Source organism: Homo sapiens, chromosome 22 (genome assembly GCF_000001405.40).
Source record: "Homo sapiens chromosome 22, GRCh38.p14 Primary Assembly".
Lineage (NCBI taxonomy): Eukaryota > Metazoa > Chordata > Mammalia > Primates > Hominidae > Homo > Homo sapiens.
This window is the reverse complement of record NC_000022.11, coordinates 12054801-12118085: the sequence shown is the minus strand read 5'-3', so window position 1 is coordinate 12118085 and position 63285 is coordinate 12054801. Positions and strand designations below refer to the sequence as shown.

The 63285-nt window shown below is 39.8% G+C and overlaps 1 long non-coding RNA gene across 3 annotated transcripts, besides 1 other annotated feature; it reads right to left on the bottom strand.

Annotated features, from left to right (window-relative positions):
- Positions 1–2728: 2728 nt before the first annotated feature.
- LOC107987323 (uncharacterized) lies at positions 2729–20149 on the bottom strand. Of its 3 annotated transcripts, XR_001755415.2 has the most exons (4): positions 19974–20149; positions 19374–19592; positions 17894–17952; positions 2729–2845 (listed from the first exon to the last, which is right to left on the bottom strand). It is a non-coding gene; the product is annotated as an uncharacterized LOC107987323 (long non-coding RNA). The 3 variants fall into 3 exon arrangements; XR_001755413.2 differs by lacking the exon at positions 19374–19592; XR_002958735.2 differs by lacking the exon at positions 2729–2845 and having other exon boundaries at positions 17840–17952.
- Positions 20014–20172: a silencer, noted in NCBI's record as "fragment chr1:142618781-142618939 (GRCh37/hg19 assembly coordinates)". NCBI's record gives its function as "represses an EF-1alpha promoter that drives an FKBP-Casp9 reporter gene in an ReSE screen in phorbol 12-myristate 13-acetate-treated (for megakaryocytic differentiation) K562 erythroleukemia cells {active_cell/tissue: K562(+PMA)}" and the evidence as "EXISTENCE:reporter gene assay evidence [ECO:0000049][PMID:32094911]".

The window sequence follows — 63285 nt, the reverse complement described above, 5'->3', positions numbered from 1 at the left end:
ACTGGAGAAAAGGCCTGAGAGTTACGTGTTGAGGGACTGTGGGAAAACTACGACCACAACATGGAAACTGAAAGGGCACTGCATCATCTCAGGGATCTGCCTAAGGAGACATCTGGGAAGAACATGGAAAGTGCTACCAGCCTCCCCTAACTGTCACTGAATAAATATGACAGGAGAGGGACATGATCTAAAGAAGGAGGTTCAGTTTTCAAACAGAATTTAGAGAAAATATAAAGAAATAATTTCTTGTCTCAAAAGGCCAAAGTAAAAAAAAAAAAAAAAAAGAAAAGAAAAGGAAAAAAAAATGAAAAAGAAGCCATTGAATACCCTATTGACCATAAGAAAAAGGCAGGGAAAGTTGGTCAACAGCAACCCAGGCACTGAAGGAAAAAGAACATGGAGAATGACAAAAGCCCAGAGGGAGGAGTAAAAGGACACAAACACCATTCTCAGGGACGGGGACTGGGCGCCGTTCTCAGGGACCAGGACTGGGCACTAATCACAGAACTGTAACAGGCGCCCCATGGGAATGACCAACTGTTAAACGGGGCCTTCAGGGCAGCACCTCCCTCCTGCCTCCCACCAACAGCTTCTAAAGGGAAATGTCGACTGTTTTCACAGCAGTCCCCTCACTGTGGCTGGGTGTGTCGGGCGCAGATGACAGGCCACCACAACCTGATTCAGTCCCCACTGTGGCTGTGTGTGGGGGGTCAGATGACAGGCTACCACAACCTGATTCAGTCCCCACTGTGGCTGTGTGTCGGGGGTCAAATGACAGGCCACCACAACCTGATTCAGTCCTCACTGTGTCTGTGTGTTGGGTGCAGATGACAGGCCACCACAACCTGATTCAGGATTCAGTTGGGCTACCAGCCAGTGCCATAAGGAAAACCATTCTGGGGCTCTTGAGAGGGGCAAAGCATAATTTCCATGTGGGAGAAACGTTAATAGTTTGTGGCCAGAGGACAAGCTGTGGTTTATGAAAGACTGCTGCAGGTTCCTACTATGCTTCTCATCAAGAGGTGGAATCTAATCACCTTCCCACCTTGAATCATGGCTGATCTCAGTGATGAGTACGACTGGACAGTGTGGCAGGAGAGATGCTCTGGGACTTCTGAGGGATGATCATGAGAGACCTTACAGCTTCTGCCTGGGCCTCTTGGACACACACCCTGGGAGAAGCCAGACAAACCTGACTACCTTACTGCCAGACTGGGAGGAAGTCCGTGCTGGCCACAAAGAGAGGGCTGGGTGCCTGCTCCATGTCCCCAGCCACTAGAGTCCTTCTGGGTGCCTGCTTCACGTCCCCAGCCACTAGAGTCCTTACAGATGAGACCAGGGAGATCATGAAGCAACAAACCCACACCACCCTGTCCAGTGTCTTGACCAAGAAAATTGTGACATGTAAAAAGAATAAATTCCTGGTTTAAGCCAGTAAGTTTACTGGTACATTGTTACATCTCAGATAATTAAAACCTTGAAAAACTCATGAGAGATCACAAGTAGAACCTTGATCTGAAACATGGCATGTGGCGATTTATATTGAGTATTAGGTTAAAAATGCAAGAAAGGAGCATAGTTAATATTTTACGTTAAAGCTAAAACTATAATTGCCTACTTAACATTTTCAGTAATTAGGTTGTCACTTTTTGTTCTTAACCAAGAAATCAATTAGTTTTAGTCCATAAACAGTTAGAACTGATATACACATCCGTTTTTCCTTACTCATTTTAAACAGCTATCTGAAATAGGAAGCGTAATATAATCTTTAAAGAATCTGAAAACATGACAGAAATGTTTAAACTATAAAAACATATTGTATATGTTAGCATATTGTATACATTGCATATTAACATAAGCTAGAATCATTGACATAAATTTATATAGACAAAAGGTAGAAAATATGACAATGTTCTTCTTGTTTTTTGTCTTTGCATATTTCTTTATTGGCGCTTGTCAAACGTGACCCACTAACTCCTGAATGCTTTCTCTCTCCCCATGGATTCCTAAGGATGTCACCACAGTTTTGGCCAGATGTACAGGTCACAGGGGACTGAATCTCATCACCCCACAAACATACCATTCAGGTTTTGCCAAGAATGACACTGTAAATATAACAAAGCTTTCGTGCTTGTTAGTGAACACCAACTCAGCTCCTCTCCTGTATTCAGAAATCAGGATGAGATGAAAACAACGAGCAGGCCAGGCACGGTGGCTCACGCCTGTAATCCCAGCACTTTGGGAGGCTGAGGCGGGTGGATCACCTGAGGTCAGGAGTTCGAGACCACCCTGATCAAAACATAGAAACCCCATCTCTACTAAAAATACAATATTAGCCGGGCGTGGTGGCAAATGCCTGTAATACCAGCTACTCAGGAGCTGAGGCAGGAGAATTGCTTGAACCCGGGAGGTGGAGGCTGCAGTGAGCCGAGATCACACCACTGTGCTCTAGCCTGGGCAACAAGAGCGAAACTCTGTCTCAAAAGAAAAAAGAATAAAAATAAAAGAACAAGGAAACAAAAGTAACAAAGCTTGACACCAGATGAGCCTGAATCTAACCAAGAAAAGCCCAGAAGAAATCCCATTTTGGGTCACTGGCTGCATGGTAGTAATACCATATACATAAGGGAAGAGAGGAGGATGTGGCTTTCACTTTGAAATTTTTGAGCTTAAGGTAACTTTTGTGTAGCTACAAAGAAGCATTCAACAGAGAGTTAAACTTATGATGGAAAGACTGAAGGGGTCCAAGCTGTAGAGAAACAGGACTGCAAACCACAAAGGGCTGAATCAGTCAAGGAGAACTGCAGGGCGGGATGAACAGGGACCAACGGAACATTTGGATAAGCTGTTGAGAAGAAAGGAGAATTCAGAGAAAAAGAACTGTCAGTGAGGTCATAATAGGAACTGTTACAGTGAACTAAATATGGCCTGGGAAGGACTCTGTACTTCTAGATTTGAGTCCCTGTGGACAAACTGCAACCTCACTTAATAGGTAGAAAGACTGAAAACCTAACTTAGGAGTATGCGCCTGTAACTATAGCTGAGTCCTGACCAATCCCAACAGCCAAACTTCTGCCACTCACACACTGCTGAGTGTTCAGCTGTGTTCAAATAAGGCAAATGCTGAGCACTGTAACCAGTCCAGTTGTTTCTGGACCTCACTGCTGAGAACTGTAACAGGCTCAGGTGCTTCTGGACCTCACTCCTCACTTCAGACTTCTGTACATCACGTTCCCTTTATTGTCTATAAATCTTCCACCATGTAGCTGTGCTGGAGTCTCACCGAATCTGCTGTGATTCTGGGGGCTGCCTGATTCGTGAATCATTCATTGCTCAATTAAGTTCCTTTAAATTTAATTCAGCTGAAGATTTTCTTTTAATAGATGGTATCAGAAGTGGGATCTGTGGTAGCAGGACTGCTAGGGCCTCCGGAGTTATAGTGTGGTGAGCAGTGTTGCTAGGGCTTCTAATGACCCCCAGGAGTGCTGAGGTACAAGAAAGGCACCTGCAAGGACTGCTCTGTGATGGCAGCAGTGGCCCACGTGGAGAAGTTGCTACGGAGACACTGGCTGCTGTGGGGAGGAGTGGCTGGGGCTGTGCGCTCCTCGAAGCTGGTGGGAGCCAGGAACGGGGGGGAGCCCCACCCCTTCTAAATTGGTAGGCAGGAGCCCCGCCCTCCCAGGCACAGCTGCAGCCATCCAGCCATGACTGCAAACCCGGGCATCTTTGCACTCTCAGAGGCCCAGCAAGCCCCCCTGCCCCCGCAGGCTCAGTTGTACCTGGTCCCACCACCTGGCGTCTCCACTCCCAGAGCCCACTCCAACTTCAGATCCAAGTTGAGGCTGAACCCGGGTACAGTCGCAACCCAGCCCAGTTTGTGCAAGCTCAGGGCAGTGCTGACATGCCAGCCCCCTGCCACCTCAGCCCCCTCCAGACTTTGGGCACTGACGAGCACAGGAGGGAGGTTGAGGTGGGGCTAAGAGTGGCTCAGCACTGGCCTGAAGGCACTCCTCAGCTCGAACAGCCTGGGCATCGTGTGCACAGCTAACCACCGTGCGTCTCTCTCAGCTGCTGAGAGCTGAACAGATGTTGGGATGACCTGCCTGCAGAAAGGAGCTACCCACTGCAGGTCTCCTCTGAGCTGTACTGTTGCTCAATAAAGCACCTCTTCACCTTGCTCACCTTCTACTTGCCCACATACCTCATTCTTCCTGGACTCAGGACAAGAACTCGGGACCTGCCAACTAGCAGGGCTGAAAGAGTTGCAACATAAACAGGGCTGAAACGCACCCCTTGCTTGCCAAATTGCAGGCAAGAAGAAGAGAAGAGAGAAGGAGAGAAGAGCTGTGGCCCTTCAGGGAGCCCAGACCTAGGAGCTCCCCAAGCCAGGGCTGTGACACCTTCTTTGGGGCTCTGCAGTTCCTACATCTCTAAGCTTCTGGGCACCACTGCATTCCCTGATACCCACAGTGGAAGCTGTTTGCAGTCGGCCTGGTCCAGCTGCAGCCTCACAGGGAGCTGGCACCTGTGCCGGTGCCTGGAGCTGCCCACACCACTGCAGCTGGCATGCTTGGCTGTGTGCAGTGGCCAGATCCCATGCTCGCTTGCTCACACACCCTTCACTGCTCTGTACCCAGCTCACCCTTGGCAGGTGTGGGATCCAGACCACTAGCATGAGCCGAGTGGACAGAACGAACCCAGTGGGCTCGAGCAAAACACAGGTAAATGTGCCACCAGACAGAGGTTTCAGGCAGAAAATTGATGCCTCAGGATTCTGTAACACTTGTGCCCTTTGACCTCTCAGAGCAGCTGGGGATCGTGGTAAATTCTCTCTCGGATTTCAGAGCTCCATGGATTTGTGTTTTGAGCTCTGAGTTTCTTTGAGCAAATTTCTGTTCCAAACTGCTATCCAGCCATGACTGGCTGGATGTTTTAGAAGTTATGACAGAAACGGGACCGGGTCCAGGATCAGATTTGATCCAGTAGTTAACTGGCTTGAATCCAGTTCCAGTTAGAGGCCTCCTACATCTGAATGGGTCAGAAGGAAAGTGGTAGCAAATGATAACATTGGAGGGTTGTAAAATTTGGCTTTTCAAAATTCACAGGGATTTTTGTGTTCTACCCCTTTGTTTCATTTTCCTCGCATACTTAGGTAGGAAAAAAAAATCATTGGCTAAGTCAATCAAGGGAACCTGGGAGTAAAGCCAATATATTAGGTAAAAATAGGATCCTTAATTTCTGGAAAACTAAGTTCCTTCTGGCTAATTCATTAGGCCTGGGAAGCAGCAAAGTCTTACAGAAATGGCAAAATCTTACTAAAGATAACTTACAGTGGAACATTCCAAATGAATAATGCCCTGAAGTGCATTTAAAAATGAGGGCTCCCCAATTAGTCTCACTTAGGGATGCCTATTAATATGCAGAAGCTTCTAAAAAGATTTAGAGATGGCACGGCCTATCTGGGAGCAAGTTTGAGTCTTACCAGTTTGACACTGTGTGCTATGCAAAGTGGCTCGTGTCTATGTTTTGTCACATGTATTTTGCTCTGAGCAGAATGAAAAATATTAATTTGGTTACTCCAAGCAACCCCTTGGGCAGCATCTTGCAAAGCTGAGTGGATTCTTCCTGTGGCACCATGATTTCCATTGTGATGCAGCTTGGCCCCCAGAGCTATAATGTGGTGAGGAGGGTGACAGAGCAAGACGCTATCTTTAAAAAAAACATGGCCAGGGGCAGTGGCTCACGCCTGTAATCCCAACACTTGGGGAGGCTGAGACAGGTGGATCACCTGAGGTCAGGAGTTCAGGGCCAGCCAGACCAACAAGGAAAAACCCTGTCTCTACTAAAAACACAAAATTAGCTGGGCATGGTGGGGCATGCCTCTAATCCCAGCTACTCAGGAGGCTGGGGCGGGAGAATCGCTTGAACCTGGGAGGCAGCGGATTGCAGTAAACCGAGATCGCACCATTGCACTCCAGCCTGGGCAACGAGAGGGAAAATCCATCTCAAAAAAAAAAAGAATAATAGATTTGCCTATAAGGTTTTATGAAAAAGTGGGTGACATTTGGCTTTCTCTCTTTAAAGAAGATTTTCAGAAAATATTAAAAAATAATGGGAGGAGGAGCCAAGATGGCCGAATAGGAACAGCTCTACTCTACAGCTCCCAGCATGAACGACGCAGAAGATGGGTGATTTCTGCATTCCAATTTGAGGTACTGGGTTCATCTCACTAGGGAGTGCCAGACAGTGGGTGCAGGACAGTGGGTGAAGTGCACTGTGCACTAGCCGAAGCAGGGCAAGGCATTGCCTCACTCGGGAAGCACAAGAGGTCAGGGAGTTAGTTCCCTTTCCTGGTCAAGGAAAGGGGTGAGAGATGGCACCTGGAAAATTGGGCCACTCCCACCCTAATACTGTGCTTTTCTGATGGGCTTAGGAAACGGCGCACCAGGAGATTACATCCTGCACCTGGCTCGGAGGGTCCTACGCCCATGGGATCTTGCTAATTGCTAACACAGCAGTCTGAGATCAAACTGCAAGGCAGCAGCGAGGCTGGGGGAAGGGCACCGGCCATTGCCCAGGCTCTCTTAGGTAAACAAAGCAGCCAGGAAGCTCAAACTGGGTGGAGCCCACCACAGCTCAAGGAGGCCTGCCTGCCTCTGCAGGCTTCACCTCTGGGGGCAGGGCACAGACAAACAAAAAGACAGCAGTAACCTCTGCAGACTTAAATGTCCCTGTCTGACAGCTTTGAGGAGAGCAGTGGATCTCTCAGCACGCAGCTGGAGATCTGAGAATGGGCAGACTGCCTCCTCAAGTGGGTCCCAGACCCCTGACCCCTGAGCAGCCTAACTGGGAGGAACCCCCCAGTAGGGGCAGACTGACACCTCACACGACCGGGTACTCCTCTGAGACAAAACTTCCAGAGGAACGATCAGACAGCAGCATTCGCAGATCACGAAAATCCATGGTTTTGCAGACACCACTGCTGATCCCCAGGCAAACAGAGTCTGGAATGGGTCTCTAGCAAACTCCAACAGACCTTAAGCTGAGGGTACTGTCTGTTAGAAGGAAAACTAACAAACAGAAAGGACATCCACACCAAAAACCCATCTGTACATCACCATCATCAAAGGCCAAAAGTAGATAAAACCACAAAGATGGGGCGAAAACAGAGCAGAAAAACTGGAAACTCTAAAAAGCAGAAAACCTCTCCTCCTCCAAAGGAATGCAGTTCCTCACCAGCAATGGAACAAAGCTGGACAGAGAATGACTTTAATGAGCTGAGAGAAGAAGGCTTCCGACGATCAAACTACTCCGAGCTACAGGGAAAAATTCAAACCAAAGGCAAAGAAGTTGAAAACTTTGAAAAAACTTTAGACGAATGTATAACTAGAATAACCAATATAGAGAAGTGCTTAAAGGAGCTGATGGAGCTGAAAGCCAAGGCTCGAGAACTACATGAAGAATGCAGAAGCCTCAGGAGCTGATGCGATCAACTGGAAGAAAGGGTATCAGTGATGGAAGATGAAATGAATGAAATGAAGTGAGAAGGGAAGTTTAGAGAAAAAAGAATAAAAAGAAATGAACAAAGCCTCCAAGAAATATGTGACTATGTGAAAAGACCAAATCTATGTCACATTCATGTACCTGAAAGTGACAGGGAGAATGGAACCAAGTTGGAAAACACTCTGCAGGATATTATCCAAGAGAACTTTCCCAATCTAGCAAAGCAGGGCAACATTCAGATTCAGGAAATACAGAGAATGCCACAAAGATACTCCTCGAGAACAGCAACTCCAAGACACATCATTGTCAGATTCACCAAAGTTGAAATGAAGGAAAAAATGTTAAGGGCAGCCAGAGAGAAAGTTCGGGTTACCCACAAAGGGAAGCCCATCAGACTAACTGCTGATCTCTCGGCAGAAACTCTACAAGCCAGAAGAGAGTGGGGGCCAATATTCAACATTTTTAAAGAAAAGAATTTTCAACCCAGAATTTCATATCCAGCCAAACTAAGCTTCATAAGTGAAGGAGAAATAAAATCCTTTACAGACAAGCAAATGCTGAGAGATTTTGTCATCACCAGGCCTGCCCTAAAAGAGCTCCTGAAGGAAGGACTAAACATGCAAAGGCACAATCGGTACAAACCACTGCAAAAACATGACAAATTGTAAAGACCATCAAGACTAGGAAGAAATTGCATCAACTAACGAGCAAAATAACCAGCTAACATCATAATGACAGGATCAAATTCACACATAACAATATTAACTTTAAATGTAAATGGACTAAATGCTCCAATTAAAAGACACACACTGGCTAATTGGATAAAGAGTCAAGACCCATCAGTGTGCTGTATTCAGGAAACCCATGTCACGTGCAGAGACACACATAGGCTCAAAATAAAAGGATGGAGAAAGACCTACCAAGCAAATGGAAAACAAAAAAAAGGCAGGGGTTGCAATCCTAGACTCTGATGAAACAGACTTTAAACCAACAAACATCAAAAGAGACAAAGAAGACCATTACATAATGGTAAAGGGATCAATTCAACAAGAAGAGCTAACTATCCTAAATATATATGCACCCAATACAGGAGCACCCAGATTCATAAAGCCAGTCCTGAGTGACCTACAAAGAGACTTAGACTCCCACACAATAATAATGGGAGACTTTAACACCCCACTGCCAACATTAGACAGATCAATGAGACAGAAAGTTCACAAGGATACCAAGGAATTGAACTCAGCTCTGCACCAAGCGGACCTAATAGACATCTACAGAACTCTCCACCCCAAATCAACAGAATATACCTTTTTTTCAGCACAACACCACACCTATTCCAAAATTGACCACATACTTGGAAGTAAAGGCCTCTTCAGCAAAAGTAAAAGAACAGAAATTATAACAAACTGTCTCTCAGACCACAGTGAAATCAAACTAGAACTCGGGATTAAGAAACTCACTCAAAACTGCTCAACTACATGGAAACTGAACAACCTGCTCCTGAATGACTACTGGGTACATAACGAAATGAAGGCAGAAATAAAGATGTTATTTGAAACCAACGAGAACAAAGACACAACATACCAGAATCTCTGGGACACATTCAAAGCAGTGTGTAGAGGGAAATTTATAGCACTAAATGCCCACAAGGGAAAGCAGGAAAGATCCAAAATTGACACCCTAACATCACAATTAAAACAACTAGAAAAGCAAGAGCAAACACGTTCAAAAGCTAACAGAGGCAAGAAATAACTAAAATCAGAGAAGAACTGAAGGAAATAGCAACAAAAAAACCCTTCAAAAAATTAATGAATCCAGGAGGTGGTTTTTTGAAATGATCAACAAAATTGATAGACTGCTAACAGGACTAATAAAGAAAAAAAGAGAGAAGAATCAAATAGACACAATAAAAAATGATAAAGGGGATATCACCACTGATCCCTCAGAAATACAAACTACCATCAGAGAATACTACAAACACCTCTACGCAAATAAACTAGAAAATCTAGAATAAATGGATAAATTCCTTGACACATACACTCTCCCAAGACTAAACCAGGAAGAAGTTGAATCTCTGAATAGACCAATAACAGGAGCTGAAATGGTGGCAATAATCAATAGCCTACCAACCAAAAAAACTCCTGGACCAGATGGATTCACAACCAAATTCTACCAGAGGTACAAGGAGGAACTGGTACTATTCCTTCTGAAACTATTCCAATCAATAGAAGAAGAAGGAATCCTCCCTAACTCATTTTATGAGGCCAGCATCATCCTGATACCAAAGCCGGGAAGAGACACAACCAAAAAAGAGAATTTTAGATGAATATCCTTCATGAACATTGATGCAAAAATCCTCAATAAAATACTGGCAAACCGAATCCAGCAGCACATCAAAAAGCTTATCCACCATGATCAAGTGGGTTTCATCCCTGGGATGCAAGGCTGGTTCAATATACACAAATCAATAAATGTAATCCAGCATATAAACAGAACCAAAGACAAAAACCATATGATTATCTCAATAGATGCAGAAAAGGCCTTTGACAAAATTCAACAACGCTTCATGCTAAAAACTCTCAATAAATTAAGTATTGATGGGACGTATCTCAAAATAATAAGAGCTATCTTTGACAAACCCACAGCCAATATCATACTGAATGGGCAGAAACTGGAAACATTCCCTTTGAAAACGGGCACAAGATAGGGATGCCATCTCTCACCACTCCTATTCAACATAGTGTTGGAAGTTCTGGCCAGGGCAATCAGGCAGGAGAAGGAAATAAAGGGTATTCAATTAGGAAAAGAGGAAGTCAGATTGTCCCTGTTTGCAGACGACATGATTGTATATCTAGAAAACCCCATTGTCTCAGCCCAAAATCTCCTTAAGCTAAGTAACCTCAGCAAAGTCTCAGGATGCAAAATCAATGTACAAAAATCACAAGCATTCTTATACACCAATAACAGACAAACAGAGAACCAAATCATGAGTGAACTCACATTCGCAATAGCTTCAAAGAGAATAAAATACTTAGGAATCCAATTTACAAGGGACGTGAAGGACCTCTTCAAGGAGAACTACAAACCACTGCTCAATGAAATAAAAGAGGATACAAACAAATGGAAGAACATTCCATGCTCATGGATAGGAAGAATCAATATCATGAAAATGGCCATACTGCCCAAGGTAATTTATAGATTCAATGCCATCCCCATCAAACTACCAATGACTTTCTTCACAGAATTGGAAAAAACTACTTTAAAGTTCATATGGAACCAAAAAAGAGCCTGCATCACCAAGTCAATCCTAAGCCAAAAGAACAAAGCTGGAGGCATCACGCTACCTGACTTCCAACTATATTACAAGGCTACAGTAACCAAAACAGCATGGTACTTGTACCAAAACAGAGATATAGACCAATGGAACAGAACAGAGCCCTCCGAAATAATGCCACATATCTACAACTATCTGATCTTTGACAAACCTGACAAAAAGAAGCAGTGGATTCCCTATTTAATAAATGGTGCTGGGAAAACTGGCTAGCCATATGTAGAAAGCTGAAACTGGATCCCTTCCTTACACCTTATACAAAAATTAATTCAAGATGGATTAAAGACTTAAATGTTAGACTTAAAACCATAAAAACCCTAGAAGAAAACCTAGGCATTACCATTCAGGACATAGGCATGGGCAAGGACTTCATGTCTAAAACACCAGAAGCAATGGCAACAAAAGCCAAAATTGACAAATGGGATCTAATTAAACTAAAGAGCTTCTGCATAGCAAAAGAAACTGTCATCAGAGTGAACAGGCAACCTACAAAATGGGAAAAAATTTTCGCAACCTACTCATCTGACAACGGGATAATATCCAGAATCTACAACGAACTTAAACAAATTTACAAGAAAAAAACAAACAACCCCATCAAAAAGTGGGCAATGGATATGAACAGACACTTCTCAAAAGAAGACATTTATGCAGCCAAAGGACACATGAAAAAATGCTCATCATCACTGGCCATCAGAGAAATGTACATCAAAACCACAATGAGATACCGTCTCACACCAGTTAGAATGGCAATCATTAAAAAGTCAGGAAACAACAGGTGCTGGAGAGGATGTGGAGAAATAGGAACACTGTTGGTGGGACTGTAAACTAGTTCAACGATAGTGGAAGTCAGTGTGGCGATTCCTCAAGTATCTGGAACTACAAATACCATTTGACCCAGCCATCCCATTAGTGGGTATATAACCAAAGGACTATAAATCATGCTGCTATAAACACACATGCACACGTATGTTTATTGTGGCACTATTCACAATAGCAAAGACTTGGAACCAACCCAAATGTCCAACAACGTTAGACTGGATTGAGAAATTGTGGCACATATACACCATGGAATACTATGCAGCCATAAAAAATGATGAGTTCATGTCCTTTGTAGGGACATGGATGAAATTGGAAATCATCATTCTCAGTAAACTATCACAAGGACAAAAAACCAAACACTGCATGTTCTCACTCATAGATGGGAATTGAACAATGAGAACACATGGACACAGGAAGGGTGACATCACACTCTGGGGACTGTTGTGAGGTGGGGGAAGGGGGGAGGGATACCATTAGAAGATGTAACTAATGCTAAATGACAAGTTAATGGGTGCAGCACACCAGACTGGCACATGTATACATATGTAACTAACCGGCACATTGTGCACATAAACCCTAAAGCTTAAAGTATAATAATAATAATAATAATAATAATAATAATAATAATAAAATAAAATAAAAAAATGAAAAATTTGTTTGCCTTGTAAATAAACTACCAAAAAAAAAAAAAAGGAAAAACAAGAGGCAGATCGTTTGTGAAGATAAGTCTTCCCCCTATCAATGAGTAAAGATTTTTGCCCTTTAAAAATTTTTTAAGTCATGATTTTAGGTAAATGAATGACTTATGGTGACGTGGAATTCTATTTCATAACATCAAGTGTTTAAACCTTTAATATATTTAATAGGCTTCCCAAAATCAAATTTCAACTTCAAAATTGTCTTTTCTGACCTCTAACTTTGGGACACTACAGAGGCCCCTGAAGCACCCAAAAGAGAGGTAAACAGGACTATTTAACATGTTAAGTCACATGGGTAGCACTGTCAAAATAAAAAATAATGTTGAACCTTCTTCAGGTTATATTTAGTGTATGTCATCAATCCATTCTAAAATTGTATAGGATTTCTAAAATTCTTGATTTTTTTTTTTTTTTTTTTTTTCTGAGATGGAGTCTTGCTCTGTCACCCAGGCTGGAGTACAGTGGTGCAATCTTGGCTCACTGCAACCTCCACCTCCCAGGTTCATGCCATTCTCCTGCCTCAGCCTCCCAAGTAGCTGGGACTACAGGCACCTACCACCATGCCAGGCTAATTTTTGTATTTTTAGTAAAGACGGATTTCACTGTGTTAGCCAGGATGATCTCCATCTCCTGACCTCGTGATCCTTCCACCTCGGCCTCCCATAGTGCTGGGATTACAGGCATGAGCCACCACATCCACCCTAATTATGGTTATTAAGTTATTGTAGACCACAAAAATAACCAAATTTCCTTGTCAATTTTCTTTAACTATAACTGTTTAAAGTCATTTCCACAGTTAATTGCTTAATGGTGATGCAGTTTCTAAAAACTTCACAAGCATGCAAAATTCTAGAATATGGTGTCTCTTAGAAGATTCATGAAAGAATGAAAAGGACCCTAAAAAACACTTGTGAACACAGATTTCTAATAACTTTAATATCATGGGTAAAAATTCCCCATAAGTTCCAAGATACCCCAAGAATTGGACTGGTTAAGAATTCTCAAATGTTAGGCTGGGTGCAGCAGCTCACGTCGGCAATCCCAGCACTTTGGGAGGCCAAGGCCAGTGGATCACTTGAGGTCAGGAGTTTGAGACCAGCCTGGCCAACGGTGAAAGCCCACCTCTACTAAAAATACAAAAATTAGCCAGGTGTGGTGGTATGTGCCTGTAATCCCAGCTACTCTGGAGGCTGAGGCAAGAGAATTGCTTGAACCCAGGAGGTGGAGGTTGCAGTGAGCCAAGATTGTGCCACTGCACTCCAACCTAGGTAACACAGTGAGACTCTGTCTCAAAAAAAAAAAAAAAAATCCCAAAAGTTTAATAAAAAGACCAACTGGTTTATAAAACTTCTAACCCAAGTAAAACAAAAATTGTATACCAAGGAAATATTTTGCCACATTTGCATGCTAAATCACCAATATTGAAATTGTTTAGATATATAATTTAAATAAACTCCATGGTCTAAGTCAAATTACCTATAACTACTCATCAGTTACCAGTGCCATGCACCTAATTTGGAGAAACAGCTGGTATTCAAGAGGATGTAAGTCTAATGTTAATTAAGCACAGACTTATGAAGAACCAGGATGGCCACCTTATCCTTCTTAAGTCCTTAAAACTTTTGTTATTAAAAGTTCTGCATTCCATAACTCATCATGGAAAGAGAAAATGATCCAAATTAAATATATTGGTGTGGTGATTTCTAAACTGCTAAAATAGTTTATAACCAATGTTTGGTTTGTCAAACCTATATTCCTAGGAAAACAATCAAAACTTCAGGTACATTTGGTTACCTGATGGGCCATTTAAACATTTTATAAAGGGATTTCATTCAGTTGTCATTTTCAGTGCATGCTTTCTGATTGTATAAAAGCTCTTCCATGCGAGAGAGTTGATGTTAAAACAGTACATTATTACCCTGAAGTGTATTTTCACCAGGTAAAGAAAGCCTTTTATGGTTCACTGGGGACAGTCAACCCCTTCACAATCTAGAATCTGATGACTGGATCTTCTGAGAACATCAGAGAAGGACTGCCCTTGCCATCCACATGACAGCAAAACTTTAAAAACTTAAACTTTGGGTTCATAGTTTCACAACTCAGAAGGGTCCCTCCACACTTGGAACCATATACCTATTGGAACCCTTAAGGTAAAGCTAACAAGGACAGTTCCCCCCAGAAGAAGATGGCATCCTTAATGTGAACAGCTTCTCCCAAGATCACAGATCAAGACTTCTCTACTATCATGAGACTCTTATCTTAAGTATCTGTGCAGCTGCTAACACTTACAGCATGTGGAGAAAACATGGGGTATTATAAAGATTTGGTTGTAGGGAATTAACAAAAAACCCACTTAGTTAAGCAAGTAAACTCTTTATCTAATTCATTCTTTAATCTATTTTATTTTAGGTGGTTTGATTTATGGGGACCCTGAGTAAGGAGCATATACCAAATTCTTGGTATTATCCCAGTAGTCATAAGAGTCTCCCTGGTGCACTGTACTTACTCAGATGTTTTAAGAGTTTGCATGCAGGCATCTCTAAAATGTCAAATGTTATCTCTTCAACTGGAATGACAAGAGATTTAAAAAAAATGTGCAACCATAAGGACACTGTAACCTATGAGTGACCTGCGAAACCAGAGACCCAAAACAATGGGAGTGATGTGCTTAAACTGGAACCCAAAACAATGGGAGTGACATGCTAAACCAGAAACCCAAAACAATGAGAGTGACTCGCTAAAACTGGAACCCAAAACAATGGGAGTGACGTGCTAAACCAAAAACCCCAAACAATGGGAGTGACGTGCTAAAACCAGAACCCAAAACATGGGAGTGATGTGCTAAAACCGGAACCCAAAACAATGGGAGTGACGTGCTAAACCAGAAACACAAAACAGTGGGAATGATGTGCTAAAACCGGAACCCAAAACAATGGTAACTAAGAGTGATGCTAAGGCCCTATATTTTGGTCACACTCTCAACTAAGTGAGAACTTGACTGAAAAGGAGGATTTTTTTTTTCTAAGACAGAGTCTTGGTGTGTCCCACAGAGTGGAGTGCAGTGTCACGATCTCAGCTCACTGTAAGCTCCGCCTCCCGGGTTCAGGCCATTCTCCTGCCTCAGCCTCCTGAGTAGCTGGGAATACAGGCACCCGCCACCACGCTTGGCTATTTTTTTGTATTTTTAGTAGAGACAGGGTTTCACCATATTAGCAAGGATGGTCTCAATCTCCTGACCTCGTGATCTGCCCACCTCAGCCTCCCAAAGTGCTAGGATTACAAGTGTGAGCCACCGCGCCCAGCCAAAAGGAGGAATTTTTTAAGCAAAACTATGGGAGGCCATTGTTTTGAACTAAGCTCATGCAATAGGTCCCAACAGACCAAACCAAACCAAAATGGAGTCACTCATGCTAAATGTAACATAATCAAACTAAGACTTTAAGGAAACATATAAATCCTAGAACAAACCAGGTTTTGTTTTTCTCCTATAAACAGGATGTTCCAGCATAAGAAGATACCTTCTACTCAAGTCCTTGTTCCACCTTTTCAAATCTCACTGGTCTATTTCCCAGTGGGTTTCTAAACCAAGTAAGTACATTTGCAATGGTAATAGTGACACCAGTGACTGAAGTTTTGGCCAATCTCTCAAAATTGAGAAAATAACCAAAGGGAAGGCATTGTTAAAGTGAACTAAGTATGGCCTGAGAAGGACTCCATAATTCTATATATGAGTCCTTGTGGATGAACTGCAACCTACCTTAATAGGTATACAAGAATGAAAAAATAACTTGAGAGTATGCACCTGGAACAACAGCTACATCTTGGCCAATCCCAATGGCCAAACTTCAACAACTCAGGCACTGCCAAATGTTCAAACTGTGTTCAAACAAGGCAAACGCTGAGTTGTTTCTGTACCTCACTTCCGATTTCGGTATGCCATTTCCCTTTTGTCTATAAATCTTCTTCCACCACATGACTGCGCTGGAGTCTCTGTGAATCTGCTGTGATTCTGGGGACTGTCCGATTTGTGAATCATTTATTGCTCAATTAAACTCCTTTAAAGTTTTTCTTTTAACAGAACTAACACAGAAGAATTTCCAGATCATGAACAGATGTTTTGTAATACCCAACGTTGTATTAACATGAATAGATTGTTCCTTAGATAGCTAACCTTGTTTTTAATATGAATAGACTCTCCCTTAGCTGAGAAAACCAGACAAATTCCATTTGGCTCCTTCATTTACAAAACATCAAGGGCTTCTTACCCACCCCCTTTCCTCAAGGACTTTAACTTGTGCAAGCTGATTTTCAACATATCAAAGAGTGCAATTAACTGATAAAGTGCTGAGACAAGAGATGTCCGCAGTTCCCAGCAAATTACTCAGAGATAGTATCATAAAGCCCCCACATTTGTCCGGCAGATAATGCCCAGAGCCCCCTCACCTATCACTTTTTGGTGAATTTAAAGCCCCTGCACCTGGAACAGTTTGTTTTCCTGTAACCATCTGTCTTTTTAACTTTTTTGTCTGTTTATTTCTTCTGTAAAGTTGCTGCAGCTAGAATCCCCCCTCCCCTCTCTAAACCAAAGTATAAAAGAAAATCTAGTCCCTTCTTTGGGGCCGAGAGAATTTCGTGCGTTAGCCGTCTCTCAGTCACCGGCTAATAAAGGACTCCTGAATTCGTCTCAAAGTGTGGCGTTTCTCTCTCACTCAGGTACGACAGTTTCAACTATGCTAGAAGACTCGAGTAAGGCAAATACAGTCCCCCTAAATTTGACTATTATTTAGGTTAATGGTGAGTTTAGAAGAAATAAGTTAAGACTACACAGAGTGGGCTAAAGTGCAAATAAACACTGGAAATATTTCCCGGAAAATATGACTTTGAACAGGCTGCTGCACACCCTGCATGTAGAGACAAACTAAGAAAAAGTGTGGAGAGTTATTTAAGGACCTATGGTTAACTCAGTCCTCAAGATGTTCCGGGTTTCATCCATGAATCAAGGAGGACCTCCCAAAAGCTGTTTGGGACCACACTCTTTGAGCAAGGAGCATATCTTACGATGGAAGCTGTGCTTTAGCGGCAGATGACCATTTCCGCTGCACAACACACTGTGCTTTAGCGGAAGATGACCGTTTCCACTGTACAACACTACAAGTGGTTACTGCCAGGCCGGTGTGAAATATGTTCCAGCACATAATATATGTCACCAATGAAGGTGGTGGTTCAGACTTGGTGCACGCAAGCTTTCCTGTCCCACAAGAACACAGCATGTTCTCTTCTCGGGTTCCACTCCAATCACGTAACAAATATGACTGCCTTTTTTGTCTCGGCATCAGAAAGATCAGAGGAAAATTTGCACCCAACTTAGACAACTCTAAGCTCTTATAACCTGCCTATATCTACAGGTCAGCTTTATCTTATTTATGTATATTTCCTTCAACCTGAGTTTTACTTATTTCTACTTTTCCTTTTTAATTCACAGACACCCAAAAACTCAGAAAATACAGTGTAAAACAAAGTGAAGAACAAATAAACAACTCACCAGAGATTTATTCGTTTCCTGTTGCTCTTGGAAACACCCAGAGGACACTGGAAACATAGCTGGGATAGAAGGCAAATGACGTGGATTAAGGAGAGAACTGGTGTGGTGTAGTCCCAGATTCTTCTGCCCAACACTCTAGACACATTACCTGGGAAAGCCCTCCTCCCTCCTGAAAAAGAAAAACTTCCCCATGGGAGAAGAGTCCTTCACGCCTCATTAGGGGCATCAAAGACTCAAGTTAAGATAAGATACATCTACAAGTACATTAATTGGTAGACATTAGATGCACAATTTATTTTTGAATAAAAATATGTATTACCTATTAATTTAGTAACAATATGATCTAAAGATATAATCTAATAATTTAATGCAAAGAAACATTATAAGTTCACTAAAATAAATGTTATAGAAATATACTAGGCTGTATTAACTATTTTCCTATTTATATGTAGATTCCACAAATAACTTCATATGAGTGTTCCCATGACAGTACATCTTGCTTTTCTCTACCTGAACATCATGGAAAGTGCATCTTGCAAACCAGCAATTTTGGCCTACAATTACATTTTTTAAAATGTACATAATATGTATTTCCTACAGTACACCATTGTACTCATGTTTCCCAATAACAGCTTTCCTTCTATGCAAGCCCTCATATTATGCTCTGATAATAAATTGGGCTTTTCCATCTGACTTGTCCAGTGAATGGACAATGGAAAATGTGATGCAAATATCCATTGGTTCTTGCCATTTTGGACACAGTCAAATTGTGAAGAGGTCTGGAGCAACCCTGTTGGAGACACAGGGCCTAGCCAAGAGTCACCACAAACCACCAGATTGTGAAGGAAACTATCTTAAACCAACCAGGCTCAGTCAAGGCACCAGGTGACTAAGGACTTTTTGTGATCCAGGCAACACAAATATATCAACTACCCAGCTGAACCCACCACACCAAAATGCAGATCCACAGAACTTCAAACAAATAAAATGGTGTTTGTTTTTTATAAGCCAGTAAGGTTTAATTAATTCCTTAAACAGCAAGTATTAACTGTTACACCTAAGTGAACAGAATTCACTTCTGTGTTTTTAACAAAATTACGTAGGGGGAGAAAATCTTAAATTACAAATCAAATACAATCAATAGAACTTCGCAATCTAATGCTAAATTTGGGGATGGACTAGGTTTAATATATCTCAGACGCTGGGAAAAACGAGCTAAGGTTGAAGGAATGGGACTGTGTTTGGAGAGTATTTTAATCTTCTCAAGTATGACAGGTCACTCCTGTACCCCAGACCACACTTTCAGGCCCCTTCAAATAAGGAATATTTCCTAGGTCCTTGCCTGTTCTTCTCAGCTGAATTCACCTCAACCTTCTGAAAGTTCGTCCAAACCTTCTACTATCACCTAGTCTTTGCAAATCTTGTGCATTCTAGGGAGTAGAATTAATATTTCCTGAGCGAGGAAAACTGGGATCCTCACCTGTGACCTGTTTTCCTCCTCTGAAGCACCAGTGAGAGGTTAGACCAGACAGCTGTTCTTTCAAGTGCGCTTCTTATTCATAGGGAACCCTCTCTTTCAAACTTTGTAACACACAGTTAAGACTGAAGTACCCTTAAGGCTGAAGACCATCATCCATTATGCCTTCTCCCTCGCGGAATCAGTGAGTTCTTCCTTGGAAACTAGGTCTCGTATAAACTTCTGTAAATGCAACCCAGGAGGACTAGGCAGATCACACAGTGAAGGAGGGAACCAGAAACTTCACTTGCTAAAGAGACACCAGGAAACCCAACTAATACAAACGCCAAGTTTAAGACTAGAGGCGCACGCATTTCGCACTACTCCTCTGGGAATGGGGAACGTCTCCCGAAAACTGTGTGTTAGCACTGGGACAGATGGGCAAACTGAGCGTCATGCAGGTTGGTAACCGGGTCCCTCAGCGGCAGGACAGGAGCGCGGCCTGCAGACTCCGGGCCCAGGGCCACCGGCCTCGCCTACCCGCTCCTGCGCCTCTAGAACCCGCTTCACTGCCGGGACCCCACGCCTGTCCTCCCAGCCCCCGCCAGGGTCCGCTGCCCGCACCTGCACTTCAGGCCCTGCCCGCCCGCGATGCGCCCACGCGTCTGCTCCCACAACTAGGGGACACTGGTCCGGCCCCCCGGGATCCCCCGAGGCCCACGGGTTCCTCTTCGCCCTCGCACCGACCCGCAGGGACATAGAACCAAGCCCCAAGCCGGCCCCGCTACAAGACCGCCTCTGGGTGACGCACTTCCGGATGAAAATGGCGGAGTGGGCCGGGCGGCGCATGCGCAGAGAGAAAAGCTGGTTCCCAAAGTCCTTGATGGTAACATCATTGGAAAGTGACACTACATTTCCCATGAGGCTCTGTGGTGCCCGGTTAGGAACCCACGCCGGACATTCTGTTTAGTCCAGCAGTTGAGTCCAGTTACCCAGAGACACGGACTTAATGAATCAGGACTGGTCCCTACCCAGGTGATACAGATATGGCATTCTGGTTCTTTATTAAATCCTGATTTCACAGCCTGGGACATTGTGAAAATAATGGAGAAATTTCAATAGAGGCCAATTGGTCTATGCTGTTAATGAGTAACTTTTTTTTTTTTTTTTTTTTTGAGACGGAGTCTCACTCTGTCGCCCAGGCTGGAGTGCAATGGTGCGATCTCGGCTCACTGCAACCTCCGCTTCCCGGGTTCAAGCGATTCTCCTGCCTCAGCCTCCTGAGTAGCTGGGATTACAGGCGCGCCACCACGCTTGACTAATTTTTGTATTTTTAGTAGAGACGGGTTTTCGCTATGTTGGTCAGGCTGGTCTCCAACTCCTGACCTCGTGATCCGCCCTCCTCGGCCTCCCAAAGTGCTGGAATTACAGGCGTGAGCCACTGCGCCCAGCCCTCAAGTCTATTTTTTATAGATGCATTCGAAAGTGTGAAAAAAATCATGTCTGTATTTTACTTTAAAATTTTAAAAACACAACTAATGAATATGGTAATTCTCTTCCAATCCGTTATCTTTTCTCTCACTTAACTAATTTGTGAGCCTTCAATTTACACATTTAGAAAATATTTTCTAGTGTTAACAGCGTCATAAGACAGGTGCACTCCATAATCTTTGTGACAACTTACACTTCCAGTGTCTGATAAATATTTGCCCGTAAACTCCCACGTTTCATCCATCCATCAATCAATCAAATCTCCCTATCTTTATTTATTTATTGTGAGAAAGACCTGAAATTTGTCTTTCCTTCCCTGATTTCTGCCACAAACTAGGCAAGGCATTCTGCCTAGGGTTTTCTCAGAACCCCGGCTACCACCGAGGTTCCTAACAGGGAAACGCAGGCTTGAATGCTCAGGGTTGATGTGAGAGTGAGTGTGAAACGGGGGTGGGGTGAAAGGGCAGTGAACTTTGTAGGTGGGTAGATGGGGGTGTGAAGGGCTTTCAGGTAAGAGGCACGCATGAAACTGGGAGAGACAGCGAAAGCACCTCAGGCCTCAGATCACCAGAAGATGCTCCCACCAGTGCCATGACAGTTTGCCAATGCCATGGCAGCACGGGAAGTCCCCAACCCTTGCCATGGAAACAGCTGGAAGTTACTGCCCATTTCTAGCTATTTCTGAATAACCCTCCCCTTAATTAGCATGCCATTAAAAGTGAAATATAAAAATGACTGCAAGCCACCCCTAGGCTGCTACTCTGGGAGCACAACCCACGGAGGGCTCCCTGTCCTGCAGGAGCAGAAGCAGGGCTGTAACACCGCCAGTGCCCCTGTAGAGCTGCTTTCTTCCACCACAGGCTTGCTTTTGGATTCCTTCCTGAGCGATGCCAAGAACCTGCCCTTCCTCAGTGTGACTCTTGCCTAAAACCTATCCCTGGTATTCTCTTTTCCTAAGCATGACCTGACTTGTTCTTTCCTCTCCTCTGATCTTGCAATTGGTCCTCAGTGACTCTATTCCGCAGATCCAGAAAACTCAACCTTAATCTTCCCAGAGCCCTGTTTTCTCCAATATTGGAAACTCTAGCCTTGTTTTCTCAGAAGCCTAGATTACAGGCCTCTCTCTTGAACACCTATTGGTAAGGTATCTGGGGATCCTTTGAATACACGATGACTGGCAGGGGTTACATAGGGGAAATCAGTGCCTGACAATTCGCCTTCCAGGATATGGATTGTCATTCTCTCTCTTTGTGGTCCTCAGTCTCTTATACATAAAAGTAGAGATTGTAATACTCATTTGACTTGCAGATACCTCACCCTGAACCCACCTAATATTATGTAAAAGCCAAGAATGCAACCCCTTTCTTCACCCCATGAAGGTAAAGTCCTCAGAGCCAAGGAGAGAAGGCTCAGGGATGGTACCTGGGTGTTTCCAACACTAACCATGTTTTTAGTGTTCAAGTTTAAGCTTCTTATGTTAAAGTTACCCCAGCTTTAATTCTATTGTAACAAGATTTATTTTTGTAATTCCATTTTTGGATTCTTGATTTCTTGGTAAAGAAATACAGTTATTTTTGTATACCAATCTTACATAGTGTTACATTCCTAAATTTGTTAATGAGTCCTACCACTTTTTAGTAAATTTCTTATGATTTTCTAAATGCAAGATCATGTCATCTGTACATAAAGATAACTGTACTTCTTCCTTTTTAATCTAGATGCCGTTTATTTATTTACATTGCCAAGTTGTCCCAGCTACCAGTTATCAAGTAAAAGGGTCTCACTGCCCAGAGCACTAGAAGCCGGTACCACGACACTGAGTTTTTGAGAAAAGAAAAACTTTAAAGTCAAACCAAACCCTATGGGATACAGGCCGGGCGAAGTGGCTCATACCTGTAATCCCAGCACTTTGGGAGGCCGAGTCGGGCGGATCACGAGGTCAGGAAATCGAGACCATCCTGGCTAACACGGTGAAACCCTGTCTCTACTAAAAATACAAAAAACAAAAATTAGCCTGGCATGGTGGTGGGCACCTGTAGTCCCAGCTACTCGGGAGGCTCAGGTGGGAGAATGACATGAACCCAGAAGGCAGAGCTTGTAGTAAGCCAAGATTGAGCCACTGCACTCCAGCCTGGGCAACAGAGAGAGATTCTGTCTCAAAAAAAAAAAAAAGACAAAAACAAAAAAACAAAATCAAACCATGGGATACAGCAAAAACAGTACTAATGAGTAAGTTTATAGCAAAAAGCATCTACATCAAAAAAAGTAGAAAAACTTCAAATAAACAACCTAATAATGCATCTTAAATAATTAGAAAAGCAAGAGCAAACCAAAACCAAAATTAGTAGAAGGAAACATAGCAAAGATCAGAGCAGAAATAAATGAAATTGAAATTGAAAAATATAAAATATCAATGAAATGAAAAGTTAATATTTTTTAAAAGATCAACAAAATCAACAAACATTTAGCCAGACTAAGAGAAAAGAGAGAAGACTCAAATACATAAAACCAGAGATTAAAAAGGAGACACTACAACTGATACTGCAGAAATTCAAAGAATCATTAGAAACTACTATGACCAACTATATTCCAGTAAATTGAAAAACCTGCAAGTAATGGCCAGGCACCGTGGCCCATGCCTGTAATCCCAACACTTTGAGAGGACAAGGCAGGTGATCATCTGAGGTCAGGAGTTCAAGACCAGCCTGGCCAACATGGTGAAACCCCATCTCTACTAAAAATACAAAAATTAGCCAGGCATGGTGGTGTGCACCTCTACTCCCAGCTACTCCTGAGGCTGAGGCAGGAGAATCACTTGAACATGGGAGGCAGAAGTTGCAGTGAGCTGAGATTGTATCAAGCTCCATCCTGGGTGACAGAGAAAGACTCCATCTCAAAAAAAAAAAACAAAACAAAACAAAAACAAAAACAAAAAAACCCACAAAAAACCAAAAACAACCAAAAAACAAACCTAGAAGAAATGGATAAATGAGATTGAACCCATAATAAAACAACTCCTAGCAAAGAAAAGCCTGGATCCAATGGCTTCACTGATTAATTTTACCAAACATCGAAGGAAGAATTACTATCAATCCTACCCAAACTATTCCAAAAAACAAAGAAGGCTGTAGTATTTCCATACTCTTTCTATGAAAAAGACCATTCATCATGTCTAAGTGGGATTTACCTCAAGAATGCCAACATGGTTCAACATATGCAAATCAATCAATGTGACACATCATATCAACAGAATGAAGGACAAAAACCATATGGTAATTTCAATTGATGCTGAAAAGCATTTAATAAAATCCAACATCCCTGTGATACAAATAAACCCTAAAAAAAGCTAGATTTAGAAGGAACATACCACAACACAATAAAAACCATATGCAACAGACCAACAGCCAGTATCATCCTGAACAGAGATAACCTGAAAGCCTTTCTTCTAAGATCTGGAACAAGGCAAGAATGTCCACTTCCAACACTGTTACTCAACATAGTACTGGAAGTCCTAGCTAAAGCAATACAGAAAAGTGAAAAACAATAAAGGGCATCCAAATTGAAAGAAGTAAAATTATTATTGTTTTCTTGTTTGCAGGTGATTTGATCTTATATTTGGAAGAACCTAAGGACTCCACCAAAAAGCTATTAGAACTGATTAACAAATTCAGAGTCACACGATACAAAATCAAAATACAAAACTCAGTAGCATTTCTAAATGCCAAAAATGAACAATCTAAAGCAGAAAATAAAGTACATACTCCCATTTACAATACCTACAAATAAAATAAAATATCTAGGAATAAATGTAACAAAAGAAGTGAAAGATCTCTACGATGAAAACTATAGAACACCAATGCAAAAAAATTAAAGAAGACACCAAAAAAATGGAAAGATAGTCCATGTTCATTGAATGGAAGAGTAAATATTGTTAAAATACACATACTTCACAAAGCAATCTACAGATTCAATGCAATCCCTATTGAAATACTAATAACATTCTTCACAGAAACAGAAAAAAAATCCTAAAATTTATATGAAATCATAAAAGACCCAGAATACCCAAAGCCATCCTTAGCAAAAAGAACAAAACTGGAAGAATCACATCACCTGACGTTAAATTATACTACAGGGCAATTGTAAACAAAGCAGCATGATACTGGCATAAAACAGACACATAGACCAATGGAACAGAATAGAGAAACCAGAAATAAATCCTTACATTTACAAATAACTCATTTTCAATGAAGATTCCAAGAATATACATGGGGGAGAGGACAGTCTCTTCAACAAATTGTGCTGGGAAAACTAGATATTCATTGGCAGAATAATTTTTTTTTTTGAGATGGAGTCTAGCTCTGTTGCTCAGGCTGCAGTGCAGTGGCACGATCTGGGCTCACTGCAAGCTCCACCTCCCTGGTTCACACCATTCTCCTCCTCAGCCTCCCAAGTAGCTGGGAGTACAGGTGCCCCCACCACACCCAGCTAATTTTTTTTTTGTATTTTTAGTAGAGACGGAGTTTCACTGTGTTAGCCAGGATGGTCTCGATATCCTGCCCTCATGATCTGCCCACCTCAGCCTCCCAAAGTCATTGGCAGAATAATTAAACTAGAACCCTCTCTTGCGCTATATACAAAAATCAAATCCAAATGGGTTAAAGACTTAAATCAAGGACAAGAAACTAGTGAAAGAAAACATTAGGGAAACTCTCCAGAAAATTGGTCTGGGCAAAGATTTCTTGAGTAATACCCCAAAAGCCCAGTCAACCAAAGCAGAAATGAACAAATGGTATCACATGAAGTTCAAAAGTTTCTGCATAGTAAAGAAAACAATGGACAAAGTGAAAAGACAATCCACAGAATGGAAGAAAATATTTGCAAACTATATATCTGACAAGGGATTAATAACCAGAATATATAAGGAGTTCAAACAACTCTATAAGAAAAAAAAACTAATAATCCAATTATTTAAATGGGCAAAAAATCTGAACAGACATTTCTCAAAAGAAGGCACACAGGTCAGGCGCGGTGGCTCTCACCTGTAATTCCAGCATTTTGGGGAGCCAAGACAGGTGGACCACTTGAGCCCAGGAGTTCAAGACCAACCTGAAAAACATAGCAAATAATTTTAAAAACTATCTGGGCATGGTGATGCATGCCTGTGGTCCCAGCTACTCAGGAGGCTGAGGTGGGAGGATTGCTTGAACCCTGGTAGTCAAAACTACAGTAAGCCATCATCATACCACTGCACTCCAGCCTGGGTGACAGAGTGAGACCCTGTCTCAAAAAATGAGCAAAAACAAAAAAGAAGATATATAAATGTCAAATAGGTATATGAAACGGTGCTCAATATAATTGATCATCAGAGCATTTCAAATCAAAACTACAATAAGATATCATCTTACCCCCATTAAAATGGCTTTTATGCAAAAGAGAGGCAATAACAAATGCTTGCAAGAATGTGGGGAAAAGTGAACCCTCTTACTCTGTTGGTGGGAATGTAAATTAGTACATTCACTATGGAGAACAATATGGAGGTCCCTCAAAAAATTAAAAATAGAACTATCATATGATACAGCAATCCTGCAATGCAGCAACCCAGCAATGCTGGGTATATACCCAAGGGAGGGAAAATTAGTATATCAAAGAGTTATCTGCATTCCCATATTTATTTCAGCACTATTCATAATAGCCAAGATTTGGAAGCAACCTAAGTGTGCATCAACAGATGAAGGGATAAAGAAAATGTAGTACATGTACACAATGGAGTACTCTTCGGCCATGAAAAAGAATAAGATTCTGTCATCTGCAACAACGTGGATGGAACTAGGGGACATTATGTTAAGTACAATGAGCCAGGCACAGAAAGACTTTGCATGTTCTCACACATTTGTGGGAGCTAAAAATTAAAACAATTGAACTCATCAAGATAGAGAGTAGACTGAGAGTTTCCAGAGGTTGGGAAGAGTAGCGGTGTTACGGGATCTTTGGAGTGTCACTTTTCTGGACAGAAAACTCTATGGCTGGTGGCACCTTTACCTGAGTTTTGCTTGGGCCCCGCCCACTCAGCCTGGCAGGCTGTGCTCAGCTCATGCTACCAGGTTGGATCCCATGTTTGCCAAGGGAGACTGCGCGGAGTGGCAAGGGGTGTGTGAGCAAGCATGGGGTCTGGCCACTGTGCAGTCAGACTTCCTGGCTGCTGCAGTGGAGCAGGTAACTCCAGGTGCCAACATGGGTACCAGCTCTCCACAAGTCTGTGGCTGGACCACGGGCACCGCAAGCAGCTTCCACAGCTGGCACACTGGGAACACAGTGGCACCCAGAAGCTTGGAGATACCAGGAACCACAGGGCCCCAAAGAGGGAATCACAGCCCTGGCTCGGGGAGCTCCCAGGTCTGGGCTTCCCAAAGGGTCACAGCTCTTCTTTCCTTCTCTTTGCCCACAATGTGGCTAGCAAGGGGCATGTCTCAGCCCTGTTTGTGTTACAGCTCTTTCAGCCTCTTCCCTAGGATTTGTCATAATTAATTCTCATATTGTCTTATTTTTTTACATGTGTTTCAACTTCAGAAGATGCATGGATCTAAACACAACATGATGTGTTAGCTAGCTGCCATATGAATTTCTCCCTGTTTCACCACTATGTAGCCTAAAGTTATTCCATCATCCATGACTATCCTGGCTAAAGAGTCTAAAGATCTTTGTTTGGTAGCTATGGCTTCAGCTGGTTCATTTGCTAAGTTACCTAGAGTGGTTGGTTGACAGATTTCTAATTATACGTTCATGAGAGGTTACTCCCCACCATTGCAAGTGACTTCTGCCAAACATAGGCCAAAATTCATCTCCTTGGTGTGCAGGTAAGGTTTGTCTAATCCTGGAAAGTAATTTCGATGAATTACTTCAGTGTTCAGAAACATTGGAGTTATAAATAGAAAGAGGAAGAGTCACATAACCTAATAGACAATTACTTCTCATATGCCAGCAGTCAACACATTCATAAGCCCATGGGTGGTTGATCCAGGGACCACACAGTGTCCCTGACAGATTCTGAAAGTTAAGGCTTTGGTTTACTGGTAACAGAGACAGGTTAAAGTACATGTCTTCAGTCTTGAGTAGAGTGTAATCAGTCTCATTTTTTTTTTAATGAGACAAACATCAAGTAAAGACCTTGACAAGAAGGAAGAGAAATCCCGAGATTCTATAATCATAATAATCGAATTGTAATTGCTAGTTTAAGTAGTCCTTCAAAAAATACATCTCATTCCTGACAGGATAAAAGAAGTTTTTAAAAATATATTATATTCAGATTCACTAGGGAACACTTGGATCCAGGAAATAATTCAGGATTCAGCCCAAATTATAGGCAAATAATAAAAACTCTAAAACAATGATCAGGGTTGGAATCTAATAGCATATGTCATAGTTTTCTTTTGGAACAAAAATTTTCTCTAGTCCATCATTTTATCAAAGACAAATCATAGTAGGACCAATTTTGTATGCAAAATAAGTTTTAGTCTTATCATACCTGGCCTGATTATTTCCATAAAGTGCAGCAAGAATATTTATTGGCCATACAGGCTTCTTAAAATTGGCTTTGTTGGAAATTTGAAATAAGGAATCTTAGACTTTTAAGAGCCTTGACGCTAGCCAAGTCAAAGATTTGCATCAGACTGTGTCTGTAATACTTTTTTAACCTACTTTTTAAAATTATACTTTAAGTTCTGGGGTACATGTGCCGAAAGTGCAGGTTTGTTACATAGGTATATATATTCTGTGGTGGTTTGCTGCACTCATCAACCCATTACCTATATTAGACATTTCTCCTAATGCTATTCCTCCCCCTTCCCCCACCCCCCAACAGGCCCCAGTGTGTGATGTTCCCCTCCCTGTGACCATGTGTTCTCATTGTTCAACTCCCACTTATGAGTGAGAACATGTGGTGTTTGGTTTTCTGTTCTTGTGTTAGTTTGCCGAGAATGATGGTTTCCAGCTTCTTCCATGTCCCTGCAAAGGACATGAACTCATCCTTTTTTATGGCTGCATAGTATTCCATGGTGTATATGTGCCACATTTTCTTTATTCAGTCTATCATTGATGGGCATTTGGGTTGGTTCCAAGTCTTTGTTATTGTGAACAGTCCTGCAATAAACATACATGTGCATGTGTCTTTATAGTAGAATGATTTATAATCCTTTGGGTATATATCCAGTAATGGGATTGCTGGGCCAAATGGTATTTCTAGTTCTAGATCCTTGAGGAATAGCCACACTGTCTTCCACAATGGTTGAACTAATTTACACTCCCACCAACAGTGTAAAAGCCTTCCTATTTCTCCACACCCTCTTCAGTACCTGTTGTTTCCTGACTCTTTAATGATCGCCACTCTAACTGGCATGAGATGGTATCTCATTGTGGTTTTGATTTGCATTTCTCTAATGACTAGTGATGTTGAGCTTTTTTTTTCATAAGTTTGTTGGTTGCATAATTGTCCTCTTTTGAGAAGTGTCTGTTCACATCCTTCGCCCACTTTTCAATGGGGTTGTTTTATCTTGTAAATTTGTTTAAGTTCTTTGTAGATTCTGGATATTAGCCCTTTGTCAGATGGATAGATTGCAAAAATTTTCTCCCATTTTGTAGGTTGCCCATTCATTCTGATAGTTTCTTTTTCTGTCCAGAAGCTCTTTAGTTTAATTAGGTCCCATTTGTCAATTTTGGCTTTTGTTGCCTTTGTTTTTGGTGTTTTAGTCAGGAAGTCTTTGCCCATGCTTATGTCCTGAATGGTATTGCCTAGGTTTTCCTCTACGGTTTTTATGGCTTTAGGTCTTATGTTTAAGTCTTTAACCCATCTTGAGTTAATTTTTGTATAAGGTGTAAGGAAAGGATCCAGTTTCAGCTTTCTGCCTATGGCTAGCCAGTTTTCCCAACACCATTTATTAAATAGGGAATCCTTTCCCCAGTGATTGTTTTTCTGAGGTTTGTCAAAGATCAGATGGCTGTAGATGTGTGGTGTTAATTCTGAGGCCTCTGTTCTGTTCCTTTGATCTATATATTTGTTTTGGTAACAGCACCATGCTGTTTTGGTTACTGTAGCTTGTAGTATATTTTGAAGTCAGGTACCATGATGCTTCCAGCTTTGTTCTTTTTGGTTAGGATTATCTTGGCTATTCGGGCTCTTTTTTGATTCCATATGAAATTTAAAGTATATTTTTCCAATTCCGTGGAGAAAGTCAATGGTAGTTTAATGGGGATAGCAGTGAATCTATAAATTACTTTGGGCAGTATGGCCACTTTCATGATACTGATTCTTCCTATCTATGAACATGGAATGATTTTCCATTTGTTTGTGTCCTCTCTTATTTCCTTGAGGAGTGGTTTGTAGTTCTCCTTGAAGAGGTCCTTCACATCCTTGTCAGTTGCATTCCTAGGTATTTCATTCTTTTTATAGCAATGGTGAATGGGAGTTCACTCACAGTTTGGCTCTCTGTTTGTCTGTTATTGCTGTATAGGAATGCTTGTGATTTTTGCACATTGATTTTGTATCCTGAAACTTTGCTGAAGTTGCTTATCAGCTTAAGGAGATTTTGGGTGGAGATGATGGGGTTTTCTAAATATACAATCATGTCATCTGCAAACAGAGACCATTTGACTTCCTCTTTTCCTAATTGAATACCCTTTATTTCTTTCTCTTGCCTGATTGCCCTGGCCAGAACTTCCAATACTATGTTGAATAGGAGTAGTGAGAGAGGGCATCCTTGTCTTGTGCTGATTTTCAAAGGGAATGCTTCCAGTTTTTGCACATTCAGTATGTTATTGGCTGTGGGCTTGTCATAAATAGCACTTACTATTTTGAGATATGTTCCATCAATACCAGTTTATTGAGAGTTTTTAGCATGAAGGGCTGTTGAAATTTGTCAAAGGCCCTTTCTGCATCTATTGAGATAATCATGCAGTTTTTGTCATTTGTTCCCTTTATGTGATGGATTACATTTATTGATTTGCATATGTTGAACCATCCTTGCATCCCAGGGGTGAAGCTGACTTGATCATGGTGGACAAGCTTTTTGATGTGCTGCTGGATTCAGTTTTCCAGTATTTTATCCAGGATTTCTGCATCGATGCTCATCAGGGATATTGGCCTAAAATTTTCTTTTTTTTGTTGTGTCCCTGTGAGGTTTTGGTATCAAGGTGATGCTGACCTCATAAAGTGAGTTAGGGAGGATTCTCTCTTTTTCTATTGTTTGGAATAGTTTCAGAAGGAATGGTACCAGCTCCTCTTTGTACCTCTCATAGAATTCGGCTGTGAATCCGTCTGGTCCTGGAATTTTTTTGGTTGGTAGGCTATAATTAATGCCTCATTTTCAGAACTTGTTATCGGTCTATTCAGGAATTTCACTTCTTCCTTGTTTAGTCTTTGTAGTATTCTCTGATGATAATTTGTATTTCTGTGGGATCAGTGGTGATATCCCCTTAATCATGTTTTATTGCATCTATTTGATTCTTCTCTCTTTTCTTCTTTATTAGTCTGGCTAGTGGTCTGTTTTGTTGATGTTTTCAAAAAACCAGCTCCTGGATTCATTGATTTTTTGAAGGGTTTTTCATGTCTCTATCTCCTTCAATTCTGCTCTGATCTTATTTGTGTCTTGTCTCCTGTTAGCTTTTGAATTTGTTTGTTCTTGCTTCTCTAGTTCTTTTAATTTTGATGTTAAGGTGTCAATTTTAGATCTTTCCTGCTTTCTCTTGTGGACATTTAGTGCTATAAATTTTCCCTCTACACACTGCTTTAAATGTGTCCCAGAGATTCTGGGACGTTGTGTCTTTGTTTTCATTGGTTTTGAAGAACATCTTTATTTCTGCCTTCATTTAGTTATTTACCCAGTAGTCATTCAGGAGCAGGTCACCCAGTTTCCATGTAGTTGTGAGGTTTTGAGTGAGTTTCTAAATCCTGCATACTAATTTGAATGCATTGTGGTCTGAGAGACTGTTTGTTATGATTTCAATTCTTTTGCATTTCCTGAGGAGAGTTTTACTTCCAATTATGTGGTCAATTTTAGAATAAGTGCAATGTGGTGCTGAGAAGAAGGTATATTCTGTTGATTTGCGGTGGAGAGTTCTGTAGAGATCTTTTAGGTCCACTTGGTCCAGAACTGAGTTCAAGTCCTGGATATTATTGTTAATTTTCTGTCTCATTGATCTAATATTGAGAGTGGAGTGTTAAAGTCTCCCACTATTATTGTGTGGGAGTCTAAGTCTCTTTGTAGGTCTTTAAGAACTTGCTTTATGAATGTGAGTGCTCCTGTATTGGGTGCATATATGTCTAGGATAGTTAGCTCTTCTTGTTGCATTGATCCCTTTACCATTATGTAACGCCTTCTTTGTCTCTTTTGATCTTTGTTGGCTTAAGATCTGTTTTATCAGAAGCTAGGATTGCAACCCCTGCCTTTTGTTGCTTTCCACTTGCTTGGTAAATGTTCCTCCATCCCTTTATTTTGAGCCTATGTGTATGAGATGGGTCTCCTGAGTACAGCACATTGATGGGTCTTGACTCTTTATCCAATTTGCCAGTCTGTGTCTTTCAATTGGGGGCATTTAGCTCATTTACATTTAAGGTTAATATTGTTATGTATGAATTTGATCCTGTCATTATGATACTAGCTGGTTATTTTGCTCATTAGTTGATGCAATTTTTTCATAGTGTCAATGGTCTTTATAATTTGGTATGTTTTTGCAGTGGCTGTTACCAGTTGTTCCTTTCCGTGTTTAGTGCTTCCTTCAGAAGCTCTTGTAAGGCAGGCCTGGTGGTGACAATATCTCTCAGCATTTGCTTGTAAAAGATTTTATTTCTCCTTCAATTATGAAGCTTAGTTTGGCTCGATATGAAATTCTGGCTTGAAAATTCTTTTCTTTAGGAATGTTGTATATTGGCCCCCACTGTCTTCTGGCTTGTAGGCTTTCTGCCAAGAGATCCACTGTTAGTCTGATAGGCTTCCCTTTGTGGGTAACTCAACCTTTCTCTCTGGCTGCCCTTAATATTTTTTCCTTCATTTCAACCTTGGTGAATCTGATGATTTTGTGTCTTGGGGTTGCTCTTCTTCAGGAGTATCTTAGTGGTGTTCTCTGTATTTCCTGAATTTGAATGTTGGCCTGTCTTGCTAGGTTGGGGAAGTTCTCCTGGATAATATAGTTGAGAGTGTTTTCCAACTTGGTTCCATTCTCTCTGTCACTTTCAAGTACACGAATCAAACATAGATTCAGTCTTTTAACATAGTCCTCTATTTCTTGGAGGCTTTGTTCATTTCTTTCACTCTTTTTTCTCTAATCTTGTCTTCTTGCTTTATTTCATTGAGTTGATCTTCAATCTCTGATATCCTTTCTCCTGCTTGATTGATTCAGCTATTGATACTTGTGTATGCTTCATTAAGTTCCTTTGCTCGGTTTTTCAGCTCCATCAGGTCATTTATATTCTTCTCTAAACCGGTTATTCTAGTTTACAATTCGTTCTACCTTTTTTTTTCAGGCTCTTAGCTTCCTTGCATTGGGTTAGAACATGCTCCTTTAGCTCGGAGGAGTTTGTTATTACCCGCCTTCTGAAGCCTACTTCTGTCAATTCATCAAACTCATTGTCTGTCCAGTTTTGTTCTCTTGCTGGTGGGGAGTTGTGATCTTCTGGAGGAGAAGAGGCATTCTGGCTTTTGGAGTTTTCAGCCTTTTTGCACTGGTTTCTCCCCATCTTTGTGGATTTATTTATCTTTGTTCTTTGATGTTGGTGATGTTGAGACTATTCCTTTCTGTTTGTTAGTTTTCCTTCTAACAGTCAGGTCCCTCTGCTGCAGGTTTGCTTGAGATGCTGGAGGTCCACTCCAGACCCTGTTTGCATGGGTATCACCAGTGGAGGCTGTTGGAAATGCATGAACCACCTGCCTTCTGTGTTGATCTCATTGGGTGCTGCAGGCCGGAACTGTTCCTTTTCAGACATCTTGCCAGCCCTCCTGTAATACTTTTATGAATTGGTGTAGTCCTCTCTTCTCAAGCTCCCCAAATAACTTAAGGTTCCTGGGCCCGTCAGAAATTGACATTCTTTACTTCTTTCCACAAGGACAGCAACTTTCTAAATGACCCTTGTAGACAGGACACCAAGCCAGTCATTCTAAGGGGCTTTGTATTGGTGCTATAGAGTCAACCTCAATTCCTTAAAGTGGTCTGGTTGTATCTGCCGTTCGAGTTAAAGCCTTGATAAAACAAACAGTGTCTCCAATTGAATCCTGTTACCAAAAACAGATTCTTATTGAAATTATGCAAATAATTATATTGCCATAATTTAGGAATGCTCACGAATGGCTTCTGAATTCTGGAGAAATCAGTTAGAGAGACAGATAAATGGCTCAAATTTTTGTTCACAATGTAGTTTATCTAATGTATGGTAAGTTAAAAATAGCTGAAAAGAAAAAAATTCTTGACTTTGGAAAACAAAACGTAAAGAGAATCAACAATGTTTCCTATGGAAGAGCCATGAATAAAATCTTTTCCTTCTTTTATAAGTTCAGTCCCATGTAACTAAATCTTGTTCTGCTTGATTTCAAATAGCAATTCTCATTCAGTTTTTTGTGTTTTGCTTGATTTCAATTGGAAATTCTCATTCAGCTTTTTAGAGTCCTGGAAGATTTTCCTAGTCCAACAGAATGATCCCCAAAGTTATCTGAGACCATATTTAAGAGAACTTGTCAGAGTCCTTTCCATTAAAAGTAATTTAGATGATAGCTGATTGTAAAGGCTTTTTTTTTTTTTTGAGACATTGTCTGGCTCTGTCACTCAGGATAGAGTGCAGTGGCATGATCTTGGCTCACCGCAATCTCTCCCTGGTAAACTCAAGCCATCCTCCTACCTCAGCCTCCAAAGTAGCTGGGACCATAGGCATGCATCATCATGCTGGCTAATTTTTGTATTTTTGTAGAGACAGGGTTTTACCATGTTGCCCAGGATGCTTTCAACTTCTGAGTTCAAGCAATTCACCCACCTCGGCCTTGCAAAGTGCTGGGATTTTTACACGCATGAGCCACCATGCCCTGCACCATGCCCAGCACCGTGCCCTGCACAGCCTCCAGCAGCATGCCTGGCCTGTAAAGGGTTTTAGAGAAGAACTTTAAACAATCACCGTGGATGAAAAAAACTTAGAATATCCTTTGGTTAAAATCCAATGGAAGTTCTCAACTGGAGAGAAAATTTAGTTATTTCTATTATATGTAGCATTTTAAGATAAAAGCCAGAATCATGACTGACGGCAACACATCAGATCCATCAGACTTCCACAAATTTTATATAATCTTTAGAATATTTATATTAATAATATATCTATACATATACAACTTTAGAGAATATTTAACATCATCAAAATTATGACTGATACCATATTAGATTTTTATAATTTATATAACATTTAAAATATTTATATTAATAATATACCTGTAAATGTAACCAAAAGAAGATTTAGACCAGGCACAGTGGCTCATGCCTGTAATTCCAACACTTTGGGAGGCCAAGTTGGACAGATCATCAGAGGTCAGGACTTCGACACCAGCCTCGCCAACATGGAGAAATCTTGTCTCTACTAAAAATACAAAATTAGCCGGGCATGGTGGCATGTGTCTGTAGTCCCAGCTACTTGGGAGGTTGAGGCAGGAGAATCGCTTGAACCTTGGGGCAGAGGTTGCAGTGAACCTAGATCACGCCACTGCACTCCAGCCTGGGTGACAAAGCAAGATTCTGTCTTAGAGAAAAAAAAAAGAAGATTTAGACTTATCTTTTGGCAATGCTTCCCATACAAAGTTATCAACTAAATTTTAGCAAAGATGTAAAAAAATTGAAAACATTTGACCAAAACAGAATGACAGTTTATTGTTTTTTATTTTATTATATATTTGAGACAGGGTCTCACCCTATTGCCCAGGCTGGAGTGCAGTGGTGAAATCATGGCTCAATGCAGCCTCAACCTCCCAGGCTCAGGTGATCCTCCACCTTAGTCTCCCAAGTAGCCAGGACTATGAGCACTTGCTACCACACCTAGCTAGCTTTTGTATTTTTAGTAGAGATGGGGTTTTGCCATTTTGCCCAGGCTGGACTTGAACTCCTGGGCTCAAGTGATCCACCCACCTTGGCCTCCCAAAGGGCTGGAATTACAGACAAGAGCCGCTGCACACAGCCACATGTCATTTTTAAATAACAGTCATTCATTTAATTAGCATGACAACCAAAAGACATCAAAAGCAACATAGAAGGTTACATGGATGTGAAAACTGAAAACCCTCAGTTTTCCCAAGTAATTAAAAAAAAATAAAGGCAACACATGGATTATCTTGATAAAACCTAAAATCTTTATTACAGGCCAGTCATTTAAAGGGTAAAACTCCTGTGGCATAACTGTGTCTTCTTACGGGAAGCTAATTTAAATCACTTGGAAGTCAATTCCGATGATAAGGAGACTTGAATTTAGACATAGAAAGAGTGTGTCCAGGGTCATGAGTGAGCATAATATTACAAAGGAATGTAAACAGGAAAACCAGAGCATAGAGCAGTGGGGATCCATAGCTCACAATGATAGCATGGAAGTTTCCTGGTTACATGAAGTAATTAAGACATATTTAAAAGCCAAGAGTACAAAATTAGACCTGATGAAAAATCTGAAGGAGTTATCATCGCAGCCAAGCAGGAAACCCAAACCTTTTATTCCTTCTCAAGAAGGAACAGGAGACAATGATGTGATCTGTGAGTCATGTGTAACATGAAAGTACAGGAAAAGTTGAACTTCTGATATACAAATCTGAAAAGTTTTTATAGTAACAGATTTCAGGATTAAAAGTCAATATTTATTACCTCTTATTATGAGCAAATAAATACCTTAAGAAAACCTTGTTGTTTTAACCAAAATTTTTAGTTTTTTATCACTATGTTTTTAATATTACAGCTAATTTAAATAAACTTTATAAACTATCTGATCTCAATCAGTTTTGACCTCGATGTAAGATTTACATAAACTTTTAATAACCTTGTATAATTTTTTCATCTTTCCCAACTTTTTATACACATTTAGTTTTATCTATCTTTTTTATTCCTTCAATTTAAAAAAATCCTTAAAAATCTCTAAGCGAATTTACTTTTTCTGAAACAAAAACCGGTATACATTTTGCATATAGAATTGTTTCTCTTGTATCTAGTAGTCTTAATCACATATATCTAGCAAGATATTAACACTTAGTAACCCTTATTTTAAGAAAAAACCTAGGAAGCAAGAAATCTTGAATTGTCATATAGCAGTATCTTACATATGAGAATAATTTCATAATTTAGAATTATGTGTTCCTAAAACATATTTTTTAAGATGGATTTTCGCTCTTGTTGCCCAGGCTGGAGTGCAATGGTGTTATCTCAGCTCACTGCAACCTCCGTCCCCCAGGTTCAAGCAATTCTCCTGCCTCAGCCTCCCAAGTAGCTGGGATTACAGGAACCCACCACCACACCTGGCTAATTTTTTGTATTTTTTAGTAGAGATGGGGTTTCACTATGTTGATCAGGCTGGTCTTGAGCTCCTGACCTCGGGTGAGCCACCAACCTTGGCCTCCCAAAGTGCAGGGATTACAGGCGTGAGCCACAGTGCCTGGGCTAAAACATAAGTTTTAAATTGGAAATAACCCAGATATTTAATGAGTATCTATTATTTAATTTAACATAACTAAAATTTCAAAAATAGGCTGGGCATGGTGGCTCACACCTGTAATCCCAACACTTTAGGAGGCCAAGGCAGGAGTATCATGAGACCAGCCTGAGCAAAATAGTGAGATGCTGACTCTACAAAAAAAATAAAAGTTAGCTGACCATGGTGGTGCATGCCTGTAATTAACAGCTACTTGGGAGGCTGAGGTGGGAGGATCCCTTGAGCACAGGAGGTCAAGGTTGCAGTGAGCTGTGATCATGCCACTGCACTTCAGCCTGGGTGACAGACAGAGACACTGTCTCAAAAAAATTTCAAAAATACATTAAGATGTCTTGTATAGACATTTATCCATTTACATTTACTTATTTTTGACAGTTTATCTAGAGTATTTGTGAGAACTGAGGTATTAGACAAAGCTAGTCATCATTTCTAGGTTTTTTTCTTGTTAACCATGTTATAGCCTGTGAATATCAGGTGTTCACGTAAGTGAGGACTTCAAAGTTAAATACATGTGTATTTTACCAATAACTCAGAAAATTCCATTATTTTTGTTCAACAAACCGTATTAAATTGGTCTTATGTATTTAAAAAATCACATAAACAAATATTCTTTTTTTCTGTGTTTATAGTTTTATAACCTTCATGCCAAACCCTAGCACCTTAAAATATCTAGCAAATGTAAATATAAAACACAGTCAAAAATGTATGCCGACAATTCTGAAGACATTTCTATTTTTATTTTATCAATACTTTTTAAATTATTTGTATTTATAAAAGAACTCTCTTTTATCTGGGCACAATGGTTCATACCTGTATCCCAGCACTTTGAGAGGCTGAGGCAAGAGGATCACTTGAGCTCAGGAGTTTGAGACCAGCCTGGGCAACATAGTGAGACCTAATCTCTACTAAGAATCAGATAAAAAATTGCCAGGCATGGTAGTGCATGCCTATTGTACCAACTACTAGAGAGGATGAGGCAGGAGGATTGCTTGAGCCTGGGAGGTTGAGATAACAGTGAGCTATGATCCCACTACTGCACTCCAGTCTGGGGAACAGAGTGAGACCTTAGAGTGAGACCTTATCTCAAAAAGAGAAAAAAAAATAAAGAATTGTTTCATTCTTTTGTTTTTCTTCAGCCAAATAACCTTGAATTGGTAACACCACAGACAGTAAGTCTTATCTCAACACCAGTAGACAAATCAGCAGATTCAAAGTAGGCAGGGAAAAAAAATAGATAGGCAAAAGAACTGAGAATTTTTCATTTTAGGGTTTTTAAAAATAGTAACTATTTGAGTTCTGAATTTTCTTTCATGTAATTTGGCCATCAGGTTTAAAGTGTGCGTGTAATCCCAACACTATGGGAGGCTGAGGCAGGTGGGTCACTTGAGGCCAGGAGTTTGAGACCAGCCTGGTCAACGTGACAAAACCCTATCTCTACTGAAAATACAAAAATTAACTGGGTGTGGTGGTGTGCACCTGTAGTCCCAACTATTCAGGAGGCTGAGGCAGGATAATCACTCAAACCTGGGAGGCAGAGGTTGCAGTGAGCCGCGATTGTACCACCATACTCCATCCTGGGCAACAGAGCAAGACACTACGTCAAAAAGAAAAAGAAAAAAAAGTATATATATGTATGTATAGGCTGGGCACAGTGGCTCATACCTGTAATCCCAGCAGTTTGGGAGGCCAAGGCAGGTGGATCACTTGAGATCAGGAGTTTGAGACCAGCCTGGCCAACATGGTGAAACCTCATCTCTACTAAAACCACAAAAATTAGCCGGGTATGGTGGCGCACACCTGTAATCGCAGCTACTCAGGAGGCTGAGACAGGAGAATTGCTCGAACCTGGGAAGTGGAGGTTGCAGTGAGCCAAGATCACACCACTGCACTCCAGCGTGGGCAACAGAGCAAGACTCTGTCTCAAAAAAGTGTGTCTGTTTGTGTGTGTGTGTGTGTGTGTATGTGTGTGGCTAGAATGGTCCATAATATATAGCCAGCTCGAGTCCCAGAAAACCTAGCAAGCTTAAGGTTAGAGCTTCTCATTTTGGCCTTTTCAAGATTAAATCTCCTTTAGTAAGCCCTTCCCCTCTAGGGAGGTACTTGCCGGAGCTCTGCCTGAAGTTGGTTTTCTGATGCCCTGTTTTTTCTGTTCTGAATGGTTTATTTCTCATTATAAGAGCTTAGCAAAGCAGGCAGAGTTAAAAAGCAGAGACATGAAGGCTTTAAAATCATGGACTTCACTCCTACACTGAATCTCAGGTCCCCAGAAAGACAGAAACACCATGGGACCACAGCAAAGGCAGAAGGAGGAGTGAGAGAGGGAGGTGGACAGAACAACCAACAGGAGTTGGCTCTCATTTTTTCACGCGTGCCATTTTCTTTAGGTTTTTCTAGTTTATGGAGTCTCTTTGTTCCAGTTGAGCACACAGATAAACTAGAGATCTCACAAGGCTTTTGCTGAGAACATCAAAGCCTTTAACCTCTGTTGGGCCAAATATTTAGACCAAAAATACAGACAGACACACAAAAGCCAGAACCAGACCAGATTGAGTAGCTCAGTGGCTACAGCCTTTATTCCCTTTATTCTTTAGGATACGAACTCAAACAAGATTCAGGGTTCTAACCCAACCAGGACCCCCCTGGGTTGAAACTGAAACCCCACAGTATAGACAAGGCTGGGGGTCTTTTTTTATTTTTTATTTTTGTTGAGATGGAGTTTCACTCTTGTTGCCCAGGCTGGAGTGCAATGGTGCAATATTGCTTCACTGCAACCTCCACCTCTCAGGTTTAAGCACTTATCCTGTCTCAGCCTCCCAAACTGGGATTACAAGCTTGTGCCACCACGCCCAGCTCATTTTGCATTTTTAGTAGAGACAGGGTTTCTCCATGTTGGTCAGGCTGGTCTCGAACTCCCAACCTCGGGTGATCCGCACACCTAAGCCTCCCAAAGTGTTGGCACTACAGGCATGAGCCACCACGCCCGGCCTGCTTGTTCTTTTCATTTCATCCTGATCTCCGAATACAGGAGAGTAGCTGATTTGGTGTTCGCTAACAAGCACAGAAGCTTTGTTACATTTACAGTGTCATTCTTGGCAAAACCTGAAGTTTTGACTCCCGGTTTCATGCCATTCTCCTGCCTCAGCCTCCTGAGTAGCTGGGACTATAGGCGCCCGCCACCTCACCCAGCTAATTTTTTGTATTTTTAGTAGAGACGGGGTTTCACCGTGTTAGCCAGGATGGTCTCGATCTCCTGACCTTGTGATCCGCCCACCTCGGCCTCCCAGAGTGCTGGGATTACAGGCGTGAGCCACCGCGCCCAGCCAGAAGCTCTAATTTCAATGATGATTGTGCTTTTTATCTCTTCCTCAGCATCTGGCTCATGATAAAATTTCAGGTGTCTTGATGGTATCTAAATCAGTTGTTGATTCGGTCCTGGAGAAACACAAGCATAACCTCTATGCCAAGTTATAATTTTACCTATTTCCCAACTTTTTGTTATTGGATCTCTCCACCAAACCAGTTGTTCTGCTTCTGTCTTTGCAGCTGGTTTCTGTAGATGCTGTTCAGCTGCTGGTAACATCTGGCCTTTGGGCAGGCTCAAAAATTTGAAAGTTAATAATGCAAGATTCAATTGTGTATGGGCTATCCCGTAATCCCTGTTTCTCCCCCTTTTTTGTTTTTATTATCAGTTGTTCATCTGTATGAAATCTTAACTGAGCATTTTCAATTAACTGTGTGGAATGACCCATGTATGAAGAATCAGAAATCACATTACCAGGCATATCAAAAGCAGTCAATACCTCAATTACAGCTACAAGCTCTGCCTTTTGAGCTAAAGTATAGGGTGTCTGGAAAACTTTACCTTTTGATCCAGAATAAGAAGCTTTACCATTACTAGACCCATCTGTGAAACAATGAAAACGCTTAGCAGGCTGCAGGTTGTTTACTGCAGGAATTGTAAATGCAAACGGTTCACAGTCTAGCTCAGCTAAAAGGGTAGTAAAGAAACAGTCTTTTAAATCTGTGACTATTAAAGGCCAATTTTTTGGAATTATAGTAGGAGAAGGCAATCCTGGCTGTTATGTTTCCATAGGTTGTATAACTGAATTGATGGCTCTTAAGTCAGTTAACATTCTCCATTTACCTGATTTTTTCTTAATTATGAAAACTGGAGAATTCCAAGGGGAAAATGTTGGAGCTATGTGCCCATTTTCTAATTGTTCAGTAACTAATTTCTCTAAAGCATCCAGTTTCTCTTTGCTTAGCAGCCATGATTCTATCCAAATTGGCTTATCTGTTAACCATTTTAAAGGTATAGGTTCTGGAGGCTTAACTATGGCCACCATCAAAAATGGTATCCTAATCTTTGGCAGGAACTTTGTCTTTCCGTTTGAAGCAGTTCTTTCAAACCTTGCAATTTTTTTTCTACTCCTATACCAGGGACATGCCCCATTTCGTGCATCATATGTTGATTTTGAGGGCTGTGTAATTGTTATGGAATTAGAACTTGTGCTCCCCATTGTCATAATAAATCTCTCCCCCGTTAATTTATAGGTACAGAAGTTGCAATTGGTTGAACAGTCCCAGGTTGTCCATCGGGCCCTTCACAATGCAAAGTATAGCTACTTTGATACACTTCTAAAGCTTTAGCAGTTTCCACTGTGTTAAATTGAGTAGGCTGAATTGGCCACATGGACGGCCAGTGCTATAGAGAAAAAATTGAAATGTCCACTCCTACAAAAAAAAAATAGTATCTACCAAACCTTTAAAGTTCTTTCCCTGGATAGTTATTTCACAGATAGGATGTTTATCAGTAATTTGATTTACCCAATAAGCTGCCTTGCCTTTTTTATTTGTGCTTCCAAATCCTCCAGTTCATTTAATTTCACTTTTTCCCATTCCCACATACGGCTCACTCAGGAGCTGTGCTATGCGCACTCCTGGCTGTGCTTTCCAGGGAACAGAACTAAATATCACAATTTGAATTTCCTCATTGTAATCTGAATCAATGACTCCAGTGTATATTTGTACCCCTTTTAAACTTAAACTAGACCTTCCTAAAAGTAATCCCATTGTCCCTGCTGGCAACGGTCCACAGACTCCTGTTGGGACCTTTTGCGGGGGTTCCCCAGGCAGAAGGCTCACAGCTATTGTGCAGCAAAAATCTACTGCAGCACTATGGGCTGTGGTGGGAGACAGATAACGTATGGGGGTGAGGGAATGGCCTGAGCTGGAAATGCCCTGGTTTAGAACAGGGCCTGGGATGGGCCCCTCAGGGAGTTTCCCAAAATCGGGTTCAAATCTTTATCAAACTTAGAGTGACACTGATTAGCCCAAAATTTCCTTTTTTACATTTTGGACATATTTCAGGATCAGCAGTTTTCTTTTTCCCCTATCTGGTGGCCTGACTCGGTGATTTTTTTTTACATTATTTTTAGTATGACCACGCTTCCCACAGTTAAAACAAGCTCCAGGAAATAGAGTATTTCCTTTATCCACTCTCAGTCCTGCCATCGCCTGTGCCAACAAAGTAGCTTTATGTAGATTATCTCTGATATCATCACAGTCCTTGTTATAATCAACTAAATGTGCTTTCCCTCTGATAGGTCGCAGAGCAGCCTGGCAATAAGGATTAGCATTGTCAAAACCAATAACTGCAACACTATATCCTAAGCAGCCAAATCTGCAATCATCTTTTTAAGAGACTCCTGTAACCAAGCTATAAAATCCACATATGGTTCTCTTGGTCCCTGTTTTATAGCACTAAAGGAAGGGTATTGTTCTCCACATGAAGTGATTTTTTCCAAGCTCTAATGCACACTCCTCTAAGCTGTTCTATGGCATCATCCTGCATGACCACTAGTGCATGTAAACCAGCCCAGCCACCAACCCCCAAAAGTTGGTCTGCAGTTATATTAATCTGAGGTTGGGCCCAGGAATTGCGAGCAGCCTGAATGGAAGCTTCATCTGCCTACTAAGTTTTAAACTGTAAGAACTGAGCAGGAGTTAGACAAGCTCGAGTAAGAGTGTCCCAGTCAGTAGGAATCGTCCGACTGGAAACAGCAACATTCTTTAACAGTCCCATTTCAAAAGGAGAACCTGGTCCAAACTGATTTATAGCTTGTTTAAATTTTTTGAGTAATTTAAAAGGAAAAGGCTCAAATGTAGCTATAATATTTCCCTGTTGATCTGGGGAGTGTATTCAAACAGGGAACTGCCAAGCCTCTAAATCCCACTTTTGTCTAGCTTGCTGTATTCCTGCCTGAATAGAACTAAGAGCAGTCGCTCAAGGCGCTGCTCGAAGAGTCACCAGGGAAACTACTTTTCACCCAGTGTCCTCCAGAGAAGAAAGATCTGGAGGGTCGTTTTCTTCAAAATAATAATGACGGTGTGCAGAAGGGTAGGGATGAACCTCTCCCTCCTTTTATGCTTTAGCTTTAGGTGACAAATAAACCTGGTCTGTAACCTCTACTGTTACTTTGTTATACTCTCCTTTCTCCTCATCATCAGTGTGAAAAAGTTCCAAGGTAGAACGAACCACAGCCCACACTTGTCCTATTGCTACCCTGATGCTTCAGAGCTCCCCTTCTAACTCACCACGGGGATTGCTTTAAGAGTACTCGGGTGTCCTCCAGCTAGTTCCACATTCTCCAGTCGTTGCTCCAGTGATCCTTTGACCTGTATTCGAGTCCCCATGTATGGGCACCACTTGCTGAGACCAGGTCTGTTGGAGAAACCCTAACCCAGCAGCACTAGAGGAATTAAAGACACACACACAGAAATATAGAGGTGTGAAGTGGGAAATCGGGGTGGGGGGTCTTACAGCCTTCAGAGCAGAGCCCTGAACAGAGATTTACCCACGTATTTATTAACAGCAAGCCAGTCATTAGCATTGTTTCTATAGATATTAGATTAACTAAAAGTATCCCTTAATCTTAAGGCACAGATCATTCATACTATTTTTTGTGGCTTAAGAATGCCTTTAAGTGGTTTTCCACCCTGGACGGGCCAGGTATTCCTTGTCCTCATTCCAGTAAACCCACAACCTTCCAGCGTGGGTGTTATGGCCATCATGAACATGTCACAGTGCTGCAGAGATTTTGTTTATGGCCAGTTTTGGGGCCAGTTTATGGCCGGATTTGGGGAGGATTGTTCCCAACAGTTCTTCTGGGTAAGGGTGCACTAACTCCTGTGGGGACCATCTTTGGTGGCTCCCCAGGAAGTAAGGAGATGGGAATTGTGCTGTAGAGGTCTACAGCAGCACTGCTTGCTGAGGCGGGGGACAATTGCTATACATTTGTAAGGGCAGTGGCTGTGCTGGGTTTGCCTCAGTTTGTTGAGAGGCTTGAGGCGGGTCCCCCTTCCTATTTCCTGAAAGAGGTTGTCCATCTTTGCTAAATTTAGAATGACACGGACTTGCCTAGTGATTGTCTTTCTTACACCAGGGACGTACATTGGGACTTTTCTGTTGATTGATGGTAGTAGTTTTCGTCTTTTGAATTCCTTTCTACATTCCTTTCTTGTGTCCAATTTGCCCACAATTAAGGAAAGAGCCTGAGAAATGAAGCATATTTTTTCCTTACTCTTAATCTAGCCACAGCCTGAGCTAAAAGAATAACCTTATGTAAGTTATCTCCAATGCCATCGCAAGCCTTAATATATTTAGTTAAATGGGCCCTCTCTGGGATCTAATAGCAGTTTGACACTGTGTATTAGTATTATTGTATGCAAGAAGCTGTATTACAACATCCTGAGCTGTTTTGATCATTTACAGCTTTATACACAGCCTCTTGGAGCTGAGCAATAAAATTAACATATGGTTCTTTAGGTCCTTGTCAGACAGAACTGAAATAAGGATACTTTTCCCCTGTAACATTTATCCTTTTCTATGCATGTAAGCACATGAAGCACAGCTGAACAATGGCAACATCTTCCATTAGTGCTTGATTCTCTAATCAACCCCAGTTAGGGCCAACTCATATTAACTGATCAAAGAAAACAGGCACAGGTGGCTGCACTTGTGTGTTTTCTTTTGCCTGAGTTTGAGCTTCATCAGCCTACCAAGTTTTAAACTGCAAGTACTGAGATGGAGTGAGAACAGGTTTTGTCAAAGTATCCTAATTATATGGTAGTAATCTATTATCAAGAGCCATATTTTTAAATAAAGTTTGCACAAAAAGAGAGTTCAGTCCATATTGACTAATGGCTTGCTTAAATTCTTTAGTAACTTAAAAGAGAAAGCAGCCTAATTAGCTATATTCTGTCCTACTTGCTGGATTATAGTAACGGGAAATTGCCATGCTTCAAGGTCTCCCTTGGCTTTAGCTTTTTGAATAGAATTTTGTCTAGCACCACCAATTGCTCCAGATTTTAATGTTGTAACTACAGGAGCAGTAAGTTTTTCAGCCAATTTATTTTCTCACCCATTTAGAGGAGAGAGAGGAGGTGGCCATTCACTTAATTCGGCAGGTGGAGCCAACGGGCTAGTAAAACATACTTTTTAAAGTTTTTCTTTCTTTTCTTTAATCTCCTCTGGTAGCTGCTCCCCACACTCAGAATTTGAAGTTAGTTTTTTACACTCATCCTCCTCTTCCTCATCTGAGTCTGCCTCATCATCTGTTTGAAATGGCTCAAGGGCTGCCTTTATTAGTGCCCACACTGACCATACAGAACCTGGAATTTCTGCTCCATCTTTATATGCCTTTTAAAAAATCTCTTCCAATTCTCTCCCATTCATCCAACTTCATAGTCCTTTGTTCTGGAAACCATGGGCAAAACTGCTTTACTGTACTAAAGAGTGATAACAAATTCTAAGTACTAAATTTCATTCCCCATCTTTGTATGTCCTCGGGTGTCTTTTGATGTTGTGTCCTCTGCTTTCACATGCTCCAGCCTTACTTCACCGGGTCTTTGTCACCCCATGTTGGGTGCCAGGAATGTTGGGTTGATCAGACCCAACACTAGGTCATGGGGGTGATGAAGTCCGGCAGAGTCAAAGGAATGAGAAAAAGACAGTTTGAGAGAGAAAGTGGGACCAGGAGACCATCACGAGTGTGGAGTCTGCAAAGTCCCCAAGCTCTGGGAGCCTACGCTATTTGTTGGTGCTCAAACAAACAGGTGGTGAGGATTTAAGGGTTGAAAAGAAACGGTGTATCAAGTGAATGAGAAACATATGGTCCTGCCTCAGCTTCTCTTCCAACACTCAGCTTTTCTCCCAACACATTCCCCTTATGAACAGGAATAAAATAGGGATGCCTGTTCTCACCACTCCTGTTTAACAAGTCCTAGCCAGAGCAATCAGGCATGAGAAAGCGATAAAAGGCATCCAAATAGGAAATGAAGACAAATTATCTCTCTTCACTGATGATATGATTCTACACCTAGAAATCCATAAAGACTGTGCCAAAAGGCTCCTAGAACTGATAAAAAAAATCTTCAGCAAACTTTCAGGATTAAAAAAATCAACATATAGAAAGAAGTAGCATTTCTGTACACCAAAAATGTTTAAACTGAGAGGTAAATCAAGAGTGCAATCCTGTTTACAACAGCAACCCCCAAAATAAAATAAAATAAAAGAAGAATATGTCTAAGCAAGGAGGTAAAGGATATCTAAAAGGAGAACTACAAAACACTGCAGAAAGAAATCATAGATCACAAAGCAAATGGAAAACTATTCCATGCTCATGGATTAGAATGATCAATATTGTTAAAATGGCTATACTGCCAAAAGCAATCTATACATTCAACATTATTCCTATGAAACAACCAATGTCGTTTTTCACAGAATTAGAAAAAAAAATATTCTAAATTTCATATGGATTTTTAAAGAGCCCAGACAACCAAAGGAAACCTAAGCAAGAAGAACAAAGCTGGAGACATCACATTACTTGACTTCATACTATACCCTAAGGCCACAATAGACAAAATAGCATGGTAGCGATATGAAAACAGATACAAAGACCAATGAAACACAATAGAGAACCCCAAAATAAACATGCACCTACAGCCATCAGCTTTCCCAGGATAACACAAAGAGAGCCAAGTGGCACCTGCACATTACACTGTGGAAGAAAAACCCAAGCTCAAGAAACCCCAACTTGTATTATGGGAAGTTCACTTGGCTGTACCCTTCCCAAGAGGGAGAAATTATCTGCATTATACTAGACAGTAAATAAACTTTTCCTTTGTTCCAGAAGGAGGTACTGGCTTTCTATTCCAAGGCTGTTTTCTATACAAACATTCTTGAAAACAATCATTTGGAACAAGAAAGTCAGCGTCCAAACTTGCAAAATTGCGGAAATTAAAGAGACCCAAAAACTGTTTCTCTACCAATTTCTATTTTTTAAAAATCACATTTTCCCCATATAATATGCCTTTAATATGTGATCATATTCTGAAATTGTCTTAGCATTTACCCCCATTTCTGAGTCCAGAAGGATACAATAAATTTAATTTAATTTAGTAACACTTCAAATAGTAGTGATTGTAATAGCAGAGCTAGTTTGTAGCATAAAGAAAAAATAATAATATTATTAGGTGACACAAATAATGCTAACCACCTTTCTAAGTGTCATGGTAAGTACAGTGATTATTTCCTTTTTTTCTGACTCTTTTTTATTGTATTTTTTATTTTTTTTCCCATAGGTTATTGGGGTATGGTGGTATGTGGTTCCATGAATAACTTCTTTACTGGTTATTTGTGAGATTTGGGTGCACCCATCACCCGAACAGTGTACACTGCACCTTATTTGTTAGCTTTTATCCCTCGCCCCCCTCCCTATTAAATAATAGACAAAAAATAATGGGTTTAGAATAAATGAGTTCAAATGAATTGTCAAATGTATGTGGGAAAAGTGGAATCAGTTTGTGAGAAAAAGCAAAAAACTCAACAGAAATTCTGATAAAGCATCATCCCTACATGGCTAGAGCTGCCAGGACACTAGAACACCAAAATCAGCTAGGGAAATTTTGTAGAAGTCCCAGATGTACTAAATGTTCTGTGAATACAGAGAGATATAATTATAACTGTTACCTGCATGTAGAGTAAAGATGAGAAGGCATTGGTCATGGTGGCAGCTACCTCAGGAGTTACAAAGCAGACGTGGCTACACGACAGTGTATGTCAGGGCAAAGCTGTCCTAGGAGGCTATTAGGAGCTGGTTACGGCACAGACATTGTAAGTCAGATGGTCTCATTACTTTCAATGACAAAACCAAAATTACTTTTGTATCAGCCTAATACAACGGCCTGGCCAGAGCAGAGAAAAAGTCCCTGTGGCTGTTAGGTGGGGACCTCTGATGCAGCACAATTCCTTCATCCCCTTCTCCAAAACCCCCTCTTCCATTCCACTGAAGAGAGAATCTGATGGAAGTCCTGTGTAAGCAGGCTCAGATATATCTACCACTATAGACAGTAGAGGTGATTCACAAATCCAAGCCTATCAAATACATCATAAATAAGTTACACGTTTAATTTTTTTTTGAAATTAGGGATCATGATATGAAAGTTATCAGAATCAAAACTGTCAATAATGTTTAAAAAGAGAAGAAGAAACCTGAACAAATAGATTCAGAGAAGGCCTTGAAGAGAGGGTTCTCATGCTTCTAGGCCTGATAAAAACTATCACAAAATACCACAAAACCACAACCCTGCACAAAGGCCATAGCAACCTTACACAAAATACACTTCTGTGAGGACATCTATCCAGCAACCGCCTGCCCAAACTTCAACTGATATTGACCTTGTTGTTGATCTTTATAGTCAAAGGTAACTATATCAAAACTATTATAGAAGCCCCTTCATTTTTCCCTTATTTATTTTTTTCTACTCCCCCGTACTTCCAGGTTGATCATTTTTCTTTTAAAGACCTTGTCTTCCTTTACCATTTGAATCTATATAGTTTGCTTTGTCATGCATATTCCCATTACAGTGCCCTCCTCCCTAAGATGTGTCTTTTTCCTTTAGAGAGCCTTTCTCTGTTTGTTATTTAGGTTTACAATGAGAAGGCACGTAAAGTATTTTTACTGTCTTCCTAGGAAAAAATCACTGACTTACAGTATTTATATTTATTTATTTACATTCCTGGGGATGAGGAATTAAAGATTTCACAAATTTTCTTATTGAGAAGATCCAAGTTTTCATGTAAGCAAAACTGAATATGTAAATTGATATGTAAATTATGCTGCAGATAATATGGTCAAATGTTTACTTGTATATAATTTGTTACACATGAATATTGCATATGTAAGATAATATACTAAGAAATTATCACATTTAATGAAATGCTTTAATCAAATTCCTGATTGAATTTTTGATATCAATATCTTTTTCATTGTTTAATCCATCTTTAGGGTGAACAGGGCTTTATAGGCCAAAGTTATGACTTCTATCTAAATTGTCTGAGTTACAGAACTTTTTGAATTTATTATGTTGTCACAGGAAGTTTCTTATTGCTTGTTTAAAGGAGTGTCTCTCAATATGATGCAGAATGCAAAAGCACTGAAGGGCATATATCCTGAGTTTCTATTACTGAAGCCAAAGGTTGCCAATTTCTTGTAGATCCTGCTAGAGTTAAACTTCATTTAAGTAATCATTAAAAGCTGAATTTATTCCCTCACTTGAAATTTTGATTTCACACTATTAGGACTAATCCTCTAAGTCTTTGCTAAGTTATGTTCCTCTTTTTCTTGTAGCTTGACTTTGATGATCTCTATATGCAACTTCAATTGACATAAATTAAAGTACATTCAGGGCAAGAGAGTTTCTTTAAATATTACTTTGTTATTCAAAATAATCACAAAAGCACTCATCGTAGGAAAACTTGTGAGGACTCAAATATAGGGAAATACTTTTTCTTTCTAAGGCACAATTCTCTAAAGAAGTTCACTTTAATTTGAATATACATGGGAAAATATCCTTGTTCACTAATAGTCTATATTCACTCTGTTTTCTTCCCTCATAGACCAGCCGGTTCACTATTATTCTCCAAATGATGTGTGCTTCTCTAGAGTCCAGGCTATCTGCATATCTAATTTTTCCCACAAATTACTGTTTTGAATTGCACTGAATTCAATTCAAGGGGATGTCATTTATAAACAGTGCAAATATATACTGCACGAGGGATCTTAGAAATCATACACATGGTTTGATCCATAAGCTCATATGAGCGTGCAATGTCAACTTTTTTCATGTTTTTATAAATCCACTTAAATTCTATTTTAAGCCATCATCTGCCTGTGCTGTTAGGGCAGTTAGCCTTCAATCATTTTAAGATGCTCCCCTCTAAGTACTGTGATAGTGATAGAGATATCACCAGTCAGGTGTCCTAGGAAGCCGACTCCGAGTTGGAGATTTGCATGCAAGGAGGTTGAAATGATATTCCCAACACCTGTGGAAGAGTGAAAGCAATAGGATTGGGTGGAGCAGGAAGTCGGCTGGAATGCAATCACTATCATGGCCGCAGTCCACTCTACAAGGATCTTGGTGAGTTTACCTAATGACCTCGAATTGGAGCAAGAAAACCAGGCCATTATATTTCTGTACCAAGCAGTTCTCGGATGTGGGATGCCTTGAGAAGGGACATGAACTTGGATGAAGGAACTTTACTGTGCTGTGAGTATTGTTGCCAGGAGTCAGCTGTCAACACTCCCAGGAGACGGGAAATTATGCTTTAGTCACTGAGGCGGCATGTAGTGTCAGACCACAGCCTTGTTAAACAGAGCCAGAATTTGGAGGATGGTTGGTGGGTTAAACATTTGGGGCTTGACATCTTGTCCCCACAAGCTGCTTCTGGCCTCTTCCTTGTCCATTTCTGTGTGACCTGTATAGGAGCCCCAGCTTCCTGCTTCTTCTTTACCATATTTGGAATGCAAAAATCTATACCTAATTTGGCCCATGGACCCTTCTGCTTAGACATATCCTTGTAGCTATTTTTTTAAAAAGATGACTATGCCTTCTAGAATATTTCTAAGAAACTGCCTAAGTCACCACTGCTCACCAAGAGGCCTTTGTTTTTTCCTCTTCTTAACCATAGGAAAGGAATGTAGGAGGGTAGGGAGTGGATATTTTCTAACCTGGAAAAAACTCATTTTACCCTATATGATTTTTGTTAGCAAATTCCTTCTTTGCACTTACTCCACAATCTTTCCAAATTCTCCCAAATGCTCAAGCTTTTAAAAAACAAAAGACAGAAAAATAGCAGGTTATTAGGTTTTCCAACAAACCTTTTCTTTCTATTCCTTTACATCAGTGGGCTTAGAATAACTCTGCTCCTGGAACTGGGAAAGGCACTTGGGAAAAGAAAGAAAAAAAAAAGCTCTCAAAGTTTAACATCACAAAACATTATAGTCATTGCTATTTTATTATTTATTTATTTATTTATTTATTTATTTATTTATTTATTTTTGAGATGGAGTCTTGTTCTGCCACCAGGCTGGAGTGCAGTGGTGCTATCTCAGCTCACTGCAACCTCCGTGTCCTGGGTTCAAGCGATTCTCCTGCTTCAGCCTACTGAGTAGCTGGGACTACAGGCGTGTGTCACCACACCCAGCTAATTTTTCTATTTTTAGTAGAGATGGGGTTTCACCATATTAGCCAGGATGATCTCGATCTCCTGACCTTGTGATCCACCCGCCTTGGCCTCCCAAAGTGCTGGGATTACAGGCATGAGCCACCGTGAGTGACCTTGCTTTGTAATTTTTACATCATATATCCCCTGTGTTAGACCAAGAGCTTCTAAAAGCCAGAAGACATACACCATTTATAGTTCAATTAGAGATGTTCACTGATAAAACTTATTCTTCCATCTGAGGGTGGTACTTGTAGTTACAGTAATGTAGATGACAATCTAAGTTATGTTCTATAAACTGTGTCACTGACATCTCAATCTACAGCTAACTTTAATTTTTTAAAAGCAGAGGAGTGGGTTCTATAGGTTTAGAAATACATTCATCAAGCTAGTTAAGTGAGATAGATTCAAACCTTCAACTCACTGGAATATTTACCAAATTGACTATTCATTAGCTAAAGGAGCCATACAAACAAGGTACGTTTTAAAATTCAAAATTATGTAAGGTTTTGTTTCCTTTTTATGCTGTTATGAATTGGATTGTAGAGGTTATAAGGTAAAATAAGGTTACTTTTACAGTAAAGCATACAACACATTGTCACAAGAGGGCAGCCTTTGAACATGAATTGCTTCTCAGGCATTCCTTGAAATTTTGAGACAGTTACTTTAATTAACACAATTAAATAATAAAACACTACAGAGGATCTAAGAAGATACTTTGACTTATGCATATTGTTACTTTTTTATTACTGCTAGTGGAAGATGTAATCTACAAGGAAGGCAAGGGCTGAATTTGTTTTATGTAAAAAGACAAATTTCTTTGGGTTTTAGCTTTCAAACAAGATAGTAGGTCAATGTCTAAATGAGTGTATCAAAGTTGTCACACTAGCACATGTAAATCCACCTCTTATCTACCCAAAACTCCAACCAAGCAAAGGCAAGTTGGAAGAATCAGACAAATGTAAGTGCCTAGGATACATAAATGCCACTGGATTTTATGTTTTTAACTTTCAACCTCCCAAGTTTCACTAAGAGACATGTTATTTGGAGAGGTTGCTAAAGTGTAGTTGTATGATGTCTCTGTGTACGGTTGGTCTGGACCTCTTTCTGTCCAGTGGTTGCCCTCAACTGATTAGAGTCACCTCTCTAAAGATCATGCTTACGTCCCTGGAGCAGTCCACAGCACTATCAATGTCTGACCTCCACCTTTTTCCAATTAATATTTCTGTACTTACTGAATTGGAAAACATACAGGTGTTTTTTGCCTGGTCACTTGTGGTTTTACAACACTCCCCCCGCTTCCGCACCACTGCCCCAGGTGATTTTGTTGCCAGCCAAAGTGTGAGAACTACTGGCAGCTGCTGGCAGACAGCAGCAAAGGCCCAAATCCTCTGTGTGATTTCAATACCCCTATCTGGTTTTCAGCCATATTTCCTTCTCCTTCTCAAAGCTGAGCCCACTCCTCCTCCCTCACCACCTGTAGGCTATGCTTTCCAGCCTGTGTCCAGGATTAGTCCTGATGTAAGGCACGTGGGGTTTAAGGATCTCTCTCTTCAGTCTTATTTCCGCACCATCGCTGACACATATATTCCAGTTGTAATCATGGGGCTACCTCCTTTTCTTTCCAGTCCCATGCTCATTTTCTCTATCACATTCTACCTTGTAATAACCTAAATCTTCTGGTGGGCAAGCTTCTTCCTCAATCAAATTTGTGTTTATGATTGTGTTGGGGATTGGCTTAGTAATCCAGGTACTGCTACTGCCTTGAAAGCGGAGACTGCATCCTTCTGTCTGGATATCTTGAGTTTCTGGATTGTAAACCTTATTAGGGCCCATTTTTCCTAGAATTGGAGCCTCTACTTTGTTCTTGCTACTTTAGTTCACCCAGAAAGCACGATCTCTGCCTGAATTTCAAAGTGTTGGCTAGCTTAAATATCCTTTTGTGAGACTTTCGTCTTCCTGCGGGGTGATTTTTTCATCTTACATACCATTGCTAATCTTTTTGTCTTGAATGTAATTGAAATAGTTTTAATCTGTGTTACCAGCAACAAGAACCCCTTTTATGAGATGAAGAGGCCAGGTCAGTCTCATAACATGTGTCCCCCTCCGTGTGTTGAATTTATGTCAGAGCCAGGTTCTTTCCTATTTGACGTCTCTCACCAAATTCCAGTGTTTATGTCCTAGGAGGTGCCCAATAAATTCTAGAGTTGATACAAGCTGCAATTTTAGAGAAATTAAATTAGCAAGTAAAATTAGATTATATACAACCTAATCAACTTTTTTTTTCTGAGGATGACCAAGATTTGGGCTTCAGTGACAATAGTTGTCCCCTAAATATTTATACTCAAAATCTAGGATCACCAGTACAATGTTGAATAGAGGTGATGAACACACACATCCCTTTCTTGTCCTAATCTATGTGGTTTAAACATTTACGCTTTCACCATTAAATATAGTATTGTTTATATGTTTTGTTGTGGATGCTTTCCATCACGTCGAGAAAATTTCTTTATCTAGCTTGCTGAGAGTTTTTTTTAAATCAGCAATAGATATATCTCCAAAGAAAATATCCACATGACCAACAGATACATGAAAAAAATGCTCTGCATCACTAATCAGGGAAATGCAAATCAAAACCACAAACAGATATTGCCTCAAGCCCTTTAGAATGGTCTTATTAAAAGAAAAAGATATCGAGTGTTAACAATGGGGAGAAATTGGAACACTTCTACAGTGTTTCTGGGAAAGTAAAACTGTGCAGCCTCTATGGAAAACAGTACGGTGGTTCCTCAAAAAAATTAAGAAAGTAGAACTACCATATGATCTAGTAGTCTCACTTCAGGTTATTTATCTGAAAGAATGGAGATTGGGATGATTCTCAGGCTCATTGCAGCATTATTTACACTAATTAAAATGTGGAAATAAGGTTAATGTCTATTGGCAGATGAAAAGATAAAGAAAATGTGGTATATTCATACAACGGAATATTATTCAGCTTTAAAACAAGAAAGCCCGTCAATATGCAACATGGATGAACCTAGAGGACATTAATGCTAAGTAAAGTAAATCAGTCACAGAAGGACAAACTGTATGATTCCACTTGTATAAAGTATCTAAGATAGCCAAATTCATTAGAATCACAGATTAGAATGATGATAGCTCTTTAAATTGAAGTCAATTTTGCATTCCTAGGTTTTGTAATTTTGGTATCAGGATTCTGACTCATAAAACAAGTTTGGAATTTCCCCCTTCTTTATTTCTGAAATAATTTAAAAATTTTATTTTTTTTAAACGTTTGAAAGAATTCACCAGTGAAATTCTTTAGATCTGGGGTTTGCTTATTTTTTTATTTATTTAATTTTATGTTTTTATATGCAGGTATTTTACAATTAATTTAATTACTTTAATAAATGTCAATTACTTCATATGTTCCATTAAATCTTGTGAATTTTTTTATAAGTTTTTTTCAAGGAAGTCACCCTTTCATCCAAGTAATGAAAATTTGTATATAATGTTTCACAATATTCCATTATCTTGTTAATGTCTCTTGTGTTTACAACTGTACAATCTCATTAATCCCTGATATGTATAATTTGCGTTTTCTTTCTTTCTCACAGAACTAACTTTTGGCCATGTTGATTTTCTCCTGTTTCTGTTTTCTGTCTCATTGATTTCTAATTTCTGTTTTATTTCCTTTCCTCTACTTGTTTTGGACTTAATTTGCTCTCTTGTTTTAGATTTTCTTTTTAAGGTAGAAAATTAGTTCACTTGTTTTGAACTTCTCTTTTCTAGAATAAGCATTTATACAAAAAATTTACTCTGGGTCTGCTTAACTTTATCCCATACATTTTTATATAGTATATTTTTATTTGTATTCAGTTCAATGTATTTAAAAGTGTTTCTTATGATTTCTTCATTGAGCTAAAGGGCATTTTAAGGTGTATTTAAATCTTCCAATAGTGTAGACTTTCCTGGGTAGCTTGTTTTTACCCATTTCAACTCATTTTCATTATGGTCAGAAAGCTTACTTTCCATGATTACAGTGTTTTGAAACTTCTTGAGAGATATTTTGTGGTCTATAGCCTATTGATAAATGTTTCATGTGTAGCATAATAGAACATATATTCTATTGTCTTGGTCAATATCGATTAGGTCAAGCTGTTGTCAAAATTATTTTATCTTAATTTTCTTTAGTTATTCTGTCAGCAATACAGCATTATGTCTTCATAATTACTTGACATTTTATCATTATGAAATAGCTGTCTGTTGTAATATTGCTCGTTTGGAGGTCTACTTTTTCTTATACTAATATAGCCACATAAGATTTCTTGTCCTTGTTGTTACCTTGGTATACTTGGAAATTATTTTACTCTCAACTTATCTATACCATAATATTTGGCATGCATCTCTTATAGGTACTTTTATTATCCAGTTGGACAATCTGTGTTTTATTTGGAGTATTTAAATTACATTTGAAATAATTACTGAAAAGGTTGGATTTAAGCCTACTATTTTTGCTTTTTCTTTTTTTTTTTTTTGAGACGGAGTCTGGCCCTGTCACCCAGGCTGGAGTGCAGTGGCGGGATCTCGGCTCACTACAAGCTCCGCCTCCTGGGTTCACGCCATTTTCCTGCCTCAGCATCCGGAGTGGCTGGTACTACAGGCGCCCGCCGCCATGCCTGGCTAATTTTTGTATTTTTAGTAGAGACGGAGTTTCACCGTGTTAGCCAGGATGGTCTCAATCTCCTGACCTCGTGATCCACCCGCCTCGGCCTCCCAAAGTGCTGGGATTACAGGCTGAGCCACTGCGACCAGCCTATTTTGCTCTTATGTTCTATTTGCTCCATCATTTTTTGCTCCTCTTTCTTTCATGCCTTTTTATATTAACTGAACAATATTCAGCATTCCATTTTAATTCCTTTATTGGCATTTTAGAAGAATATCTTCATATAATGTGGTGGTTCTCTAGGGATTATAATAAACATCCTGGGCTTATCGCAGTCCACTTAGTGTTAATAGTCAGCGTTTTCATGTAACATAAAGAAAAGTTGCGACAAAATTGTTGCGTTTAGTCTCCTGTCAGAGCTATTAATTTAGAATATTTTACACACATTATCAATAGTACACTTAATTTTTTATTCAAAGCATCAGTTGTTTGTTATAAAACTAAAAAAAAAAAGCCTTAGTTTTTCACGTTTATGCACATGCCATTCCTAGAGCTTCTCCTTGCTTCCTGTAGGTCAGAATTTCCATCTGTTGTTATCTTTCTTTAGCCTAAAAAATTTCCGTTTGCATTTCTTGTATCTAGGTCTGCTAATGACAATTGTTTGAAGCTTTCTTTTATCTGAATAAATCTTTCTTTTCTCAAGAATTACTTTATCTAGTTATAGAATTTGGAGTTGACAGTTTTCTTTTGAAGATGTAGTTTCATTGCTTTTTAAAGTGTCATTTCTGATGACAGGTCATCTGTCTATTTGTTTCCACGGATGTAAATTATTTTCTCCCTCCCTTTAGCTACTTTCAAGATTTACTCTATTTTTTGCCCAGTGGTTTGACTATGGTATGTCTACATTTGGTTCTCTTTATTTTTATTCTGTTCTTTGAGTTTCTTAAACCTGTAAGTTGATATATGCTGACAATTAGGAAAACTTTTGGTCTTTACTTTTTCAAATAGCTTTTTTTGTCTCATTTACTTCTCTACTCTTTCTAGGACTCCAATTATATTAGTGCTAGACTGGCCCTATTTTTATTATTTTTCTTCGTTTGTATTAACTGTATTGGGAAACTGTTCTTGATCTGTTTTTAAGTGCACTGATAATTTTTTGTGCCATCTTTAATTTACTGGTATGTACATAAAATGACATTTTTATAAAAGATATTCTGTCTCTCAGTTCTAAAATTTGTCCTATTATCTCTTTATCATTTTTACTTCTCTGTTGAGATTCTCCATATATTCCCTCTTATGACCATCTATTCCTTAAATCCTTGAATATGCTTATAATAGCTTATTTTAAATTTCTTATATTCTAATTCCAGCATGTGGGCCATTTCAATGTCTTAATTCATTGTTTACTTTTTTTGTCATGTGTCATATTTTCCTGGTTCTATGTCTAGGCAGGTTAAATTATATGTTAGATTATGTGTATGATATTTTGTAGAGATAGGTTCGTTTATTTTCCTTTGAAGAATGACTCTTTTCTAACATTAGTCTTCTTTCCGTAGTCAAACACCAAACTTTCACTCCTGAGCTATATGCAATGGTTGAAATCTCTGCTCTGTGCTAGTAATTTAGCTGTTGTTTTCTGCTGGATTCTATGGAGTCTCCTTTTATGAATGTGAAATGTAGCAGCCATCATATATCTGAATGAAGTTGAAGTGCTGATTTTAGATTTTTACTCTGTGATATTCTCCTCTGTGACTTTCAGTTGTGTGAGATTTCCTCCCATGTCATTCAAATTTCCCAGTTCCTCTTTTCTGTCAGCCTGGAACTCTGTGCTCTTATTCCTCAAGCTAGTAAAACTCACCGCTTTACTCGTAGACATCTAATTTTGCACAGACTGGGAAGCGTCATCAGGTGTGAAGTTGCATTGATGCAAATTTAAATCATTGCAATTTTCTTTATTCTGTGGTCAAATACTTCATCATTAGTGGAGTATTCTACTATTTCTGCCTCTTTTCTGTTTCTCATTACCATCAAAGTGTATTTAATTTTTTTAGAGTTAATAGTTTTTTCCCTGCATTTGGTTTAGACCTGAGCTACTACCATATTTTGTAATTCAAACTTTTTGTCTAACAATGTTTTAGAAAACTCTTTATTTGGAGGGAATTCTCAAACTTCTAAATACTCTACAAACATTAGGATCAGGGCTCACATTCCCAGTTTCCCTTGTAGCCAGATGTACATATGGAACATGGCCTCAGCTAATGAAGCATACCCACATATTTGAAAGTAAGAAAAGTGTTAAGAGGAACTGTAGATATCATTTTAGTTGATGCAAGGATGGAAAAAAATAACCAACTTTCACTGGTGAACTTTGTCTTCAATCATTGTTTTCCCGTTGGTAAGTGGCTAATTTTCTGGCCTAGAGGTGGCATTGGTGTGTTGGTAACAATTGATTTGATGATAACCTGCTTTTGTCTTTTTAAAAATTGCTAATCCACCATTGTTTCTGGTCCTGTTTTATATTTATGCAGTGTATAATGTCTCATGCAAAATTTAGTTCTTTGTTTCTCAGCTTAAACTGGATTTTGATGAGCAGTTTTCACCTTCAAATGAAATAAATGGCTTTGGTTGATGTTAGGCAAAAATAACAAGAAGGAATTAAAGAAATATGTTTGTCTTCTTGTAACATTAAATAAATGAAACTGAAAATTCAATAATTCTGCTTCATAAAAAAATAGAAAGTTTCTACTGGTTTTAATTATTTTTGAAGCTGTATCATTAAATGAAATTTCTGCCTCATGGAAGGTTTTTAGAACTATGTAATAATACCATACAGACCATTAGGAGAGAAATGAATAAAGACTGAAAGAAGTAAGCACTGTGTGGTAACATAGATGGCGCACAGTTGTGTGCGTGGAGCCCTAATACATTTGACCATGGAATTTATACAATAAATGTTAGTTTCCTGTGAACCTGCTAATTAATATGACTTTTGCAGACATTTCCTTAACCTAAACAGTTTGGGTTTCCTGTATATAGACTGCATGTATTCTCATCTTTAACCTTTCCATAATCTTCCCTAATTACAGATGTCATTGGTTCTTAATAGCAAAAGAACAGCAGTAGCTTATAAAGTTATATTATTTGTTTTTTACTAATATGTGAAGTGATTTTGTCTTTCATTTCACCTCTAGAGCTAATTATGTCTTCTAGGTTAACAAAATTTCCAGATCATACCATCATTAGTTTAAACTTTACAATGAAATCATTATTTCCATTTATTACTAGCCTGAATTATAGCAATATTTAGCTAATGAATTCTCAAAATATTTCTTGAAAGGTGAAAGAGTACCTCAAGTAAATGGTGTAATTTATTTATTTATCAGAATTTTAAATTAATTGTTCTGTTTAATCTCAAAGGGGTACCAATGAAGTCAGGGCATAAGGACTCCGTGGTTAATAAAATGGCAAGAATTAAAAAGGATTATTACATTTTTTCCTCATACTATGATGGCTATAATTTTTTAAAACAGTAGAAATGTTTAATTTTTAAAGGCTACTAGTGTCTATTTCATTCAAAGATGTGAGCTCTTCAGTTCAACTTGTTGTTTGAAATTTGAACAGCTTTTTCTTGCTCTTGTTCAATACAGTTATTTAACAGTCCAGGCAGGCCTCTGGAGTTACATATATGTATGTGGCTATGTGTGTATATATACACAGAAGTACAAATAGCATATAAACAATTTACATAAGACTTTTGCTTTTGATGAAAATTCTTCTAAAAGTGAATATAAATTAATAGCATATGGAGCCTACAAAAATTGTCTAATAGGGAACTAGGAAAAGATAATTTGTGAAGAAAGAGTTCGCTAAAACAGACTTTTTATTTTTACATGTAATAACATTATATTGAAGGGTTTCCAGAAATATAAAATGTTATAGGGCACTTATCCTGAGACACACGAAGGAGACAAGGGATAGAGCTAGGATGGAAGTGAAAATAAAGGGCAAATAGAGATAGATACTTAAGTGGAAATGAAACACTGCATGTTCTCACTCATAGGTGGGAATTGAACAATGAGAACACATGCACACAGGAAGGGGAACATCACACACCAGGGCCGGTTTTGGGGTGGGGGGTGGGGGTAGGGATAGCATTAGGAGATATACCTAATGCTAAATGACGAGTTAACGGGTGCAGCACACCAACATGGCACATGTATACATAAGTAACTAAACTGCACGTTGTGCACATGTGCCCTAAAACTTAAAGTATAAAAAAAAATCATCAAACAGGTGGTAATTTCAAAACATGGCTTTTCCAGGCAGCCAATTTTCTGAATGTATCGCAAAAGAAGATAAATTGCATGTCTATGTAGATCATGTCAATGAAATAAACAATAAAGTTACTTATTGGAATATTGAAAGTGGTTGATAATAAATAAATTATTTATATTTATGGTAAAAGCAATAAACTTGATTTTTAGGGGGTTCAATGACTTCCTGAAAATATCCTCTCACAGATTTTCTCTGAGTGTCCAGTTGGCAAAAGCGCAGCTCCAAATAGCTATTTCTGTCAACGTCTACAGAACATTTACAGTTTGATTTCCAAAAGTTTCCATTTCTACTGACCTTACAAATTTGTAAAGTGAATGCCCACCAGGATAAAATATTAAGTGATAAAATTAATTGGATCCTACAAGTGAAAATCTAGGCAAGGAAAATCTTCTTCCTTCTTAATGAATGATTTTTATGTCTCTTCATTCTTGTCCTTCTAGGTAAAGCAACACTCTGGAGAACTTCTTTTGAGGCATTTCACCACCAGAGTAAGTGTGATGTATGAGTAATTAGTCCACCCACAGGGATCTGGTGAAATTAAATGGGAAGTTATTTCCTAACTGGCATATCTTGGTGTAAAATTAATCTAATAACAGCTTTCATAAGAGAACATAAGCTTAAAAGACAACATTTTTCATTCAACTTTACCAAACAAAGTGCAAATTTAGGTGTCCAGTTGTGAAGTTTGGTTGTGTGTGGATTGTACGGTGAAGGTACCAGTGGACAACAGTTGCTCATCAAGCAAGTTTATACAAAAGCTTTTGGACAAGTCCAACTCTAGATAAAATTCGAAAGTATTTCATGCTTGTGTTCAGAGTTTCTTTTTCTCTCTCCAAGGTAACTCACATATCAAAAGACATACGGGTTGTGGGTAGAACTTCCTAAAATTGCTGGTGAGAAGTGTACCATGCATAAGCATACTTCACTAGCTTGAATTTTCTGTTAGTCTCACAGGCAACAATTACAATCCTGTATGTTTTTCTATCTCCAGACACTCCTGAACATAAAAAGACCAAGTAACATCCCTGGTTAAGATGTGTACAGGTTCCAAGACATGTCTAAATATATTCACCAAGAGGTTTATTATTTTCACAGTGGCATTCACTAAATCAGTTGTCAGTGTAGCATTACTCAAGGAATACGCAGGGTCTTTAATTTATCAAAGTTTGGAGTGCACCCCAAGTTGGATCACTGAAGCACATAACTATAGATAAGTTCACTCAAAAGCACAAATCCAGGTAATAAATATTCACTAGTAGTTTATATGCATTTAGCAATTTGAATGCTGTGAAGTGTAGCCCAGAAAATCAATCGACATGGAGCTATTAAAGAGGCATTCATGGCACCTGCACTTTGAAGCTCTTCAGACTCAGGTTAAACAGGAGACATGGTAGCTCATATATACTGCAAAAACCCTTCCTCTTTCCCTTTTTATCTATGAACCTGCCCTTTTCAATGTTATCTAGATGCCTGAAGGTATGAATACCCTTGATCTTGGTAAAAAATGGTACCACCCATCAGCAAAATCTCACTGATCAGTGTCTATGTTACCTCACTGAGTTAGCCTTTTGTGTTGTTGTGGCCCAGAATGACAATGTTGACACAATCCAAACCAGTAGTTGGAAAGTTAATGTTGGATGCGTCTTTGACAATTGATGGAATGACCTGAAATCAAATGTGAGGCAGTGGAGACACAAGAATGCTATTCAGGAAGTTAGTGATCTGTGGAGATACTAAATGAAATATCTGGAAGGAATTGTAATCTTGCAACTATGCTTTTATGTGTTTTTTGACATAAACAGTTTCTATTTATAGTGGAGCTAGAGTGTCCATTTCCCATGAAGTTCCCATAGTGTTAACTAATACAGTCATGTGTCACTTAATGACAGGGGTGAGTCTGAGAAATGCATTGCTGGACAATTTTATTATTGTATGAACATCACAGAGTTTACTTACACAAACCTAGATGCTATAGCTGATTGCATACCTAGGTTAGGTGGTATAGCCTATTCCTCCTAGGCTACAAACCTGTGCAGCATGTTACTGTACTGAATACTGTAGGCAATTGTAACACAACAGTTAAGTATATCTATACTTACTTATATCTATACAGTAAGTGTATCTATACATGTCTAAACATACAAGAGGTACAGTACAAATACAGTGTTATGATTTTATT